The 72,089-nt window shown below is 35.3% G+C and overlaps 4 protein-coding genes across 5 annotated transcripts; 1 reads left to right on the top strand and 3 right to left on the bottom strand.

Moving 5' to 3' along the window:
* The first annotated feature begins 30,477 nt into the window (after positions 1–30,477).
* LOC127087739 (uncharacterized mitochondrial protein AtMg00810-like) lies at positions 30,478–31,362 on the top strand. The gene has a single exon (XM_051028674.1). It carries the CDS (start codon positions 30,478–30,480, stop codon positions 31,360–31,362), a length of 885 nt encoding a protein of 294 aa, XP_050884631.1.
* Positions 31,363–48,481: 17,119 nt separating this feature from the next.
* Positions 48,482–51,171, bottom strand: LOC127132764 (uncharacterized). Of its 2 annotated transcripts, XM_051061702.1 has the most exons (5): positions 50,885–51,171; positions 50,739–50,767; positions 49,760–49,943; positions 49,242–49,478; positions 48,482–48,857 (listed from the first exon to the last, which is right to left on the bottom strand). In XM_051061702.1, exons 3-5 carry the CDS (start codon positions 49,940–49,942, stop codon positions 48,729–48,731), a joined length of 549 nt encoding a protein of 182 aa, XP_050917659.1. In that variant the 5' UTR covers position 49,943; positions 50,739–50,767; positions 50,885–51,171; the 3' UTR covers positions 48,482–48,728. The 2 variants fall into 2 exon arrangements, with proteins under 2 accessions (XP_050917659.1, XP_050917654.1); XM_051061697.1 differs by lacking the exon at positions 50,739–50,767 and having other exon boundaries at positions 50,885–51,165.
* A 2,728-nt stretch (positions 51,172–53,899) lies between these two features.
* Positions 53,900–54,795, bottom strand: LOC127132653 (acyl-CoA-binding domain-containing protein 1). Its single transcript, XM_051061648.1, has 3 exons — positions 54,621–54,795; positions 54,258–54,320; positions 53,900–54,108 (listed from the first exon to the last, which is right to left on the bottom strand). The coding sequence occupies exons 1-3, from the start codon at positions 54,778–54,780 to the stop codon at positions 54,029–54,031; spliced, it is 303 nt and encodes a 100-aa protein (XP_050917605.1). The 5' UTR covers positions 54,781–54,795; the 3' UTR covers positions 53,900–54,028.
* A 570-nt stretch (positions 54,796–55,365) lies between these two features.
* Positions 55,366–57,022, bottom strand: LOC127132558 (26S proteasome non-ATPase regulatory subunit 6 homolog). Its single transcript, XM_051061546.1, has 3 exons — positions 56,833–57,022; positions 56,637–56,751; positions 55,366–55,691 (listed from the first exon to the last, which is right to left on the bottom strand). The coding sequence occupies exons 1-3, from the start codon at positions 56,972–56,974 to the stop codon at positions 55,421–55,423; spliced, it is 528 nt and encodes a 175-aa protein (XP_050917503.1). The 5' UTR covers positions 56,975–57,022; the 3' UTR covers positions 55,366–55,420.
* Between the last annotated feature and the right edge of the window lie 15,067 nt (positions 57,023–72,089).

Raw genomic sequence — 72,089 nt, 5'->3', positions numbered from 1 at the left:
CGCTTAGTGGGAGACAACCCACAAATTAATTTGTTATTTTATTATTCTATTATTATCATTTCCCTATTTCTTTCTTAATTATTCTTTTAATTTCTGTTTAGTATTCATTCTTGATTTATTTAAAAAGAAAAAAAAAAATTTTTATAATAATATTTTTTTCCTTCTTTCGGCATTTGGCCAAATCCTGACTTAAACTCATGTTTTCTTTTCTCTAGCTAACACTAACCAGATGGGACATTTTGATCGTATGGGTATCAAGTTCAGAGGAATGGCTCAGAAGCAAAAGTTTGAAGAATTAGCCGCTAGAGAGATGCTACCTAGTTTATATGCTGATGAATGGGCTATGACTGCCCTTGGACTGAGACAGAGTGTCCTGTATCTGCTGAATCAGATAGGATGGGAGACATCCCCTATCCTGAGACATTTCACCACCTACCGGAGACTCACACTAGAATTCCTTAGTTCATTAATCTATCTACCCAGCCATGGAAAAGGAATTAGCAGAGGTTTTATCCAGTTCAGAATGTTCAATATGGAGTTCCAATTTAATATTAGAGACTTTACCAACCTTTTGGGTTTTCCTACCTCCTTTGATACATTCACTGTAAGCCAGGAAGAACTTTTTGAATATAGAGAGCTTGAACACTTTTGGGGTAAGCTGACTGGAAATGATGAGCCCGAAGAACATGAGTTTCTCTCTGGAAGCATACACAACCCAGCCTTCCGCTATTTCCATAAGATCCTGACACACACTTTATTTGGGAAGAAGCCAAATAGTACTTCAGTTTCACGTGATGAACTCTTCATCATATTTTGTGCTTCCCAGAACCGTCCAGTAAACGGTGCTACTTTTATGTTAGCTAATTTGGACCACCTTATCCAGGATGAGCGAGCACCCATTAGAATAGGCGGTTTGATAACCATGATAGGTAATGCTATTGGATTGCGTCAGCCTATGCTTGACCTTAACCCTTTTTGTGGCATTACTACTATGAGTATACCTTTCCTCTTCAACACTATGTTCATAGCGAACTTAGGGTCTGATGAGTTTGAGCTTATTATTGATAACCAGGTTCTCTGTCTATTCACCATGCCCGATCCTAGGACTAGTGTTCATAACCAAAGGAACTGGCTCTATAACCTGAATGAAACCCCAACTCCTACTGGATCCACTGAATCCATCCAGGACTATGAGATTTGTGATGACTATGAGCACTATGTTGACCATATCTCTCATGCTGAATCTGACCCTCAGACACCTTCCGGCTACTATGATATTGATCCTCCTCCTCAGCCTGTCCTGACCGAAGAATCAGCCATGCCTGATCTCCGACATCATATGCCAGGAACAGATATTAAAACCGTCATTGAAGCCTTGATGTCAGAACATCACGCCCTCAGGGAAGATTTCCACAACTTGAGGCATGAAGTCCTAGAATACATGAGCAGCACGGCAAGTCAGTTACGTATGTTGCGGCATCGTGTTAACTCTTTTGCTCCTCCGGCCAGAGATCCGAAGATAGATGGAATTTAGTTATTTCTTTCTAAGTTATTTAGTTTTAGGCTAGATTTTTCATTAATGTTATTTGAATTCATGATTCGCATTTATTTTCCTTTCATTTCATTGTTTTCCCTTCCTGTATTACATTATGTTAATTTTATTAAAGCTTTTATTTAATTTATGCAATGGCTATGTTCTCTACTGTTCTACTGTTACTCAGAATGAATTATTATTATGTGAAATAGAATAGCAGGCAACACAAATTAATTAGCTAAATTAAATAGAACAATCTAAAAACCAAATAAAACAAAATAATCAAAATCAAAAAGAACTGTGTGACGAGCGTCACACACTCCATGATGAACGGCACGCATAACTCCTGTTACGAACGTCACACCCTTGTGACGAGCGTAACGCCCCTCAGACATGTGAACGTTAGGGAGCCGTTGGAGACGAACGTTACACCCCTTACCTTTTCACATTCCCCATTCACTTTTCATTTAACCACACTTAATTACTCTTCAACCACTTTTTCTTTCTATCTTCCAATCCTTCTCCTATAAATACCTACCAAAACCTCCTTCATTCACCACAAACAATTCTCTCATATCAAATATACAATTCTTTTCCACTCCAAATCACTCCTTCAAAATTCATCACAATGGCGGGAAATCAAAATTTCGGAAATATCATCTTCCGATCCGGAGATGACAACTATCAGCAAGAGCAATTCGAGCGTTTCCAACAGCGAGGCGTCGTTTCCACCAGGTACCCCGATTTACCTTGTTTACAACAATTAGGCCTACTCCAAGGTATCGAATGGATGCTCCGCCTAGCCGACTTAACCTTCCTTTGCACTCATAATCAACCCACCTACCCATCCCTAACCTTAGAATTCTTAAGTTCATACGACTACACCACTCCCGCCGGTGAAGACGAATTTCTAACCGGTACGGCAACCTTCCGTATGTTTAACACCGAGTACTCTCTAACCCAAAACCAATTGAGTACCATGTTACAATTTCCCATAGAAGGTCAGGTACACCCCAGAATCCCTCCAAACTCAAACTGGAACACAGTTGACGTTTTTGGCCTTTTTAAGAAAATTACCGGTATAGATGCCTACAACTGGGAAGAGCTCCTTCTTTCCCATATACATAACCCAACTATCCGGTACTTTATCCGCATCTTGCAAAACACAGTTTTTGGACGACCAAACAACAACAAGGTCAACTCAAAGGAGCTATTTTTCCTCCAATGCGTCTTCGAACCAGATACTAAGGTAAACGCCGCCTCCTTTCTATTTCATCATATCCGCACCTTATGTGCTAGAGGCCGGCAACCTTTTATGATTGGTGGATTAATAACCACCATAGCACTTGGCCTAAACCTAGGGGATAAACTCCAAACTTTAGAATCTCTACCTCCCCTATCTATGGATATCAGCTACTGTCGATCCAGCCGCCTGATTAAGAACAGAGTAGGCGGAGGATATTATCTTATGGTGAACAACCAGGCAGTCCCAAACGTTGTTCTACCAAATATCGCCCTAACTGATGTCACAAACCCCGACCGCCACCTCTATGATCTAAACGCTCCCGAAGCCACCGAGCCTTCACAAACAAACCCGCCCACAGACGAGTTTGAAGCAATGGAGCAAGGTGATCATCCTCCTACACAACAGTCAGTCCCGCTCAACCCTTCCGGTAATGCAACTGGCCCATCCTCCCAACGTCGTCGACGAAGAAGGCCTGCAACCAACGACGACATTATGGATGCTATCGATGGTATGCAGGCACAGAATGTCGAAATGATGCAGATGATGCATCAAATGCAACAGCAACAGGATGCTCGGAATGCCATAACCGACCAGCGGTTTACTGAGTTGTTCAGCAGGTTCGACAACTTAGACTTACGCCAGAGATCACCAGGTCCAAGAACCAGAGGCGGAAGACAACCTTAGTTGTAGTTTCTTTTTCCTTTCCATCTTGTATTTCATTTCCTTAAAACATTGAGGACAATGTTTAGTTTAAGTATGGGGGGGAAACAATATTCTTCCTATTTCCATTTTTCAAGTATGTTACCTTCCCTTTCATTGTTATTTCCCTTTCTTATTATCTAAAAAAAAAAAAAAAAAAACAAAAAAAAAAAAAAAAATTTCATTTTAAGTTAAGTCCGAGTGTGAAAATTTCTATTATCCATTCCCTCAATTTTCTTGAGCCATAACAAAAATTTTTTTAACACACCCAATAAGTATAAAGGTTGCTTACTTTATAAAACTTGAGTGAAATCAAAACAAAATCATTACCATAACAACGCTCTGAGAACCTCAATATGTTAGATCAGGATAAGTACCTATTATACCAATTCCTCGAACTTTTAGTTTTATAACAACCCCGAGTAGTTTATACGAGAAGTCAGCACCGTCTTAATAGCAAACTACGTGGAGAGCCGATGAATATAAGTGAATGATCCCCAAAGTAACATAAAATATATGAATATATCAGGAAATGCACTGATTAAATTAGGTGATCCTTACCAGATCATTTAATCTAAAAGTTGCAGATCATGCAAAAACACAATATGAAAAATCCATTATGAGTTGGTTCAGTAGGTATCTGGTACTGAACTTGGTAGGGCGGACTACGGTTCGATCCCCCGCAATTTGCAATGGACTGAATAATGAAGTTATCCGACTTATGTACCAGAACTTCTAGCTAAAAGCGGATCATAATCACTAACCGGTTACTCCACTATGTGCGCGAAAAGATAAAGGGCTTAATGTGATTTCGCTAGAATGAAAACGGGTAAAATAAGACTAAAGGAACCAGGATAGCTATCATAGGGTACTTGAACTGATTTGCATAAGGTAGGGTTATCTAAGTTATAACGGTAGTTGTTGATGTCAAGATTAAACTCAAGTCCTCCTAAACGAAAATCCATTTGCAACCTAGTACGAATTGATGTGTGCTTTGAAATTTCATCTGGCTAAAACTTTTAACAAGTTCTATACTGAATTTTGCTTGAGGACAAGCAAAGATTTAAGTATGGGGGAGTTTGATAACACGAAATTATATCACATTTTAAGACTTAATTCAATTAGATTATATTATCATTCACTTTAGTTTATCTCATTTTATCAGATATTATGCAGTATTTCCTTGCTATTTATGTCAGGTATCCATTTTGAAGCAAAAGTGAAAAAGGGAAGAAAAAGAGGTGCAAAAAGGAGAGAAAAGGGACCAAATGCCAAAGCCCAGCCCAAAGCGCACAAGTCACCAACGCTGTGCCTGTGACGGACGTCACAGGGTGCGTGACGAGCGTCACGCAAAACAGCCTTGTGACGGACGTCACACATAGTGTGACGGGCGTCACACAATTCCACTACCTTTTTGGCGCAAGTAACGCCCTCAGAAAGACTGGAAGAAGAACGTTGAGAAGTTGGTCTCCTATATCCACGCCGTGCATGTAGCCACGTTGAAGAATGGGAGAAACGGAAAGCAGTTGCCAACACTATTATAAATAGCCATCTCAAAAACCTAAAGGTCTCTCGGTTTTTCCACGCTCATATTGCCGAAGCTCTGCCAAATTTTCTTTTCACGCTTTTGCTTATTTTTCTTTTCCAGCATTGTTTATTTTATTTATTTCTTTTGCAAGCTTTACATTCTTTTTCCCTTGCAAATTTACCTTTCCCATTTTAGCTTTTAGATATTTTTCGCATAATAGTTTCTACACCGGAAACTATTGTGCAACTTTATACCGGATTTAACCTTACGTTATATTCCAGTTTTATTTCCTTGATTTAATTTACTGTTTAATTGAAGAATCCAAGAACAAATCCTACCGGCTTGTGGTGGAGTGTTCAAGACTATTGTATTACGCATTCAGGTTCTTTAATCATTATTTAATATTTTGTTTTATTATTTATCAATATTATCTGCCTGGAATGAGTCTGTTTATGCATGATATAAATTCTTATTTATTTAGCATGTCTGGCTAATTTGCCCAGGTATCGGTATGTAAAGTAAGCAGAATAAGGGATCAAGACTGAGTCGGTCTATCTAAACTTAAAATCAAAATCAATCTTTTTACGGTCTCAACTTACAGGTTTAATAACAAGATTTTTTACAAAAGTAAAAGACATAAAGAAGTTAAAACCAATAGAGCGAGAGTTTGAGATTTTAACTGGACAGTGTAAGTTAGGCATTAATTCTAGATCAGGGCGAGAGCAAGTTTTAGAGTTAATTAAATTCTGACCTTTTCCAAAAAGTATTTTTAAAGATTGAATGTGAGGACGAGAGTTAAGCATTTGGATTTGATTATATAACCTAAGTCAACAGAGCGAGAGTTTGAGATAAGGGTGTTTAAAACGGTCAGTATTTTCTTAAAAGGAGTTTCTGCAACTTTATTGTTTTCAAAATATGATTTTTGACTTAATTATAAGTGACAGCTACATTAATATAAGATCATGGTTTATTCAACAGAGCGAGAGTTTGAGATAAAACCTTTAACCAATAAAGTTAACCGAAACGATTCATTTTAAAACCAAGAAACCGACAAAGACTTGATTCCCTAGTTTTGACGAACTACATACCGATATCCGTTTTATTAATATTTAATCTAGATCTTAGTTTAGCTCTTAGTTTTTCCCCAAACAATCAAACATTTTCACCTTAGATTTACGTAGTAACCTTAGATAACGGTATATCGATTCATAAGTCCCTGTGGGATCGATATCTTTTAAAACTACGCGATAGAACTGTGCACTTGCAGTTTGTATCCCATTCTCGACTCACACAGTCGAGCGATCACTTGCACAACTAGATCTCATGACCAGTCTTGACTGATGACTTGCACTAGGCAATGGACAATGCAATGTTATGCAGTGGACAATGCAATGCTAATGACTTAAAAATGAAAAATGAATGTACAAAATGGGAGGTGCAAATTTGAGGTGCTACACATGTGTCTTGCTATAAAAGATGTTTGCAATAAATAGAGTGTGGGGATTAGAAAAGAATTCATTAATTATATTTTTGTGTTTGACAAGACCTTCAGACTTGTGCCTACGTACCAACATAAAATGAGGGATCAAAATCTCGTAGTTCATGGTAACAATTTCAAAGTGAATGCGCTGTTTTTAACAAAATTTCAAGTTTAACAAAGGCACGAAAGACCTAAAAGAATTTACACGAGTGTTAAAATTTTTTGTCTTTTGAAATTTTAAGTCAAGTATGGTTAAGTTCATTTACAAGTTTTATTAAGAAAAAGAAGTTTGAAAATGCAATGGCATAAGGCCAAAGTTTCTAATTTGTAATAAAGGTCAAAGTTTAGAAATCACAAGCAAATAAGATTTTGAAAGGAGGGAGATATTTGGAATTAAAGAAGTGGGGAGGAGATGAAGAGGCTAATCCTAAGCAAAAATTTAAAAGTTGAGAGTTGAAAAGATTTGACCAATGGGATGCAATCCAATAGACAAGAATGTCATATAGAAACCCAAATTTACCTTGGACCTTAGAATCAAGCAATATCAATACGCAAAATAGCAAGGTGAAGAGCAAGGCATCAAATAAAGATAGCCACATCCAAGCTTAGCAACTCCTTGATCTTCTTCATAATCTCCTATGCACCAGATGGCATACTCCTTGGATGGCTCAAAGATAGGCATGAGACACAGGTTTAAAGTAACAACTTCATCAAGACCATGTAGTAGATGAACTCAAAAGGGATCTCAATACTTGCATCAGATGAAATTTTTCTTCACAAGCACTTGGTTTTAGAAAAGTTGGCATTGACCAAGTCCCTTTGCATAGGGAATGCTGCCTAATTCTAAGTTCAATGTCTCAGATCAAATCCAACAGTTCATACAAACATTTTTTTAGGGTTTTTATTATTATTATGTACATTAAGGTCAAAAGACCACAAACATAAACAAAATACACAAACAAGTATATCCAATCACAATATAATCACAAGATATGGCTCAAGTGAGCAAAGTGAAAATGGCATTAGAGTAAAGAAGTTAAATGGTATGAATAATGGCAAATGAATAAAGACTTTAATTTAAAGTGCATAAAAGTAAAGAGCTGGAAATTAAAGGTTAGTTAGATGTTAGTTGATTAGAAGTTAGTATTGTTTTTGCTTTTCAATGTTTAAGTCATTCTTTGGAGAACACTCAACCCATTATTCACAAGCATAGATCCTTGAACCAAGACATCTTCTAAAGGAAGGAAAAAAGGTAAAGTTTCCACACAATACCATGAAAGGGGGGAGACTTACAATCTCACTTACTAGAATGCTATGCTTTTGGGTCCAAATTTAGCGCTATGTTAAGCAATCGTAATTGGACTTATGTAGAAGTCACAACTATTTGAGGCCGGGCAATAGAAATTTTAGTGTTAATGCATGTTAGAGATATGGTATTATGAACCATACTCCTAAAACATACCACACTTAAAAGAAAATGGCAAAATGGGTGGACCTAATCTCATCCATACTTATGTTGATTTTGCAATCAACTAGCCTTAGAATATTGAGACATCATAAGTCAATGAAATGAATGGGAATAAAATAGGGTTGAGATGAAGAGGGTGGGGAAATGAAATCAACACAAATGGGTCAAAAAGGACTTTTATCAAATTAAAATCATTCATTTATTTTGGGAGATGAAATGTACATTTCATAAATCCCCTAAATCCAATGATTTTAACTTAACAAAGTCAAATCAACCTTGACCAAGGCCCAACAACAATAGTCAAATTCAACAAGTCAACACAAATAGCTCAACATAATTTATTTGCAATTAAACAATTAAAAATCAATTAAAAGTATATTAAATTAATTTATGGTTGGTCAAAATCCTAAAACCTCATCAAAACACCAAATAAATGGCCATGATATTTATCATAGGTCAAACAAGGTCAAAGAACCTTGGAGAAAAAATTTCATCATTTTTGGAAACTTAAAAGTATTTTTAAACAATTAAAAATATGCACAAAACAATTAAATCATGAAAAATATCAATATTGATCCAAAAAATAATTTTAATTCAGAAAATGAAAGAGGAATTTATTTGAATTTTTGTGTGAAAGTCGCATATTTATTGGATCAATATTAAAATTAATATGAATTAATGAAAATAAAGCAATTAAATTAAAAATCAGAAAATGCAAAAATACGTGGACCACTTGATGTCCCTCATTAATTGAGGTGGCAAATCAAGTGGATCTCAACACGCGTTCCATAATGGACCTAAGTCAATACGCTGTAGGGATGGTAATCAAAACCAACGCGTGAAATTAAAACAAAATAAGAGGATCCTATAATCTGAGACATGCCAACGCATCGCCGGAGCAAGAGCTCTGGTCTTCTTCTCTGGTGGACCTCACCGAACTGGTCCACCCTCAACCATCACCAAAATGAAAAAGGAGGACATGGATTTAAAGTAAAAATGCTTAGGAGCTCGAATCTTACCTCAATTTTACCTAACTCCAAGTATATTAAAAGATACAGGGAGTTGGATTTTGAGGAGCATGACATGAATTGCTTCGATTTGACCTCAAAGCAACTCAATCTTCTTGCCTACATTGGTAGAAATTCAGACAACCAAAAATCAAGAAGAATTATGGAGAATTGAGTGAGAATCAAAGAGATGAAAAATTGAGAAAATCACCTTCACTGCAGGTTCAGATGGCCACGATCTTGCTCTTAATTGTGCTTGGCTTTGATCTGGATGCTTGGTGGAGTGGAAGTGAATCAAAAAAAGAAGTAGGACTCTTGGAGTTTTGAATCTCAAAATAGTGGAGATTTAAACTCGAATTCCAACGGAAATCCTTAAGGTTATCATCTGAATGAAGGTGTTTAGGGCTAGGGATTCAAAGCTGGCGCATAAGGGTCCTCAATTCTGAGTGAAAGAGCTTATATTTATAGCCAAGGCATTGTTATTTGCACACTTGTTTCAAACTTTCAAAAATAGAAATTTCACTTTACATGGATGCATGGGCGTGTGATAGGCCCATGTAATGATTCATTCAGGTCCAAAATCATGTGTAAGCATTGCTGAAGTCATGTTAACAAGCCATGCATTTGTGTATGGAAGATGGAAGTTCAATCATGCCAAATGGTCATCCAAATTTAAGCCATGCACAAGTCACTGATACTTTGTCCAAATGGGATGAAATTGGAATTTTTGGAAAGGTTAGATAAAGAGGAACAACTTTCGTGTTGGACACTTTTTCATTCGAAGCTTGGATCACGATGAATTTTAAGGTGGACGTTTGGAAAATCAAACATATCAAAAAAAATTCTAAGTGTCAAGCCATATATTCACTTCTTCCACCTTGAGTAACTTTTTCTATGGACTTCAAATGAGAAAGGTTCCTTCATCAAAGTTGTAAATCTCTCAAAGTCCTTCAAATTGGTAACAAATTTGACCTTATTTGGATTTATCATGAAGGAGTTATGCATTTTAGAAGTTGAGGAAAATCACTTGTTCAATGGTATTGGCCCAAAATAACCTATAATGTATCCTCATATCACATGCATTTAAAAGTTGAGTTTTCTCTTCCTCCAAACATAAAAGTTGAAGCATACATATTTAATTTGATTGTGCAACTTGAATAGCTTTTATCTCATAAAAATTGAGCAAGTTATGGTCTTGGGAAGTTGACCTCCAAATTAGGGTTTAGGCAAAATGACCTATAATCTTTCACCATAAAAAATGACTTTCCAAGCCAAACTAACGTTTGACCTTAACATGAAAGTTGTTTGGAATGTCATTTAGAGTAATGTTTCTCTTGGAATCATTTTCATATGATAAAAAGCGTAGGAGATAGGGTCTAGGGAACCCCAGTTTTGACCAGTTGAATTCCTTTGGTCAACCACCATGAACCAATTTGCTAGCTTGATATTCTATTGACTTTTGGGACTTATGGAGGATCATATATGCATAAGATGATGAAATGGAAGTACCCCTTGAAATATTTGATAAAATGTTGAAGAAACTTGTTGAAGAAGTCACATAAGATACCTAGATGAATTAGGGTTTCCAAGGCAAACCAACTTCAAACTTTTGATCAAAATAACATGTGAAGATCATGGGGATCATATATGATACTTAGAGCCATAGTAAACCATTTCTTGAATGATCTCCTTGCAATGAGGGTCTCAAACCCTAGATATGAGCTCGATAGAGCATAGGTGAGCATGTGCACTACCTACAAGAGAGTTAAACTATACAATGACATATTTTTGGTATTTTGGTTAGTAAACAAAGAAAAATGAAGTATGATACAATAAAATATGCTTGGTGATCTCTCCCAATGCAAACCCAATGGATGAGGGGTAAGGAGGATGACAAGGTGTGATCCCAATGCTAATGCATATGATGAGAATAGCATGAGGGATCTTAGGGTCGAAATTGGGGTCTTAAAGTTGAGGAACAAAAGGCAATGTTTAAAAGGCCTAGTCTAGGAATGATGTATCATTTGAAACCATTTTTCATAAGGGCAAAGTTCGACGAAGTAGAAGTGAATAAAGTGTTCGTGGATGGAGGAGCAGCTATCAACTTAATGCCTCACACTTTGTTTAAGAAAATGGGAAAATGTGATGCTGATATCCAACAACACAACATGGTTTTATCCAATTGTGAAGGAAAAACCAGTAACATTCTTGGGGTTATCCAAGTCGAACTAGCCATTGGTACAACCACACGATCGTCGCTTTTCATTTTGATAAACTCTAAAGTGAATTTCAACTTGCTCTTCGGACGAGAATGGATCCATGGGATAGGGGTAGTGCCATAGACCTTACACCAAAGGTTAATTATCTGGAGGAAAGATAGCATTGTTGAGAATATCGAAGCTGATCAGAGTTATTACAAGATCGACGAAGCCAAAGGTGCGAAGAAATCTTTCGACCAATATTTGGCGAATATCGCGCCTTGTGATGATGAATCAGGATCCTACACTTCTGTTAACACATGTCATGTCCTGAATCTAGATCCTGATTATGGATTTATCTGGGATGCTGAAGAGGAAATGATTCCTAAAATGGTGATTCCACCTACGGGGTGGCCTGTAGTCGATGAAGATGGCTACTGAGAAACTATTTGGCTGAGAACAGAAGAAAATTGATACTAGAAGCTGAGAAACTACAAAATTTGGCTATCAAGGCCAAAGTTGAAGAATGTGAAGATGGCCAACAAGGCCTAACAACAACTTCAGAAAGCCGGAGGCTAGATTATATTTATGACAATGAGCCTTTAGGGTTTGAGAAAGACCCATTAAATGAGTTGCAGAGAATGCAACCGCAAGACCCACTCGAGGAGATAGATATAAGAGATGGGGTCGTAAAAAGACCAACTTATATAAGCACTAAAGTTGGGTCAAATATTAAGGCTAAACTGATCGAATTATTGAAATAGTACAGAGATTGTTTTGCGTGGGACTATGGCAAAATTCCTGGCCTAAATCGAAGCATAGTAGAACATCTATTGCCTATTCAGCCAGGAAAGCAGCCAATAAAGCAACATCCTCGATGATTTTCTCTAAAAATTACAATGAAGATTAATCAGGAGATCGAAAAATTTCTCAAAAACTGGTTCATCAAAACTACAAGGCACATAGAATGGTTAACCAACATAGTAACTGTTATCAAGAAAAGTGGAACACTTAGAGTCTGTATAGATTTTAGAGACTTAAATAATGCAAATCCAAAAGATAAGTATTTGATGCTAGTGGAAGAAATGCTAGTCGATTCAGCCGTAGGTTTCAAATACTTGAGTATGCTTGATGGTTATTCTAGCTATAATTAGATTCTCATAACAAAAGATGATGTTCCCAAGACGACGTTTCAATGTCTTGGAGCTTTGGGAACATACAAATGGGTTACGATGCCGTTTGGTTTAAAAAACGCCGGAGCAGCCTATTAAAGAGCCATGAATGTCATATTCCATGATTTTATTGAAAAATTCATGTTGGTATACATTTATGATATTGTGATAAAATCATCATCTTAAAATGGTCATTTAGACCATCGTCAACGCTCATTTGAGAGGATGAGAAAATATGGATTAAAAATGATTCCATTAAAATGTGCTTTTGGTGTACATGTAGGAGACTTCTTAGGTTTCATGGTGAACAAAAAAGACATCAAGATTAGCCAAAACAAAACAAAAGCAATTTTGGATCTCAAGCCTCATTCGACAAAGAAGCAACTCCAGTCTTTGTTGGGGAAGATAAAATTCTTGAGAAGATTTATATCAAATCTAAGTGGCAAGACAAAGGTTTTTTCTCTGCTGCTCAATATCAAGAAGGAAAGTGATTTTCGCTGGGAACGGTAGCAACATGAGGCTTTCAACGCCATCAAAAACTATAAGAAGTATATTAGCTAGTATGAACACCATCACAAAGTGGCAAGAGGAAGGTTTCAACGCCATCACAAAGCATCCCATTTTATTGCCACCTGGTATGAATAAGAATATGAGGTTATATGTTGCTGCGTCAGATACGACCATAGGAAGTATGTTAGCACAAAAGGATGACAATGGTGTTGAAATACCTATCTATTACCTCATTCGAATTTTAATAGATGCTGAAACTAAGTACATTACGATTGAAAAACTGTGCCTAGGCTTGTACTTCTCTTGTATGAAGTTAAAGCAATATATTAAACTAGTTGATGTTTATGTTTTGTCTCATTTTGATGTTATTAAACATATGTTGTCTAAACCCATTCTACATAGTCGAATTGGGAAATGGGCACTAGCATTAGCTGAACTTTCTTTGACATATATGCCTTTGATGGCTATGAAAGGCCAAATAGTGGCATATTTTATTATAAATCACGCAATAGTCGAACCATCACTAAACATGGTTGACACGAACCCTTAGAAGTTATACTTCGACGGGTCAAGTCACAAAAATGGAACACGCGCTGAGATCTTAATATTATCCCCACAAGGCATTTTGATAAAGTTCAATAATAAAGTCGACAGAAAGTGTTCCAATAATGAAGCAGAATACGAATTCCTAATCACTGGCCTCAAAATCTTGAGGGATTTAGGAGCCAAGAAGGCCGAGATAAAGGGTGACTCAGAACTAGTGATCAAACAAATCACACGGGAATCTAAATGCATTAAAGAAAATATGTTGATGTATTTCACAATGGCGAAACACCTATTATAGTGCTTCAAGGTTATCAGTATCTCACATGTACCTAGAATAGAGAATCAAGAAGCTAACTTAGCACAAATTGCATCTGGGTTTAAAGTTTCAAAAGATAGGCTCAAAAGAAAAGATGGTGTCGAACGTCCCACCATCATCCAAAATGGAAATCCCAAAAACTAGGAGAGGGGGCAGATGCCTTCAGTAAATTTTTTGAAAATTTTGAAAAACATAAAGTTTTTGTCATTGATAATTTTTTGTAGTTATATTGGAGAAAACTAATCATATAGTACCTAGAAAATCCATTCGGAAACACTGATAGGAAAATCAAGTATAAAGCATTAAGCTATATATGTCTGGGAAATGAGTTAATGAAAAAGACTCCAGAGGAGTGTTGCTCAAGTGTTTGAGGGATACAGAAGCATACTTGGCAGTATCTAAGGTACACAGTGGAATATATGGGGCCCACCAAGCTGGCCATAAAATGAAATGACTATTATTTTGAGAAGGTGTTTACTGGCCTAGTGTGTTAAAAGGATGTATTGACTTTGCCAAAGGGTGTCAAGAATTCCAGATACATGCAAGCATTCAACATGTGCCAGTCAGTGAGTTGCATGCAATCATCAAGCTTTGGCCCTTTCGAGGTTGGGCATTAGATGTCATCGGTGAGATTCGACCAGCCTCGTCGAAACAACAAAAATTTATCCTACTAGGTATAAACTATTTCACAAAATGGATATAAGGTACCCCTTTGATAAAAGTGGATCAATAGGTTGTGATTGAGTTCATTCAAAAACACATTGTATATAGGTTTAGAATCCCTGAAACCATTACTACAGATCAAGGTCCAGTTTTTGCTGGTCAAAAGATGCAGGAGTTTGTTGTTGAAACAAGTTTCAAGTTAGTTACTTCCACGCCTTACTATGCCCAAGAAAATGGCCAAGTCGAGGTAGCGATTAATGTGATAATTGGTTTGATCAAAAAACACGTTGCCAAAAAACCTAATAATTGGCATAAAACATTAGACCAAATTCTATGGGCTTGTCGAACATCCCCGAAGGAGGCAACCAATTTAACGCCTTTACGTTTGACATTTGGGCATGATGTCGTGTTTCCCGCATAAATATGTTTACAATCAGTTAGGGCGCAACGATAAACGACATTCCATCAGAAAAATATTGGAGACGGATGTTCGATGAAATGACCAGTTTAGACGAAGAAAGGTTGGCTGCATTAAACATGTTAATACGACAAAAAGCGCGTGTGGCCAAAGCGTATAATAAAAGGGTTAAGATAAAAACCTTTGCAATAAATGATTACGTTTGGAAGGTGATTTTACCTATGGATTGAAGAGATCGAACGTTAGGAAAATAGTCACCAAATTGAGAAGGACTATTTCAAGTAATCCAAACGTTTACTAATAATGCCTATGAAATTCAAGAGTTGGGTATTGATCAACGAATCTTAAGGGTAAATGAGAAATATTTGAAAAAAATATAAACCTATGATCCAAGAGATTCAAATCAAAAGTTAATGAAACTGATCATTAATTATCAAAGCCAAAACGGAAAGAACCAAGATGGCATACAAAATCTCCAATCGGAGTTACATTGTCTCGACAAAGAAATACGTCAGGAAGGAAACCTAAACTTAAAATCTTCAAAAAGGGTATTCTCATGACTAATCCTGCTGTCGAGAAGGTCCCTCTTCTCCTGCAGTTGGCCAATCCTTTCTTTAATTTCAAGGTCCTTCTCACCATGTGCAATCCCCTCGAGAATCTCTTGGTCGACAACGCCTTGAGTCAGAAGAGGTTCAATCGAGTCCAAGGAAGCCTTTTTTTCCGCGACTTCAGCAATATTCTTGGTAAGTTCAGCTATTTGAGCTTGAGAGTATGAGATTTTCTAGTCGAGGGCTTGCTGCTTGTTGAGACGTTCTTTCTTCTTGGCCTCAAAATCCTCGAGCTTCTTCTCACAAACTTCACTAAAGTCGCACTCTCGTATCATCTCACTAATCTTCGTCTTAATTTGAAAGTTAGAGTGCCGACGAAGAGCCAGGTTTTTGACAAGTTTCTTGAAGAAAGCTTCAAATTAAATCAGGTACTTAGCCACATGAGCATGAAGCTTATGTCGAGAAAACTCGTCAAGCAGCTTGAGGATGTCACTTCTCAAGGCCTCTTCCTCTTCGATGACGGCCAAAACCTCACGCTCAAACAAATAGTTTTTCAGTTGTTGGAGTTTGAGAGTGACAGAAGCATCCATTTCTAGAGTGGGCATGGCAGGCGAGGCAGAGGTATGAACCTCAGTCGATGCTTAGCAAAGCTTCTACAGCTTTCTCAAAGTCTCTGCCGAATTCTGCTGCTTCATGGATAGAATCTCCTCTGGAGTAAGAGTCCTATTGGATGTTCCTTCACCAATCAGATTATTGGCAGCAGTCGAAACGGCTACGCCACTAGTATCGGTTGTATTCCCTTCACCAGCGGCAGTCGAGGGACCATGAATTTGATGTGCGTTGGGATTTTGGTTGTCTTCAGTCGACGTGCCATGAAACTTAGCAGTTTTTTGGGGACTCAAGAGGGTGGCTGTTTCAGCTGGATGAGTTTCGACCCTTATGTTATTTTTAGCCTCAGCAGGAGTTGAATCATCCTTGTTTCCCTACAAAAATAAGTAGGATCAATGTCGAAGAATAATTCACAAGGTTACGAAACAAGAATGTTCAAATACCTTGGGAGCTATGTGTTGTGGGGAAGTTGGAGTAGTTTATTCTTGACCAATGGGCGCAAAGATTTCAGTAAGATCGTCAGGGAAAGAGATCTTTTTAGTCGAAGAAACAATTCTTGAAGAAGGTTTCTTGGCCGGAATTTTCTTTTTCTTTCTTGCCGGAGTGGTCGGAGTAGATGGTGGCGCCTTCGCGGTAGGAAAAATATGAGAATGGGTGCTGCCGTTAGAATCCTCACTTTCGACAGAAAACACTTCTTCAAAAACCTAACTCATAAGAAACGTAAGATGGTTACTGAATTAAAACATCCTGAAACACTAAGACGTGAAATACCCGTGGTTTCAGAGTTTCAAATGCTTTTTGTTTTTTAGGAGGTTTGTTGGGCTGACGCAACAACTGGAGCCCGCTTTCGATCCTATAAAATAAATACAGAGTATGTTAGTGGTTTTTTTTTCTTCTCAAAGAAAGGAAAAGCAAAGGAGTAGTAATTACCTTTTTTGGTTGGGACTCATCGACATCAATAGTTTGGATTTTCTCGATGAGAGCGTCAGTATTCGACTGTGAAGCCGATGTTTCGCCAGCAAGGGGTGAAAAAGCGTCGATCAAGTTTTGGAGAAAGAGTGCACTGGAGAAAAACTAACATTGGTATTCAGACCACCACTTGTCGAAGTCTTTGGTGGTTAGGAAGGATTGTTGAAATTTTAAAAGGGGTAATTCGAGGCATTGAGTCGATTTGTGAAATTTGAGGCATGCTTTGTGAACTTCAAATTTTAGTTTTCGACCAGCCCACACAATATTAGTTGGATGAGACACCAAAGACTTTGGAAGCATATGGCTCAGGCCAAATTATCGAGCCACAAAGTTAGACTGATAGCTCATAAACCTATACCCCTTTGACCCAACATCTATCCTGAAGGACAACATCGTGGGAGTGAAAAGTTGTTGGTGTAAGCCCTAGAGGCCAATACTTTTGGTACTTGGATCGAATTATTTATTAATAATAAAAGGCTTTTCTTTATTATGTTTGTTTAATAAAGTCCATAGAATAGCTAGTCCGTTTAATGTATCAAGTGTGACTTAATCATGAGATCCCATTAAACATAAGGACACTATTCTTAAAACATCTGTAGTCGAGCTTTATTGTGAAGTGGGATAACATTAAAGCATTAAGACTATTATGTATATAGACTGATGATCACATCTCATGGATCATGGATAAGGAGTTATCAAGTCTTAAACATAGGTATGAATATTATGAGTAATATTTATACTGGATTGACCCGCTATGAGAATACTATATAGAATGTTATGCAAAGTGTCATAAGTTATTCTCATGGTGATAATGATGTATACCAACCTTCGAACTGAAACCACTATGGACCCTAGATGTAGAGTCGAGTGCCTTATTGCTGATCAAACATTATCCATAGCTAGATGACCATAAAGACAGTTGATGGGTACTCCATGAAGTATACTGAGGGACATGAGTGACCTAGTTGGAATTTTCCCATCCTGCATAACAGGATAAATGCCCACGGGCCCAACATTGAACTGGTCAAGGATGACACAGTCGATGCCTTGTGTTTAATATAGACATAAGGGCAAAATGGTAATTGTACACATAAGTATAATCACAAAAGGATTTGTCAGATCACATGACATTTTCGTGTCTTGGGTAGCAGTGGTGTGTTGCTAGATAGCGCTCACTGTTTATCATGTTAAATACGTGATTTAATATAATTGCCAATGCCGCGAAAACCTACAGGGTCACACAGAAAAAGGACGGATTGATGAGAGATATAGTATATAAGGAACACCGTAAGGTACAATGCACATAAGTGAATTGTAGAACATCGTAAGGTACGATGCACTTAAGTAGAATACGAAATATGATAAGGTACCACGTGCTTAAGTGATTTTGGTATATCATAAGATATGGGCCACATACACTTAAGTGGGCTTTTTAGCTTACAACCCACACAAGTGGTTTTATAAATAGAACCCTTGTGCAGAAGCATTTGTTTAGATGAAAATTTAGTTTCTCTCTCTCTCTCTCTCTCACTCACTCAAAGCCTTCATTCATAGTAGCTAGCACTGAGACTGAAGAAATCCGTTTGTATGAACTGAGTAGAGGCGTTGTCACCATTCAACGTTCATGATCACTCCTTCGATCTGCATCAAGGGTTTCAATAGCCACAAGAGGTAACGATTCTATCAAGATCATGCCCATTTGTAAGGATCACTAAAGGATACAATTTTAATTTCCATTGCATTTTGGATCACTATTCTCCTTCAAAATGCCCTCCACACAGCGCTCGACAGCACTGGATCTTATGGAGAATCACTATGAAAAGGGTTTTTAAACCATGTTGAACCAAAGTTTCGATCCACAAAAAGGGCCATGCCTGGAACGAAAGAGGTGGCTCTGATGAACATATTAATGTACTTCATGAAAAGATATTTGTTGGGGGTCTCCTGACAGGTTATCAAGTCAAGTCTTATGCCTTCTATAGATCGATCTTGGTTCAAACGCATCATACGCTCCGACACAAGATAACCCAATTGATATTCGAAAGTGGCGTTTAACCAGTTTTACAGCAACCACATGGGGCCAGACAAGTTTAAGGCCTTAGAAGTGGAGTGGGGAAGTTTTAGCTTTAGTGTCGCGAGCCCTAGAGAATGGTAAAGAGATGCTAGCAGAAGTTTACCCAAAGAAACCTATCGACCTTTATGGATTTGGATTTCCACGGTTATATAGATCTTAGCTATCTGTAAAGAGCCAAGACAAAACACATAGTACGAGAGCCAGAGAGCTAGAAAAGAAATGTGTTCCTCGTCAGACACTTCAGTAGAGTCTTGATCATAGTGATCTTCAATGTAATTTGGAAAACTTATACGATTCAAGGTAAAAGTATTTTCCTTCGGAAGAGTTGGGTCGAAGGTTTCTCCCAGAGGTGAGAAACTAGTGATGGCCGCCATGTTGAAAAGGATAGGCGTTAACATGCCACAAGGGAGTTGGAAGGTGTTAGTCGAACCTTCCCAGAAGTACATTGAAGCAAGCAACATACAAGGGTTGATTCGATGAGCGTTCCTAGAGATTTGGATGGCGTCGAAGATGCCAGCCGTTTCCCATTGTTCCTGACGTTTGTTTTGGACTTTGTTGAGCCAGGCCACATACTCTTTGTTACCAGGAGTGATCATCGACCTAAAAACCCTGGTCTTTGGGTCTATGAACTTCAGTTTGGTGGAACCATTCTTCTCAAAGGCCGATGGAATAGCTGGAGTAAAGCAAGGAAAGTATGATTGAACATTCCTTGGTTGCATTTTTGTATCCGGATATGGACCATGGAAAGCGATGCGTTTATCAAAAACAACAAAGGGAATAAGCATTTGACGTTGCCATATCTTTACTACAACCTCATTATTAGATGTTGGATGAGGAATGGTTTTCAGACTTTCTTCTTCAGTAAGATTGAAAGAAATAGGGTTGTTACAAGTGTTGAAGGTGATTGTATCCATAATATTAACAGAACAGGCCATTGCAACGAAAGAAAGAAAGGAAATGAGGAAAGTAATATCATTCTGAAAGTTGTAGGAAAAATGCGCAAGTGAATAAGAAGAGAGAAAAATGGGAGATGTGGAAGAGTGATACTTATAAGCAAACAAAATGACAACCAAGAGTCAGTCGATTGACGATAATTATCCGATTAAGTGGTAGTGGGAAAGTTAGTAGAGGTAGTTGAAAACCCACGACCTAGGAAGTACCTGTGAATGATGGCATTTCCCCTTGGAAATTATGGCACATAAAGGTGTCATCATTGTGCATGACATCATCAACGATTAGACACCCAGTTAAAATTGGGGAAGACAAAATGCTAAGTTTCACGGTGGATACGTTTCTCAGTCGAAACTGGCCTTTTAGCGGGGTGATTTGTTTGCCAACAAATTTCTACTACGGCGAAGGGGAAACCTGTAGCTAGGAGTATGGAATCATAAGGTGAAGCGTCGAGAAAAGTGAACATGGCCGAAGCGGTTCGATAGTCAAGAAGGACACAAGCCAGGTTGAAAGGAGGTCGACAGGGGGAAAGCTTATCGAAGTCGAAGCCAAACAAGCAAAAACGATATAATCAATTGAGAAAACGTGGGGGAAGTTGAAAAAGACGTGGGGTTGTAGGTTCAGACGCGTGGCACATTGTAGATGGCTAACGACCATGTAGCAATTATTTTTTATTACTATTTAAGTAAATTTGATTTCTAGTTCAAAAGGAGGCATTTGTAACATTGCAAAGGGAAAACACTCAAAGTATCAAATGGCTAGAGAAAAGAGTTCATTCCTATTCCTACAAAATATATACTTGCTTCCACATTTACCTTCAAGCAATTTAAATTACTAGGTCTTTTTATCTGCTTTGCCATTTACGGTTTCATCTTGCCTTTGTTCATCTATTTTAACTGCACCTTTTACAAGCATTTTTACCTATCGTTTTCTTAATCCAAACATTTCAGCAAAACACCCCACATACTTAACAATTAGTCTAGGATTTTGTAGCCGATCCTGCAAGTAAACCTCAATAGGAAGGCTAGAGATTATTCACGCGAAAACCACGTGCGAACAATGATGTGCATGCTATTTGTCGTGATCTTAAATAGGGAATATGTGAAAACTACTAAGTAATTGTTTTATATAATTTAGTAATTTATAAATACTCATTTTAATCTTTTTAATTCCTTTTACAAAATATTTAATGTTGTTGTTGATTATCCTAATTGGTTTAAATTGTTGTTCAAATTATAGGTGTTTAACGACCAGTGACAAATCTTAACATAGAACTTTTGGACATACTAAAAGACTTTCCATTTTGGTAATTTCTTTTGTTGGTTAATCATTTGATTTAGTTTTGTTGTAAAATTGTAAGGTTTGTCCAATTTTGGCTTTGCATTTGTTGTAAAGTATTGTTCTTCTGTGATATGATTCTGTAATGCAGGTATAATATTTATGTTTCAAAAATATGCAAAATATGGTTCAGTATTCTATGATATGGTTCTGTAATTCAGGTAAAAATGATTTTTTTTTCACCCCTCGGATTTTAAATAAAATCGATGTAATAATATAGGGCTATTACCTCTGTTTTTAAACAAAACCGAGATTTTATGTTGGGCGCGCCATCCAGCTTTACAAATAATAAAAATGCAGATGCTGGGATTCGACACTTGATCAAATAACTTTACTCCTCGATTTTTAATTAATCGAGATGTTAAGTGACATCTTTTTATGTCTCCCTTCGTTACGTTTCTTCGGTAGCCGATGTTACATCTCTTTCGCGTGCAACGTTAGAAGTGTTATTTGTAGTGATGCAAACCTAAGCTTTTTATGGGTTTAGCTTCGAATCCAAATAAACAATCCCTAATTGGATAAAATTTTCAACCAAGGTGTAAACAAAAGTCTCTTGGTGAACTAACAAATCTAACTTTCCAGAATTACAATTTCCTCACTTGCAAAAAGACATTCTTGAAAAGTACTTCAGCTAAATTATTAGTAAGAGAAAGTAAACAAAAGAAACATTGAGAGAGAGAGAGAGAGAGAGAGAGAGAGAGAGATGAATGTGAAATGAAACACAATTCATGATGATTTGAAATGAGAGCAGGGGCCTATATTTATAGGCTAGATGTTGTCTCAAAAAGGAAATCATTTTAAGGCTAATTTATGACTTGCCATTCGATTGACACCATATACCAATCGATTGATTTCCTCCATTTTAATCGATTAACAAGTTAAAAATGGAAAGAAATGATATTTAGCTGTTGCACATCATTAAGATGTTATCCTAGTTGATTGGGACATATTTTTGAATTGAACCAATCGTTTGGTTCAATGTACATATCAATTGGCAAATACAAAACTTTACCCAGAGCTTTTCACACATCTTCCAACTCATCTAGAATGAATTCAATACATTTTTGAATATTTCTTCTTGATAAAAATCAATCTAAAAAATATTTTCGTATATGTGTGATCTAGCCACGTGCTTTTACGAGAACACCTTATGCTTTACAAAGTATTCACTCAAACTAATTGAAGTCAGGATTTCTTGTACTTAAAGGCTTTGTCAGATACTTTATTTTTGTAGACACTTGCTTGAGTTTACATGAGATGAGGCTTGAGTTATATTTCATTTGGTTGTCATCATCAGATAGTTAAGTTAATCAAACCCTAATACCCTAATTTACATATATAACCGCTTAATCGTTTATGTTTGACTTGTCATTAAGAACTAATTGTCATCATTAGACATTAGTTCTCAACATCAAAATTTTACGTCCTTATTAAGGGCATATCACCTATAAGTATCTTGCAAAATAAGGTTTCACATTCTCCTGCGTGGGAGATTATGCTCTCATAGCAACCATGGTTGGGGATAGTTAGGGCTAGGAATGGAGATTTTGGTGAGTGTCAAAGTGGTGGAATAATAGAAGGCGTGATCCTAGTTAGTTTTACCGGGGTCCACGGTTGGCACCACTGTACTTGTTAAAAAGTAAAAATGTGTGGTACCCTATGCTAGTAAGGGTGGCCAGAGGCTTTTAGAAATTGTGGTGGTTTAGGGCAAGTTCACAGTTATGAGAAACCCTGTTTAATGGTGTTTTCTATGAAGTAAGGTCAAGCTTACATGGAGTGATAAGCTCTATATTTATGGGGTATTTTCTGTATATTAAGAATTCCCCTTAAATCCTAAGGTTGAGGTATTTATAAGGGCCCATGATCTTGGATTTTAGAAATTCTATGATGCAGTAACCACTCCACCTTAACCAGGGAAACTGCTAACTGCCTACTTCTTAGGGAATCATTACCAGGACATCTTGCACATGTGGTTATAGGCCATGTATACGTAACCCTCATGTTTCACATTAGTGAAAACTACCTACTGAGTGGGGGTTAATTCCAGGAGGAATATTCTAGGGTGGGCGCTTGATGAGGCTTGGCCCCGTATCACTCCGTTGCGAGCCTTTACAAATATCTCACTACAGGGTCCAAGATTCCATAAATATATGATTTATTTGATTCTATATAAAAATTATGCACATACCTAAATGGTTAAATAAAATTCAAAGAATGAACTGATCAAGTCTTGACATTGAAAGTACTTAAAGGGTAGAAATTTAAAATTGACATTGCTTAACATAGAAAATGTACTTACATGCACAAAAACTCTAGTAGCATTATGTACAGACACTCATTTCCAAACATTTTTTTTATATCTTTAGGCTCAATATAGAAAACAAAAATTTATAAATCATGCTCTAATTGAAGATGAATGAGTTCTTTAACATCCACGATGAAAGATACCAATTTTCTTAATAAATCGCCAGAAGGAACTACCATCTCATTTTGGGTATGGGCAGTTGAACAACTCCCTTTTATGCTCGCTCCACCTATTAAAACTTTTTCAGGCAATTCATCATCTACATCACAATGCATATGTCATATTATAAGACCACAAAACATATACAACAAAAAATGAAATTTATATATACCGCATAAAACTCCTCCAACTATTTCTTAAGAAATTCATGCTCCTGTGCTAACCTTTCTTCCAACTTCTTATTATAGATCATATCCATCTCTTTCTTTTGCAATTCTCGCTCTTGTGCTAATGCTTCTTCAAATTTCTCCTCGTAGTTCTCGTCAATCTCTTCCTTTTGGGATTCCCGATCTTGTGCTAGTATTTCTTCTAACTTCCTATCAACGAGCTCATCCATTTCTTTATTGCTCAAATCTTTACTCTTTCTCGATGTTCCAAAGTATAATCTTAGGCAGATGCCTTGTCCAACACCACAGACACATCCACCATTCTCCGTTATTCTGATTGCTTATACTAATATATAATATCGTACATGTGGAACAAAAGAACCTTGACTGGGCATATCCATAAAAAAATCCTACACACAACATGAATAAGATATCATTACCCAAGAGATTTAAATTACATATAAAAAATTCTACATTTAATATTCTAATTGACAAAATAATTTACTCACAATCTTCTCAGCAATTACTTGTGAGACATATGAAGTGAACTCTCCATCCAATCTTTGTCATGCCCTCTTTCGCTTCTCATGTCGTGATGGTGGAGATGATTTGTAACCACGACTTATTGAGTCATCTCTCATTTGTTGTTTTTCAAACCTTTCTTAAGTTTTCTGCAACCCCCACGAGACAATCTATGGAGATATTTATTTATTTCCTTGTTTTTCTTTCTTGATTGACTTTCAACCATTTTATAAACATAGTGAAACTATTAATTTAAATGTTTGTATCTAAAAAGAATAAACATAAAACACATTAAGATCATTCTTCATAAAATAAGATTACTATTAACCAAGAAATCAACAAAATTATGATACTAGGCAAACTTCTCCTAAACACCTTTCTCAATTAAATAATATTTCATAGTTGGATGCTCAAGATCAAACTTAGGCTTCCTAACTTAATCATTTGTGAGTTGTGATTTAAAGCCCCTACTACACTCACGAACATCAAAGACTCACTTATTCATTATCTTATCCTCATCACTTTTTTCAAACTCAAAAGCTAACTACACTTACATCAATAAATAGTTATTAGTAATTAAAAAAGTACAATCAAATCATGTAAATTAAAATTAATTAATACCTTAATTTTCGTCCATATACTTTGTTTCAAATCTTTTTAGACCTAACTCCAATCATCTAGCAAAATACTCACTTTGCTACGTCCAAGAAATGTCGTATAAATCCTAAAAACGGAAGCATACTTATCATAACAAGTCCAAGTTTTTTGAAAAAACTTGATCGACAACCTAACATCTGAGTTACAAACTTTTTATTAATTTAGTTATCATTGTAGACCTCTAATTTTTCTTTTTCTTTTATCCTCTTTAGTAGATCACTCATTTTTATGTGTGGCACTAGATGAATACTCTATCTAATACTTAAAACTTCATTATCTCTAAACCCAACATAAACCTTCATTATCTCAATAATAACAAAACTTCAATATCTCAATAACACAAACCTTCAATATCTCAATAACAACAACAACTCTTAACCATCATTATCTCAATAACAACAAATTGTAAGAACAATATTTGGTTATGTATATGGCATTTAGTTTTGATTATAACAATGCATTGTTTTTTAGAGAATAATTTTCTAGAATAATGTTTTTTATCTAGTGTCTAGCTTTTGCTAATAGGTTCTGACTCTTAAGCATTGACGTGTGATATCATCAGATTCTGGAATCAACACACTCTAACTCTGAAGAGATATAAGTGATTTACAAGATATTGTCATGTTCTAGAAAGCTCTTAGACAACAGTTCTGATGAACGTTTGTGCTAAAGCTTCTGACTATGACTCTGATTGAAAAGCCTCTGAAGGACTATCTGCCTTTAAGATTCTGCGTTCAAGTTCTGAAGATTCTGAAGAATTTGAAGACTAGGTTCTGAGGAACTATGCCAAGACTCTAAAGATCGAGGTTCTGAAGATTCTGTCAACCTGTCTCTTGATCCTTCTAAGCATGCTTCAACATCATTTCATCATAAGCCTCTTAAGATTAAAAGATAAGATCAAAAGATTTTGCATCAGAAAAATAGTACATAATACAAAATTACGCTTTCCTTCACTACCCTGATTTTGTGGGATAAAGACAATACTATTGTACCATTTTTCCTCCTATATGCAAACCGTTACACAAAGAGGCATCTGGAATTTTAACTGCCTACATAAAAGAGTCTTGGAGGAATGAAAGAAGTTGCTAATGCTTACACTATTGAACATACACACTCTTTGCTAAAGTAAATATTTTCTGTATATATTCTTTATAAACACACAATAGTTGTTGCTTGTTAGTTTGTGAAATATTCTTTGTATTAATTTTGTGTTAATCTGCTTTCTTAGACAAACTTGTAAATCTTAAAGTTGTTTGAGTGGTTTCCTTGAGTGACTAGGTTTTAGTCAGATAGATTCAGAAAGACAAACTTCAAATCTCATATTACCTCAATTATTCATTGCTAATGCGATACTTAATGTGACAACTTCGAAGAAATTCTATTGACATGATAGAAAAATTAATTAGCAGATAGCTATAAACTAGAATAATTCTACTAGAATGATTCATGTCAATTTGTTGCAGAAAAATAATGAATACCGCAGAAAATATTTACTGCAGAAACAGACAAAGTATGAAACTAAATCTCGAACTACTTTTCCAGAACCAGCTGCATTTCTTCTTCTTCTTACGTAAACGTAACGGAAGTCTCTCGTGTCCATTTGCTTATCCCCAGATGAACTCATACTGAAACATTCTCAAGTCATGAACAAAATAAATGGATTAGATTATGTTGACGCATGGAAATAAAAGTTACATAAATGAATAAAAAAATATAGAACTAGTTACATGGTTATCATTCATTCTAAATCTTGCAATCCATCAAAATATAGAATCTAGTATATAAGATCATTGATTCTGCAGTAATATAAGTACTCTAAGTTGATCAATTTAAAAGACCTCATACTTTCAAAGGAATATATTGAACAATTATTAGCAATTAAAATAAAAAATTAATAGAGGATTTCAAACTTCGAGGCTGATATAGGTTTCCCCTAAAAACTGCCCTAACCCCAATTTGCAGCATACTCAAACATTCAATGTCAGTCTTTTTCTCTTAACTTCCCAATCAGAAGCTAGATCTTAATAATCCATCAAAGCCGACACTAAAAAAACAGCATCAATGTTAACGGAAAGATCGTGAAACTACAATATAAGATATTATCAAATACAATTTACAAGATATCAAGATCTAAAAATCCCCTTTAAACAAACAAAAAACACCTCCGATCCCTACTTCAAAAACATCTTCAATCTGATATGAAAGATCATCACACTACATTATAGCATTCAATTCATCTACTTAGAAACCATGATTTACAATATTCCCTACTTCAACAAGCAAAAAATTGTCTACGTTAGGATGTTGAATAAACTTTAATGTTATATTTAATGAGTTTTATTAATAAGTTAATGGAAAGATTAAGAGTCTGATGTAGTTGGAAGGTCAAGAGATAGTGGTCAATTAATAGTATTTACTAATTATTATGTTTTCTAGAATAGCTGAAGTTTCTGAGTCTGTATAAAGACCAAGGATGTACTCTAATGAAATACAGAAGTTACAAAAGAACTCGCTTTCTTCTGTCAAATTGGCATCAGAGCTAATGGCAAAAATGTTGAATCAAATACCGTTGCCACAGCTAACGAAGTTAAATTGCAAAAACTGGAGTATCCAAATGAAAGCTCTTCTCGGATCTCTAGACGCGTGGGAGGTGACTAAAGATGGGTTTGAAGAACCAATAGATATTGTGGGATATACGACAGCTCAAAAGAAGGCGTTGAAAGAGACGCGATCGAAGGATAAAACGACACTATACATGCTGTTTAGGGTTGTTGATGAATCAGGCTTCGAAAAGATTGCTGGTTCGACTACGTCGAAAGAAGCATGGGACACGCTAGAGAAAGTGTTCAAAGGAGCAGATCGAGTAAAGCAAGTTCGACTCCAAACTCTTCGTGGCGAATTGGAGAGGATGCAGATGAAGGAGTCAGAAAATGTATCTGACTACATCACACGTGTACAAAAGGTGGTGAACCAACTCACCAGAAATGGCGAAACAGTAACTAATGCACGAGTTGTTGAAAAGATTTTGAGATCTTTAACAGATAAATTTGAGAATATTGTGTGTGCAATAGAAGAGTCAAAGGATCTTTCGACGCTCTCAGTCGAAGAGCTCGCTGGTTCCCTCGAAGCACACGAACAACGTAAGATGAAAAAGAAGGAAGAAGGAGTAGAGGACGCAAATCAAACCAAGGAGCAAATCAAAGACGAAAAGGTACTTTTTTCTCAAAATTTTCGAGGAAGAGGACGTGGTCGTGGAGGACGTGACAATGGTCGAAGTGGTAGAGGCAGCAACTTTGAGAGAGGACAGCCGAGCCAACAAAATTGGCGTGGCAGAGGACGTGGTCAAAGAGGTGGTAGGTCGAACCATTCCAACTTTGAATGCTACAAGTGTGGCAAGTATGGTCATTATGCGAAGGATTGCAACTCATTCAAATGCTATAACTGTGATAAAGTGGGACATCTTGCAAAAGATTGTCGAATCGAAAAGAAGGTAGAAGAAACAAGCAATCTAACTTTGGAAGCTGAAGCAAATGAAGGTTTTCTCTTGATGGCTCAAAATGAGATAAACTCAAATGACAATGTTTGGTATCTTGACTCAGGAGCAAGTAACCATATGTGTGGTCACAAACACTTGTTTAAAGAAATGAGAAAGATTGAAGATGGAAATGTGTCTTTCGGAGATGCATCGAAAGTGAAGGTCGAAGGCAAGGGAACGATCCGTTACTTGCAGAAGAATGAGTTGATTGGATCAATTCAAGATGTTTATTATGTACCAAATCTTAAGACCAACATCTTGAGTTTGGGACAACTTACAGAAAAAGGCTATTCGATACTTATGAAAGAATGGATACTGCATTTGAAGGACAAGCTGGGACATCTGATTGCTCGTGTCGAAATGGAGAGAAATCGAATGTACAAACTGAATCTGATAAACGTTCGAGAAAAATATTTACAAGTAAATGTCGAAGACAAAGCGTCACTATGGCATCTACGCTTTGGTCATCTACATCATGTTGGTTTAAAAAGGTTGGCGAAAAAGAACATGGTACATGGACTACCAGATAAGGATTTTATGAAGGAAAGTTCTGTGAAGAATGTGTGCTTAGCAAACAAACAAGAACTTCATTTCAAAAGAAGGCAGAATATCAAGCTAAGCATATCCTTGAATTGATTCACACCGACATATGTGGGCCAATCACGCCAGAATCTTTCAGTAGCAAAAGATACTTTATTTCCTTTATCGACGATTACTCACGGAAGACATGGGTTTATTTCTTGAAAGAAAAGTCTGAAGCATTCGAGGTGTTCAAAAGGTTCAAAATAATGGTGGAGAAGGAAACCGACAGACACATTAAAGCAGTTTGATCTGATAGAGGTGGTGAGTATACTTCGACAGCCTTTATGAAGTATTGTGAAGAGCAGGGTATAAGGAGATTTCTAACTGCAGCATACTCACCTCAACAAAATGGGATGGCTGAAAGGAAGAATCGAACAGTCCTTGACATGGTTCGTTCAATGCTTAAAAGCAAGAAATGCCAAAGGAATTTTGGGCAGAAGCTGTACAATGTGCCATTTATGTTCAGAATCGATGTCCACATTCGAAGTTAGAAGATCAAACACCACAAGAAGCGTGGAGCGGACAGAAGCCAACAATTTCTCATCTCAAAGTATTTGGTAGTGTGGCTTATGCACACGTACCAGATCAACGAAGAACATAACTTGAAGACAAAAGTCAGAAATACATACTCATTGGGTATGATGAGAAAATAAAAGGGTACAAGCTATTTGATCCCATAAGAAAGAAGGTGATAGTGAGTAGAGACGTTCGAATAAACGAAGCAAGTAAGTGGGACTGGAACAGTTCGACAGAAGCTATCGTCGAAGTTGAAGAATCATCTGTCGTTGTACCACCAAACATTTCAACAAAACTTGAAGACTCTGACAATGAAGATGAACCTCCACAACCCAGAATGCGAAGTTTGCAAGATCTGTATGATTCGACAAGTGAAGTGCACCTTGTATGTCTCTTGGCAGATGCTGAAAACATCAGTTTTGAAGAAGCAGTACGAGGCAAGAAGTGGAAAAGTGCCATGGACGAAGAGATGAGGGCGATTAACCACAACAACACTTAGGAGCTAGTTGAATTGCCAAAAGGTAGTCAACCCATTGGTGTAAAGTGGTGTAAAGCGAGACTTGTTGCGAAGGGATACAAACAGAAAGTAGGAGTTGATTATGACGAAGTATTTGCACCTGTTGCAAGAATGGAGACAATTCGATTACTCATATCTCAAGCTGCTCAATTCAAATGGCCAGTATTTCAAATGGATGTCAAAACAGCTTTTCTGAATGGTGTACTCGAAGAAGAAGTCTATGTTGAACAACCACTTGGGTACATGAAAGCTGGAGAAGAGAAGAAGGTACTGAAATTGAAGACAGCGCTATATGGGCTGAAGCAAGCACTGCGGGCATGGAACACACGTATAGACACATATTTCAAGGAGAACGGGTTCGAGCAATGTCTGTACGAACATGCCCTCTATGTGAAGAAAAATGGAAGGAATGTATTACTTGTTGCTCTCTATGTCGATGATCTTATTTTTCTGGGCAGTACTGATCAGATGATAGAAGAATTCAAAAGCACAATGACACGTGAATTCGAGATGACAGACTTAGGCCTGATGAGATTCTTTCTTGGTCTGGAGGTTCGACAAGAAGAAACAAGAATCTTCATCTCACAAGAAAAATATGCAAAAGAAATCTTGAAAAGATATAAGATGGAAAGCTGTAATCCGGCTTCGACGCCAATGGAACCAAGAACAAAGTTGTCGAAATTTGATGGAGGAGAACGTGTCGAAGCAGGCAAATATCGAATTTTGGTAGAAAGTCTTCGCTATCTCACATGTACAAGACCAAATATCTCATTAAGTGTAGGCATTGTAAGTCGATTCATGGAGCAGCCAGTTTACACACATTGGAAAGCATTGAAGCGAATTCTGAGGTACATCCAAGGAACAGTGTCACTTGGGATGTTCTACTCGAATTCAGACAAATACAAGTTGGTTGGTTACTTTGACAGTGATTGGTGCGGAGACATAGACGATCGAAAAAGCACTTCTAGATATGTGTTCTTCATGGGAAATACTGCATTCACTTGGCTTTCTAAAAAGCATCCAATAGTAACACTTTCAACATGTGAAGCAGAATATGTAGCAGCATCCTGGTGCGTTTGTCATGCAATATGGCTCAGAAGATTGATGAGTAAAATGGAGCTAAAATAGAAAGGTGCAACAATAATACAAGTTGACAACAGGTCAGCAATTGAGTTAACAAAGAATCCAGTAAACCATAAAAGGCGCAAACACATTGATGTTCGCTTCCACTTCATTCGAGAACACGTGAAGGAAGGAAATGTCGAATTGAAGCATGTAGCAAGTAAGGACCAAGCAACAAACATTTTCACAAAACCACTATCAAAAGAAATCTTCGACAGAGGCAAGAAATTGATAGGCATGATGAATAGAAGAAACATTTAAGTTTACAAAGGAATTTTGTTGAATAAATTTTAATGTTATAGTTAATGGGTTTTATTAATAAGTTAATGGAGAGATTAAGAGTCTGTTGTAGTTAGAAGGTCAAGAGATAGTGGCCAATTAATAGTATTTATTAATTATTATGTTTCCTAGAATAGCTGAAGTTTCTGAGTCTGTATAAAGACCAAGGATGTACTCTAATGAAATACAGAAGTTACAAAAAAACTCGCTTTCTTCGATCATAGGATAGGTACCTTATTGGTCACGCTAGATGTATTTCTTTATGAGTTTTAGTTTTCTCATGGTTTTAATGGAAGCATAATAATTGCAACAATTATCATTAAATATAAGGTTAGATACTAATTTCAAATCCAGCCCTGGAATGCATGTGTAAATATCTTGAAAAAGTAATGATTTTAATCTTTGATATCTACCTACTTGGCGTGATTTTGTTAGACTATATATGACTTCATTTATTAAAAACAATGGCTTTTGAATATTATAAACAAAGATTTATAGAGGCGTTGGAAACTGAATTATAGGCATTGTTGGAATATTAATATTTGTTTTGAATTAATATTTGTTTTTAGTCAGTCAATAAAACTCCTATTCAAAAGGAGTATCTAGGTTAAGACCTATTATTTAGCATAGTGTGCTGAAAAATAGGAAGTTCAGTTTATGTAAGGCTATTTATGCAGCCCGCTTTTCTATTTTTAATATCAAGCAAAGTTTACAATTTCAATTACTTGTATTCTTACCTTGTTCAACATTTGGTATCAGAGCCTCGTCAAGAGGCCTGATCAGAGAAAGAGAAGTTGAGGAAAATCCGTGAGAATGACAGAAAATACCAGTAGCAGCAGATTTGTGCAACCAGCAATTCCCAAATTTGATGGTTTCTATGAGCATTGGGCGAAGCTGATGGAGAACTTCCTCCGATCGAAAGAAATATGGAACTTGGTCGAGGATGGAGTGGTTGATGGTCCACAAAACCGGGAGCCAACTGATGAGGAGACAAAAACAATTGTAGAGCAGCAGTTGAAGGACAGAAAGGTGAAGAATTATCTTTATCAAGCCATTGATAGAGAAATCATGGAGACAATACTAAATGATGACACCTCAAAGCAGATATGGGACTCAATGAAGCAAAAGTTCAAAGGGTCAACTAGAGTGAAGAGAGCTCCGCTTCAAACTTTGAGGACTGAGTTCGAAATACTGAAAATGAAAGAGGGAGAATCTGTCAATGCATACTTTGGACGAGCTCTCTCCATAGCAAAACGGATGAAAGCCTGCGGAGAGATTGTGAAAGAAGCCCACATTACTGCAAAAATTCTGAGGTCTCTTGTGTCAAAATTCAACTATGTTGTGTGCTCCATTGAGGAGTCTAACAATATGGAAACTCTAACCATTGATGAACTCCAAAGCAGTCTTCTTATCCATGAGCAAAGAATGAAGGGATCAAATGAGGAGGAGCAGGCACTGAAGATGACACACGAGGAGCGTTATGAAAGAGGCAGAGGCAGAGGCATGATGAGAGGCCGAGGAAGAGGTAGAGACCGACAGTTTACGAATAGGGCTGCGGTGGAATGCTACAGGTGTCATAATTTGGGACACTATCAGTATGAATGCCCAACCTGGGAGAAAAAAATGAACTATACCGAGTTTAATGAAGAGGAAGAGATGTTGCTGATGGCACAAGTAGATTCTCATCAAAACAAGAAAGAAGGAGTATGGTTTCTTGATTCCGGATGCTCAAATCATATGTCCAGAAACAAGGAATGGTTCATGCAGCTAGATGAAAGCTTCAGGAACTCAGTCAAGCTTGGAAATAACTCAAAGCTAGAAGTAATGGGAAAGGGAAACATCATACTAGAGATCGGCGAAAGTAATCACATTGTAAGTGACGTATTTTTTATTCCTGAACTACGCAATAACTTACTGAGTATTGGGCAGCTCCAAGATCGAGACATCACAATTGTAATTAAGCATGGAGTTTGCAAGCTGTATCATCCGAGCAGGGGATGCATAATGGAAAGCTTGATGACCACCAACAGAATGTTTCTTGTGACAACAAACATTCTTATATCGGTGCCTACATGTTTCAATGCAAACGTTGATGATCTCGGTGAAATATGGCATAAAAGGTTTGGTCACTTGAGCTATAAGAATCTTGCGCGGCTGCATAACAAGAACTTGGTTCGAGGAATTCCAAAATTAAATGCTTCATCAAAAATTTGTACAAGCTACATGGTGGGAAAACAACATCGAGAAACTATCCCTAAGAAAAGCATCTGGAGGGCCAAACAACAACTGCAGCTTATTCACTCAGATATATGTGGTCCAATTTCTCCTGAATCACATGGAAACAAAAGGTACATACTGACATTCATTGATGATTTCAGTCGTAAACTTTGGGTTTACTTTTTAAATGAGAAAAGTGAAGCCTTTACTACTTTCAAAGAATTTAAAACTATGGCAGAGAAGGAGACTAGTTTGGCACTGTGTTGTTTAAGAACAGATAGAGGAGGAGAATTCAACTCAAATGAATTTTCAAACTTCTGTAAAGCTCAAGGAATCAAGCGACAATTGACAACAGCTTATACGCCGCAACAAAACGGAGTCGCAGAGCGCAAGAATCGTACAATTATGAATATGGTACGCTGCATATTAGAAGAGAAGAAGTTGCCCAGAACGTTTTGGCCGGAAGCCGCAAAATGGGCCTGTCATGTGCTCAACAGAAGTCCCACATCTGCTGTAAAAAACAAAACGCCAGAAGAGTGTTGGAGTGGTTTCAAGCCTAGTGTCGAACACTTTAAAGTGTTCGGATGCGTAGGAAATGTTCACGTACCAGATGCTAGAAGAATCAAACTTGATGCTAGAAGCCAAAAGCAGGTTTTCATTGGATATAGCGAGAAGTCAAAAGGGTATAAAATGATAAACCCTTTAACAATGAAGGTAACAATCAGTCGGGATGTAATCTTTGAAGAAAATGGCTGCTGGAATTGGGGGAGGACAGATGCCGAATCGAAAAGTGAAGTACTTGATTGGGGTGAAGCTGATGAGGAAACACTTGAGGAATTAGATGAGCATGAAAATGAAAATACCACAAGTGAAGCAGAAGAAGACAACTTAGAAGCGACTGATTCTTCTTCAAATGAATCGGTAACTCCACCAAATTTAGAGAAAAGAGTAAGAAGAGTTCCAACCTATCTTCAGGACTATACAAGCGGAGGAGAATTGTCCGAAGATGAGGTACAAAATTTTCTTATGTTTATGTCTACTGATGATCCAATTTATTATGAAGAAGCAGTGAAGAAGAAAAATTGGAGAGATGCCATGGACAAGGAAATAGCAGCAATAAGAAAGAACCAAACCTGGGAGTTAGTTCAAGCTCCTTCAGAAGCAAAAATAATAGGTGTAAAGTGGGTCTACAAAACAAAACTTGATGAAAACGGTGAAGTTAGCAAGTGCAAAGCTCGCTTGGTGGCCAAGGGTTACGCACAGGAGAAAGGTGTAGACTACGACGAAGTTTTTGCCCCAGTTGCAAGATGGGATACCATCCGAATGGTGATAGCTCTAGCAGCAAGAAATGGTTGGAAACTCTATCAATTGGATGTCAAAAGTGCATTTTTGCACGGAGAGCTGCACGAGAATGTATATGTTTCACAACCGCAGGGATACGAAGTAAAAGGAGAGGAGAGCAAAGTCTACAAGCTGAAAAGGGCACTTTACGGGTTGAAGCAGGCTCCAAGAGCATGGTTCAGCAGGATCGAAAGTTACTTTGTCAATGAAGGTTTCGAAGGGAGCTGCTATGAACACACTCTTTTCATAAAAAAGGAGGAAGATAAAATATTGATTGTAAGTCTTTATGTTGATGATCTTATTTTTACTAGTAATGATCTGATCATGATGCAAAGTTTCAAAACTTCTATGAAAAGAGAATTTGAGATGACTGATTTAGGCGAAATGAAGTATTTTCTGGGAGTTGAAGTGCGTCAAAATGCGAGAGGAATACACATAAGCCAAAAGAAGTATGCGGGAGAAGTTCTCGAGAGATTCAGCATGGGAAGCTGTAATGGAGTAAAGAATCCAATAGTCCCTGGAAGTATTAAGTTGTCAAAAAGGGAGGAAGGGAAGCAAGTTGATGGAACTCTTTTCAAGCAGATGGTGGGGTGTTTGATGTATATGACAACAACTAGGCCCGACTTAATGTATTTTGTGTGTCTTATTAGTCGATTCATGTCCAATCCAAAGGAAGTACACATGCTTGCAGCTAAAAGAATTTTAAGGTACATCAAGTCAACAATTGATCTCGGCATCTTCTATGGAAAAGGATGCAAAGACGAGTTAGTAGCTTACACAGACAGCGATTATGCCGGTGATATAGATGACAGGAAGAGTACATCAGGCTATGTATTCATGTTAAGCGGTGGAGCTGTTGCATGGGCATCCAAGAAGCAGCTAGTAGTTACTCTTTCTACGACTGAGGCCGAATACGTAGCTGCTGCGTCCTGTGCTTGCCAATGTATTTGGATGCAACACATCCTAAAACAAGTTAAAGACACTCAATCTGACTGTGTTACAATGTTTTGCGATAATTCTTCTACCATTAAGCTTGCCAAGAATCCCGTCTTTCATGGAAGAAGTAAACACATCGATATGAGGTTTCATTTTCTGAGAAATCTAACTAAGAATGGAGCTGTGGATATAAAGTTTTGTGGAACAAATGATCAACTTGCGGATATCATGACCAAGCCATTGAAGTTGGACCAATTTGAGAAATTTCGAAAGCACCTGGGAGTACAGGCAGCAGAAGATTAAACTAAAATGTTGTATGTATGTTTAGCTTAGGGGAGGAATTGTTGGAATATTAATATTTGTTTTGAATTAATATTTGTTTTTAGTCAGTCAATAAAACTCCTATTCAAAAGGAGTATCTAGGTTAAGACCTATTCTTTAGTATAGTGTGCTGAAAAATAGGAAGTTCAGTTTATGTAAGGCTATTTATGCAGCCCGCTTTTCTGTTTTTAATATCAAGCAAAGTTTAAGATTTCAATTACTTGTATTTTTACCTTGTTCAACAGGCATTTCAACAACTTTTATCATCTAGGCGATGGTAATAATTGAAACTAGCATTTTATTATCTCTTGTGCCCGTACATCACATTTTTTCTATGGACCCTAGCAGGAACATGAAATGTAGTTTTAATGTAAGGAATGTTTGAATTAGGCATTTTACCAAAAATGTATTTTTGATAGCTAATCTCATATTACCTCAATTATCCATCGCCAGTGCAATACTTAATGCGACAACTTCGAAGATACGACGAGTTCATAGCTATTTCTGGCGTAAATTTGTTACTGGAGCACCTTCTCTAGGTAACCAAAGAACTTTGAATAATGAATGGAGACTGCCTCAGGCCAGATCAAATATATCGTGATGAAGCTCATAATGTGACTAAAGCTACGTAGTCGCAGCAAAGTGGAATGAACTTCCCATGCATAATTATCTGGGATTAAGATATGACCATCGTGGATAATATTACGCACCAGCACGAAGTAGAGTGGTGAACATTCCGCCTCTACTACACCTCCTCATCACTTAGAGCCGAAACACAATTGCTTTCAGCGGAAATCTTTTTGTAAGAGTCCTCTTCCATATAGCTGTTGAGCATTACGTTAATAAATAAAGATGTTCGGGCACAAATATGGTCGAAGAAGAAGAATGTTGAGCAAACTAAAATTGTGAGCCGCCCGATGATCACAATAGTTTCCATGGATGCTGGAGGCCCTACGAGATAACTCAGAGGCAACATCCTCTAAACATCAATTCCTAAGCCGGCAAAACTAAGCTACTAGATCTCCATAGCTATGGGACAACAAAGATTAGTACGGACGGGGAACAGACACCCTGGACCTAGGTAGCGCCACTACAAGAAAATCGCATATTAGCTGCAAAATGTTAGCAACGGCCCTGACATCGACGCTAATAGCGTCGATTAGATATCTCTAAAAGCGGACGCTTGTAGGTTAAATCATTTTTAGTTGATGTATGTTTTGATTTTTTGTGCTACGGACTAAATCTAATTTGCAATTGATATGGCGTGCTGAAATTCGGTTGATTTTGGGTGAGGGGGTGAGTTTTTTCTCTAAATACAAAATTTGCATGGTTCATGAGTTGGAGATCAACTAAAAAATTGTAAGAAATTCGACTTTGATTTAATTTAATTGAACTGTTGTTTATTAATTGGAACTAAGTCTAGAAAGTATTTGGCTCTTATGAGGATATACTTAATAGTAGGGTTTAGATTTTGGAGGAAATCAGGGAAAATTGCACTGTGGGTTTTGGTAAGTTATTAATGGATGATTTTTAAAACATTGAACTTTTTGAGATAGAATAAGGTGAATAGTAATTTGTGTTGTTTCTACATGCAGGGTTAATGACATGCAAACACTATGAAATGCTATGGAAAAATCATTTTGGAAAAGTAACTAGTAATGTTTATCCATTTCTAGTACATCATCCTGAACTTTTTTTTTCTTTTGAAAGTTTCAGAATTAGACAATTTTCATTTGCTAAATCTTCGAGAGAAATATGATTCAGGTTCATGTTGCCATAGCAGTGCTATTAAAAAATTAATTAAAATTTTATTTTTTTAGTTTGAGTTAAACTTGATACTATCATTTGATGCTAGTTGTTGGAAACTTTATTCCATGATGCCACGACCTATACTAATTATGTATTTTTCTAAATTGTGATGTCCAGGGACTTGTGCGATTGTGTTATATATTTATTGTTGATGCCTATCATTGCTCCTTGTGTGATTGTGTGACCTGATATTAAAATCTAAGATGGGAGAAACGTTTAAAATTGTCGCAGTAAAAATTGTTGATGTCTTGATTGCTTTGTGTTTCAGAAACTTTCACTATACAACACACAAGTTGTATAGTTTATACTTATATTACAATGTGTATTAGAGCAGTAAGAACGTGGTGAATCGAACAAATGCTACGGCATCATCGAATCAAAAGTTGCTTTTATAGCTGAACAATAGAATAAACATGACTGCCATTTTTATTAAGTCGATGTTGACCGGTATATTATGGACCTTGTGATTATTGTTAATTCTAACAGGTTTTCAACATTTACTTATTCAGGTCAGCTTGTTTTGATGATTATTCATGTAACTCTTTGGATTCTTTTCTACCACTTATTGAAGATTACACATGGCACGTGTTCTCTCATTTTATTTGTTGTACTTTTCACATATTGTAGGCAAAACAGTGCTGCCAAAGTCAGCAAATGAAGTGAAATTGATTAGTTCTAGCAAAGTCAGTGTAAAGCACCATTTTGTGATACTGCGGGGAAGTTATAATCATGCATGTTGTACAATCATTACTAGCAAAATTTAATGCTGGTAAGTTCCATAGTTTCTATTCGGAATACATAGGTTGGTGATATATTGCATGGGGAGTTATAAACTTACAATCATGCATAGCTTTTATCAGGGTCGGTCCAATTCATTTTTGCTATTGTGGGAGACACTTTTGGTGAGGAGCAAAAGAGAATAAGGAAATAAGGATTGTATTATTGAATTAAATTAAAATTTAATTACAAAATGTCTATTTATATACACCTAAGTGATTTAATTCCTAAGTAAAATAACAAACTAAGTAACAAACTCTAAACCTTAATTAACTTTGGGCTTAGGCCACACAACTCAACTCTGATTATATCTAATATCTCAACATACCCCCCTATAATCCAAGTTGTCGATCTGAATTATTCCTAATTTATTTCTCAACGTTAGGAACCTGTCGATCTTCAATTCCTTGGTGAAAATGTCGGACAATTATGCTTCACTTGAGCAATGCCTTACTTCAAGTTCACATTGATTTACCTTCTCCCTTAAGAAGTGAAATCTAGCTTCTATGTGCTTACTTCTTCCATGCAAAACTCGATTCTTCGCAAGATTTATGGTTGACTTGTTGTCGATTTGCAGTACCAGAGGTTTCTTCACTTCGACCTCGATCTCTTCCAGCACATATCTGGTCCAAATTGCTGACATGCAACATAAGATACTGCTATATATTCAGCCTCACACGATGATAATGTCACCACAGGTTGCTTTCTCGAGCACCATCAGATTGAGACACCAAATATTTGAAAGAAATATCCAATAGTACTTCTTCGATCTTCCTTATCTCCACACCAATCAACATATGAATAATAAGTAACCATAACTTCTTTTGTTTAAGAGTCTCGTAGAAATAAAATTCCATAGTTTGTCGATTCTTTTAAGTATCTCAGGATTCTTCTTGCAGCTATCATGTGTGACACCCTTGGTTCACTCATATCTGCTCACTAATTCGATTGAGAAGCATATATAAGGTCAACTGTTGATAGATCCGACAATTTATTTGAACAAAGTTGCATCGACTTTGTCTTCCTCTCTATGCTTCTCCAACTTCAAATTTAGTTCGATAGGAGAAGATGCAGTAGTCGAATCATCCATCCTTAATCTCTTGGCTATCTCCTTGATATACTTTCTTTGATGTAACACCATACCTTGCTTCAACATTTGAAATCCCATGCCTAGGAAGTATGACAATTTTCTCAGATCTGACATTTCAAATTCCTTCTTCACCAGCTCTTTGAACTTTGACAAATTCTTCAAGTTATTTCCAATTTACTAGAAAGTCATCGACATATAAGCAGATGATTGGTATATCTTGTGCCACAACCTGAACATAGACACCATACTTATATTTTCATTTGACGAATCCCAATTCTACCAAGTATGAGTCGATCTTCTTGTTCAATGCTCTAGGTGCCTGTTTGAAACCATATAGCGCTTTGTGCAACTTGTATAAGTTCCTTGCTTCCTCCTGAATCACAAATCCATTAGGTTGTGTGACATACACCTCTTCATATAAAGGTCCATCCAAAAATTCCAATTTCACATCTAAGTGAAATATCGACCAACCTTTCTTACATGCCAAGGCTATTACTAGTCGAACAGTTTCCAATCTTTCAAAAGGTGCAAAGACTTCAGAGTAGTCGAGTCCTGCTCGCTGAAGAAATCCTCGAGGTACCAATCTCTCCTTATGTCTTGTTATCGATCTATCAACATTGTGCTTCAACTTGAACACCCACTTAACTTTGATAACTTTTGTATGTGATGACAATTCGTCCAACTCCCGTGTGTTATTTCTTTCGATTGCTTATAACTCTTCGACCATAGCAGACTTCCACTTCATATTCTTTAAAGCCTTGCTATAATTGATTGGTTCAACACCTGCAAGTAAAGCAAAATTAACTAGTTATTTATTTGTTGTAACTTCATCATCACCAACCACTTCATAGTCTTGATGTCTTGCTGGACGAGCTCTAGTTCTTTGAGATCTCTGACTTGTGCTTGCCATAACCTCTCCGACTTCGACTGTGTTGGGTACATCAGCTACAACTTCGACTTCAACTGGAATATCAATAATATTTTTAACTTCAACATTATTACTTACTTCATCGAAATCATAGCTCATTAACGGCTTGTAAATTGCATTACTAGAATTCCAATCCCAAGCAGAATTTTCATCAATCACAATATCTTGACTAATCTTAATCTTCTGATTAATTGTATTGAACAACTTGTGTGCTTCAGTCTTATGATATCCTACCAGAATCATAGGTTCACTCTTGTCATAAGGAACATGCTTGTAACACATAGAGCCAAACACCTTCAGATGACCCACTGATGGTCGTTTGCCACTCCACACTTCTTCAGGAACCTTGTTCTTTAGCTTCTTGGTAGGGCACTTGTTTAGTATATAAACAACAGTCGAAACAACTTCACCCCATAAGGACTTTGGAAAATTCTTCTACTTCAACATGCATCTCTTCATGTCCAATATGGTTATATTTCTTCTTTATGCTATTCCATTATGTTGAGGAGTATAAGGAGAATTTATCTCATGATCAACACCATGTTCTGCATAAAATGATTCAACTATCTTGGATGTGTATTCGTCACCTTCATCTGTTTGCAACACCTTGATCTTCTTTTCACTTTGGTTTTCGACAAGCATCTTGAATCTCTTAAAGATTTCAAATACTTTATCCTTTTTCTTGATCACATATATTCACAACTTTCGACTAAACTCATCAAAAACGAAACAAAATACTTGTTTCCACCAATGATATGCTCCTCAAAAGGACCACATACGTCTGAATGTACAACTTCGAGTATGCATGAGGATCTCATTGGCATAGTCGAAATGAAAGACTTCTTGAACTATTTTCCGACTAGACAAACTTCACAGAGTTTGTCAGGCATCTCAAGATTTGGTATACCAATTACCATATCTTGAGTTATCAGTTGATTGAGCGATCTAAAATTCAGATGACCAAACCTCAGATGCCACAACCAACTATTTTTATGGTCGACAACTATTTTCAGACATTGTACCTCAGTCGAACTGATCATGGTCTTAAATGTTATATTATTCGAAAGAGGAGTTTTCAAGACCAAGTTATTATGGATGTCTAAAAGTTCTAAGGCTCAATCTTTCATAACCACTAAGAACCCATTTTTGACCAGTTGTCCAACACTTAGCATATTGCACTTCATTCTAGGGACATAAAATACATCTTTGATCAAGTCCATTACTCCTTTGAATAACTATGTTGCTAGTACATTCAGCTTGCAACGAGCTATTATCAGTAAGTTTAACCTTGCTCTTCTTCGACTCATCGAAATCTACTAACCATACTTTTCGACCAGTCATGTGATTCGAGCGGCCAGAGTTGAGGAACCAGATCATGGATTCGACATGGTCATCTACAACTGCAGCCATAACCACCATATCATCATAATCATATGAATCTTGACGTGCAAGATTCACTCCTTTGTCCTTGCCTTTTGTCGATCCCTTATCTTTCATTTACCAACAATGCTTGGCTAAATGGCCCCATTTTTCACAATTATTGCATTGCAGACCTTTTTCTCTTCTTTGTCTTTCTGATAGGAATTTCCTTCTCCTCTTTTCGAGGATTCAAAAGCTCTATCATCGACCTTATTCTTGTGAGGATTCGACCAAGACTTCTTGCCCTGAGTCTTGTCAAATTTGCCTTTGAACTTGTTGAAACCACCATTCTTATGCAATGACTGAGCATGTAGTGCTTGTATCGATTTTTGAACTCATTTCCTTTCGATAATCCTAATCTCATACGCCTCCAACGAACCAACCAAATCTTCCAATTTTAGGGTTTCAAGATTGTTGGACTCTTTAGTAGCTACGATAACGTGATCAAAATGAGATGTCAATGTACACATTACTTTATCAACTATCATCTTATCAGTTGGGGTTTCACCATAACTTTTCATGAGATTGAGGAGTTTTTGCACCTTCGAGACATATCCTGCAATATTTTTGTCTTCTCCCATCGATAAATCATATTATCGTCGCAAAGTTTGCAACTTGACAACCTTGACTTTCTCGCCTCCTTCATAGTACTTGACAAGAATACCCCATGCCTCCTTCATCGATTCAACATGAGAAATTCTTTCAAAATTAGCCACATCAACCATTGATTGGATGTAAAACGTCGTCTTGCAATCCTTCTTCTTGGCATCCTTGCGAGCGGTTCTCTGTGCGTCAGTTGCATCTTCACCAACCGTAGGAACACCATTAATAACCATTTCTAGGGTTTCATGAAAGTCAAATAGAGTTTGCATTTTCTTTCTCCATTGAAGTCAATTCTTGTCGTCAAGAGTTGGAAGGGAGTTTGGTAAATTTCTGTTACCATTCATCTTTGCAGCGATTGATTAACAACAACCCACGATCCCGGAAACACGATGTCTGACGTGTGATTCTTGAAAACACGATCAAGAATCTAATCAGAGCTCTAGATATCAATTTGTTAGTGCGTGAGACACTTTTAGTGAGGAGAGAAAGAGAAATAATAAGAAAATAAGGATTGTACTATTGAATTGAATTAAAACTGAATTACAAATTGTCTATTTATATACACCTAAGTGACTTGACTACTTAGTAAAATAACAAACTAAGTAACAAATCATAAATCCTAATTAGCTTTGGGCTTAGGCCACGCAATTCAAATTGGATTATATCTAATATCTCAACAATTTTAAGGCCTAAGACGTGTAAAGAATTTTAAGTTTTATGATTTATTTTAATTTTTTGTGTATGTAAATTTTAGTTTGTATTTTAATTTTCATCATTCATTTTAGTTTATATATAATTTTTATCATTTATTTTAATATTTTTAAAAACATTTTTAGAATTCATTTTAAACAAATTTAAAAAACCTATAAAGTATGACTGTTTTCAAAACTATATATTTAAAAATATCAAATTGTTAAGAACTTTAGAGGAATTACTTAGAAAATGGCAAAATGTGCAAAATTTAGTCTCACCAGAATTGAATCAAGGTACAATGAGATGCTAGACTATGTTATCCACCGTTTATATATTAAATTTTAATCAACATGTATTGAAACATTTTTCAATTATATAATTTTATAGGCCTAATTATTTAGCATTTGAGGTCTATTTTAAAGGCCCAAAATATTGAGGCCTAAGGCGATGACCTAATTCGCCTTGGGTTTGGACCGACCCTGATTTCTATTAGGAATGCGTCTTTTTTTTTGACACTAACATAGTCTCGACTTTTGTTTTTAATTTATTGCTATGTTTACTATTTGGTATGAAAATCTTCATTGACTTTAGTAAATGATAGAACTCCAAGATTTATTCGATTATGTTCTAATAATGTTTTACTTTTTGGGGTTCTAACAGTGTTGTGCTTTTTGGGTTCTAATACAAGTAGAAGTAATACCGTTGGAAAATCAGCAAGCATTATTTAGAGGAAAGTTTGTTTGGATTTGCGAGGGATTATTGTACAGCTCAGATATTTCTTTTCTCACTAAACATATAGAATTGTTGCACATTATAGAAAAACATACAAAGAATTGTACAACTCAGCTATTTCTTTTCAAACTGGTATGTGAGGGATTATTATTCATTGTGAGTTGCAATTTAGTACACCTTGTATCCGTTGTCCATATGTGTTATTTTCTTTTCTGAATTTTGATTCTTCATTTGCCATCTATTTCAATTGAAGACTTGTGATCCTTCCATATTACCTATATTCTCTACTTTACTTAGAGGTAAAGTTTCTGTCAGTATTCAAGTTTTCAAATTGAATGTTTAGACAATTTAGTTGTCCTTGAGTTTATATGAACATTCATTAGTATGATTGAAGATGTTGACACAAATAAAATTGTGTTCATCTATTTCCCATCCTATAAAAACTTATGTATGCTAACAATTCAGGTCCAACATTCACTACAAGAAAACGTTGTTATATCCAACTTACTACATGATCACTTTGTTTATTGTGATGGCATGAGTGTTTTGACTCAAAACTGCTATGGATATCAAGATTTTTGACTAGTTTTATAACTATTGTTAATTATCTTTTTTTTTATAATATTTATCAATCTTTCATGCAAGGAAAACTTATCGATTAGATATAGCACCACAAGGTAAGCATCATGGTGTTAATAAATTGGTTATGATGCGTTCTAAAAAGAAAAATTAAAATAAGGTTTTAGTTTAAACAAATTATGGTATGTCTTAAAAATATATTTGAAAAAACCTAACGTCGCAAAAAATTGTCGCTAATATAAATATGCAATAATGTTAGCGATGGTCAAAGGAGACATTAATGCTGACGTTTAATGCTATAGCTCGGTTAGGACCAACACTAAAGTATGACAGACAAGCCATTTTTTTGCTATCCCATCATAAGTAAACATGTGGCAAAGAGTAGTGTCAAACCTGGTTGACGCTACATGATGACGTATAATTTGTTAGCGTTGTTATAGACTGACGCTGCAAATGACGTGTAAAACTTATTTGTTAAGGGGCAAACCAATTACATATAAGCATCTGTTACATGTAAGCGTCATCCCTTCGAACAATGCGTTAGAACAAGATTTAGAACGAGATTTGATTTTGCATCTATACCTTTGAGTTTTGATGATAACAATGTAATATTTGTGTGAGAACAATTTTGGTACTCTAATGGTTTGTTATTGTGTAGCTTTAACAGTTAGTTCTGATTCTGAGTTTATGACGTGAAACATCACCAGTTTCTGAACATTGTGTTCCAATTCCGCTTTTGCACTAATCATGAGAAGTTATGAAAGATGTTCAAGTTGCTGCTACAATGATCTTTACGCTTCTGTGTTGATTCACTCCTGAGAAGTTTCTGAGGAGACGTTATGTTGCTGTTGTAACGTTATCTCGGTTTAGGCTTCTCGACATGATTCTAATCATCAAGCTTCTGAAGAATGGAAAGCTTCTAAAGTTGTATTACTTAGCTGAAGATTCTGAAGATCCTAAGTCAGACATTGGCGTTATCAAGGTTCTGACTGAAGAGTCTGAAGATTATGAAGATACTGAAGATCTCAAGTCAGACTGCTGACACTGTCAAGGTTCTGACTGAAGATTATGAAGCTTTTGAATCCAGTTGTATGTTTCTTTATTTCATACTTCATCAACTTTCATCAAAAGCCAATGAATTTGAAGATAAGATCAAAATGAATACATGATCAAATAATATATGATACAAAATCAAATATTCCTTCCACTACCTGATATCGTGGGAAAAAGACGTACTATACATCCCACCTGTCACTGTAATTATGGGCGAAGGACAATACTATGTGGGAAAAGGGCATACTATACATCACACTTGTCACTGTAATTTTCAACCTTACCACAATAGTAACCTTCAGAAGTTTGATAGTTGAGAAACCAAATCTTGTTGGTATATGTAGAGTTTCTTAATACTTTAAGGGAGAACAAACAAAGAAGAAGAATCATAGTGAAGTTTGTGATAATCATATGTGAATTCTTTTATAATTGCATTGTTAAAAGGGTGAAGCTTGTAGAGTTAAGGACCATTTCAGCAATAACCTATCTTAGTTAAAGTTTTACATCAATGCTAAAAAAGTAGTTGTGCTCGAAATATACTTAGAAACATCTCACACTTGTTTTTTTATCCTTATTAAAAAATATAAACTAACCAAAGAATCAGAGACCACCAACCTTGAAGAAAATGAATCGTTTGAACTAGATGCTTGTCTAGAAATGAAACCCCCTTACAAATGAAGAAGACATAAAAAAATGTCTTTTACGTGACCCAATACCATTAAAATAATCACCTAAAAATGAAAATGAAACCAAAAGGGTTGTAAAGGATCTCTTGAAATCAGGGTTCATTGCGGAGACGAAGTACACCACTTGGTTATCAAATGTTGTGTTAATAAAAAAATCAAATAACAAGTGGCACATGTGGGTCAAATACTCAAAACCTTAATCGAGCTTGCCCTAAAGACAAAAGTATAACATGACTTTATTAGAATTGGCCCCTTCTGTAACACCCCAAACCCCGAGACTTTTAATTAAATAATTACTTGAAAATTTAAGTTGCCAGCAACGACAATCCTCCAATAACAAATACATTCAGAAAACACGCAGCGGAAAAGAAAAAATTTGTACAACACATGTCATCGCATGCTCACATTCACTTAGGGTATCATTGCAGCAAAATCAAATAAATCATGATAATAAAACATGTTAACTTCAAAATAACTCCATAATAGTTATTAAATCTCAAAAAACATGTAATTCAACATCCAACATAATAAAAGAAAACATTGTTCTCCCCCCAATGTTACAGAATCAGAGCATGACGACTAAAAAATAAAACGATAACTAAAGAGAATAACTCCAAGAACTATTTCTCACTCACAACACAAACTCCACTCATGAGTATCTACAAGATGTCCATGGTGGACAACATCAAAACAAATGGGGTGAGAATTCATATCAATAATATAAATGGCATAAACTGCAAGATAGAATTACAAACATCTACACATTCAATCACAAACACACCACATCACTTTACAACCATATTCTCACATCCAAAACAACACCATACACAACCATAATTACGCATATACTCATTTATAAAAATCATATCAACAAATACACATGCTAATCATACCAACATCCGCACATCAAGTATTCTCATCCATATAACACATCACCAAATGATCATTCACAAATGCAACACTAATGCAACTGTACTCAACTACTGACTCAACATGCATCACACACACGCACGCACGCACACACACACGCACGCATACACACACGCACACGCACATGCGCACGTGCACCCACACACACGACAATTAAAATCATTTTTCTATTCGCCATTAGAACCACACCAAACAATAACATTTTTAAATTTATATTTTAAGAACCTAAAACCGACTACTCGCTCCCGATCCACACACACGCACACACAAGCACACACACGCATGTGACAATCAAAATTATTTTTCTATTCGCCATTAGAACCACACCAAACAATTTCGCTTGTGTTTATTCTAAGTATTTTTTTTCAAAACTCAAAATGTTTGTATTCAAAAACTCTATATTTTCTATGTAACAAAAAATCTTTAACATTTTTAAATTTGTATTTTAAGCACCTTTCAATTAAAATCACACGGAGACGGCTCAAAAAGCATAACAGTAATCATAATGACTTCAATTACAACACCAATTACAACACCCGCAACCACATCCTCGACCACAACTGCATACGCCGAAAGAGCTTTTGAGTGTGCATGTAAGAAGTTCAACTACTACCCTCAAAAATACATAAACTTTAAGAAGTTCAACTACTACCCTCAAAAATACATAAACTTAAAGAGAGGATGAAAAATATGGAAGGACAATATGAAAGAAAATAAGAGATGAAGAATATATGTCAGAGAAAATAAGAGATATATATAAGACATACAACGGGTAGGATAGTATTTCAAAGAGAGCACGCATCAACACAGTAAATAAGCCTTCTGATGTATCTAACTAATAACTAACTAGGCCTTGAAATATATAAGGGCTTGTATGCAAGACCAATAGGCATCAAGCTAAACATCTTCTAGTATTATAAATAGTTTAATCTACTACTTTTACACTCTGCTCCACACCTAAAAAAGGATGATGCCTCCTTCACCCTTCAGACTTTTTAATGCCCTTTTTTAATTTCAACTGCTTCTTCAGATATATGAGGGGCTTTGAAAGCTCATCATTGTCAATCCTTAAGCAGGTAGGACAGCGCCACTCTTTGCCAGAAGCAGACTTCAAGTCAAACAAAAAAATATCAGCATGCATACCTTAAACTTAATTAAAGAAATATACTAGTTGCAGTGGAAAATGTAAGCATATTTAAGATGAACTTATTTAAATGGTAAACATGACAACGCACTTCACATCAGATTTATCGATTCTCCATCATTGTATAGCTCACATTCAAACTTTTTCGGAAGAATTTTTGTTTTAAAGCGTCATATTAGTTAAATCATTTTGGTTCTACATGAGTTATTTCATAAACACTACTTCACGAGGCAGAAATACATGACTTCCCACAACATGGCAAATTACTTTCAATATATTTAAACCAACTTTCCAATTTTAAACCAACACTTTTATTTAAAAAATTATTAATATTATTGTCACACATACCGCTTCTGCAGATGGTGGTGGTGGGCTGAATGCTGTAATGTCAGTTGATGGTGTGGACAATTGGTGGGAATGATCGTTGTCCACATTACGGCGAAACATATGGGATTGCTTAGAAACTTGAATTGATGGTGGGCTGGGTGGTTGCAGGTTGCTCCGCGGAATGCGGTTGAGGGTGCTTCGCTTTCTGCGGGTGATGGTTACTGCTTTTTGGAAGAGATTGGGTGCAGGAGAGAGAGGCTGTGATATTTTGAAATCAGATCACAGTAATGAAGAATGAAATAAAATTGTGACAGAATTTACAATAACTAAAAACTCCAAAGGGGTTCAAAATTTAAATTATTCTATGTATGCTATAACCAGATTATGATCAGAAATTCTATAGACATGATAGAAAAATTAATTTGAAGATAGCTATAAACTAGAATAATTAAACCAGCATGTTGATTTGTTGCAGAAAAATAATGAATGCTGCAGAAAAATTTACTGCAGAAACAGGCAAAGTATAAAACTAAACTTACGCTATCATCTCCAATTTCAAATGAGCCATCCGTTTTCGGCATAGAAGGTTCTGAAGGCGGGGGAGCGTTTAGATCCAAATCTCGAACTACTTTTCCAGAACCAGCTGCATTTCTTCTTCTTCTTCTTACGTAAACATAGCGGAAGTCTCTTGTGTCAATTTGCTTTTCCTCAGATGAACTCATCCTGAAATATTCTCAAGTCATGAACAAAATAAAGGGATTAGATTATGTTGACGCATGGAAATAAAAGTTACATAACTGAATAAACAACTATAGAACTAGTTACATAGTAATCATCCACTCTAAATCTTGCAATCCATCAAAACAAAGAATCTAGGAGATAGATCATTTTACTTATTGGCAATAGAGAATTGTGGTATTTTGGAATATAATGATATCATTTTGAAAGCTATGACAAACAGTAAACTTGCAACTAAGCTGATGACGATTAACTACAAAATGAAAAGTAATTCATGAACAACACAAGTAGATTATAAAAAGAGATCAATGCATAAGCAATTGAGATCATATGTTTTTATCAAGTCTAGCTTAGAGGCTGATTTAGGTTTCCCCCAAAAACTGCCCTAACCCTAATTTACAGCACAGGTTGTTAAATTGTCAATACTCAAACATTCAATGTCAGGATTTTTTACTCTTTATTGCACAATCAGAAGCAAGATCTTAACAATCCATCAAAACTCACTCCAAAAACAGCATCAATGTAAATGGATTATAAGCAAACATCAAACACAATTTACAAGATATCAAGATTTAAAAATTCCCCTTAAACAAACAGAAACCACCTCCGATCCTATCCCTACTTCAAAAACATCTTCCATTTGACAGACAGGAAAGATAAACACGCAAAAAAAATCTCCTATTTATTTACTTATGAATAACCAGTAAACACCAAAACCACCTCCAAACCCTACTCTCCAACTAGCTAGCAAGAAAAGATAGAGAAAAAAAACTTCGTTACCGATGATCAAGCAGCACATATCAACATTTCTGGATTCCTAGAGAATCAATCAGCATTGCAACTCCAATTCGTAGTAATTCACAATTGCAAACAATTAAAAGAAGCATGATTGATAAGCATAAACAATTGTAGTAGATTGAGCATACCTGAACGCTAGCTGATGAGTGAAATGCTGCAGATAGGTGAAATGAACGAGGTCGAGAAAGCGACCCAAGGCTGTATCTGAGATGAGAAGTGCTAATAGAATAAAAGAGAGTAACGGATGGTTGATGAGTATATATATATATTGACGATGACTACGTCATTCAAGTTTGACATTTTTTGTTGTTTTTCTATAAAATAATAAAAAAGTTCAAAAATGGAAGGAGTAAAACAAGGAAAAATTGCATCAAGGTTTCTCTCAGTAGCGTTTTTTCTTGTCTCCGTTTGGAAAAGCGGATTGAGAATAGAATTGAGTCTCTATGTTGGGTACCTTATTGCTCAAGCTGGATATCTACGTTATTAGTTTTGGTTTTTCCCACGGTTTTGATGGAAAGCGGAAAGCATAATAATTGCGGTTACCTTTAAATTTAAGTAAACTTTTCTGGTTCATTTACTCTTTGATTTAAGAGATTATTATTTACGGAATTTTGCGGACATATTAGTTTATCTATTTTAAAATGATAGTGTTTAAATTTTTTAATAATTTTATTATCGGATATTGCATTTATATTAAATTAATCTTATTAATATATTAAAAGTAATATAAGAATAATAATTAAATGATATAATATTAAAAAAATGACAACCATTTTTATATTAAAAAATGAGAAATTACATTCAAATTTAATTAATATACTTTCAAATTAATATTACTTGGTATGAATTCAACACTCACACAAAACATAAGATTAGTATTAAGGTTTTTTATCAGTAAAGTTTTATAGTTCATTTAGTCTTTGATTTAAAAGATTATTATATTAGTCTATCTGTTTTAAAATAGTCGTTTAAGATTTTTAATATAAATTAAAAAATTTAATAATTTTATTATTGGATATTGCATTTTTACTAAATTAATTTTATAAATGTATTAAAAGTAATGTAAGAGTAATAATTAAATGATATAATTAAAAAAAATAAAAATAATTTCTATATTCAAAAATGAGAATTACATTAATTTTGAAACAAATTTAATTTACTAAAACCAGGATTGAAAGGAAGAATAAAAATAAAAATATTTGTATATTTAATTTAATTTTGATATTTATTTTTTAAATTAGAATTTGTTCATATCCAATGTCAAATTTAATATACTTACATACATCGAATCCAAAAGATATTTAGTGCATTGGAAAAATTGTCTATTTTATTTATTAAAGCCTGTACATTAGATTTGAAAACATATTTAAAACGTTCAGAAAGTAGTCTATATTAGATTGATTTTTTTTTTTAAATATCATATATTTTTAAAAATTGAATAAAAATATATAGTATATATTATATTACAATGTTTATTTAATGCTAAATAAATATACAAAGTCAAAAGAATAGATCATTCAATTGACATTAATTTATTTTACTATTTCTTTTACATGAAATTCTAAATTTATTTTTATTAAAAATTGACTTATATAAATAACAATTAAATTTTTTTATGAGGAAAATTTTAAGTCATTTATTAACAATTATTTTTGCTTTTTAGGAACTTTATCCCTTTTTTTTTCAATCCATCATAAGGATTGATTTCAATTTTTCTTTAAGGTTCATTTTTTCCGATCGTAATATTTTCATTATCAATGTTTAATATTTTGAATGTTTATGTTTGAAATATATAGTGTGTCATTAGCGTCTTAAATGATTGTTTTTGACCGTTTCACGCATATCATTAACGGTTGTTGTAGAATAATGTGTTGAGTGTTGATTATCAATAAATAAACAACTAAGATTTGTTTATGGACAATAAAGAAAATCGATAAATTCATTTATTTTTATATTTTGATTTAGTCAAAAAAATCGAAGTAAAAGATTTTTTATTTTTTACATAAAAAATAAAATAAAATATGGACTTTTCCCGTCGATGTTTTATTGCACCGAGATAATAGATTACTTCTATTGCAAAAAGATAGTGAATGGAAAATATTAAAACTAACATGCATTATTTCCTTTTTCAATTGTTTATCATTCACCAAATTTCTTAGTGAAACAACAAAATTGCAGTATGATCAGAAATACATTTTTCAATATTGTCAACTGAAGAAAATAAACAACAACAACAACAATATTATATGAGATAGATTGCAAGAACTGAAAAATTATTTGTTTGAGATTGGTGTTAGAACAAAAATACAAAACAAAAGAGTTTTCAAGTCTTGCAATCCATCCAAAAGAATGATGTTTACGAGTATATATATATATATATATATATATATATATATATATATATATATATATATATATATATATATATATATATATATATATATGAGTTAGATTTATTTAGAGTAAAACTTGGTGAACGGATCCTTTTATATCAAATCCTGGGTATCATACCCCTCAGTTATTAGGGAACCCGGTGAAATAGATTATTTAATTATTTAATAAAAATTAAAATAAAAAGAAAGGCGTCATTTTTAAAGAAATAAAAAACAAAAGTTACAGTCTCTAGGATTCAAAGCTTAACCCTGAGGTTTCAAAGCAGCAAGAACATGCCCAAATGAGGCCGAAAACACTCATCACTATGCCAAACAAGGGATTAGACAGCGCTTTTTTTGACATTAGACAGCGCTTAAAAGCGCTGGCTATACTGGCGCTGGTATAGGTCTTAGACAGCGCTTAATTTACTAAAAAAGCGCTGGCATAGGGGGGGTTTAGACAGCGCTTTTACTGAAAAAGCGCTGTCTAAACCCCCCCTATGCCAGCGCTTTTATTAAAAAAGCGCTGGCATAGGTGGTTAATTCAACAAAATATAGTGTAAAAAAGCGCTGGCATAGGGTGGGCTATACCAGCGCTTTTACAAACCAACTTTTTTTATATTAAATTCAAGATCAAGCAATTAAGATCCAAAGTAGAAATAGTTTTAAGTAAACCACATAGAACATTTCAAGTTTCTAGCCACTGCATCTGTCAACAGACATTTTCAGTAGTTGTGATGAAGTTACCTGACCTCATTGTAACACATGTAATTCAATACAGAACAATTAAGACTATATATTAAAAGTTTTAGATCAAACATCAAACACTGCAACTGTTTTATTTTCAAAATACATAGAAACTTTTAGCATAGAACTAGAAAGCTAGACATGACAATGTTGTTAAGCAGAAAGACCAGCTTCTTCGAGCAGCTGTTTCACCTTAGTGATGTAATCACTCATTGCTTCATCCTTGGATTTTCCTGCAAAATAAATAAATATAATTTTGACTGTTGCATTGAAACTATAGATTGACGATGTCTTAGTGTCGTGTTTGTGTCGGTATTTCATAGCACAAAAGCACCATAACAAAATATTCACACTAAAAACCGAAACTTATAACTTTTTCTACCTTCAACAGCCTTCCATGCATCCCATTTAGCTCTGTCTTTCTGGCTGAAAATCCCAGGACGAGCTGTAAATCATACACAAAATCATGAACAATCATAATCCATAAGCCTTATTGCCTAGGGCATTTCTGTATTAGCCTACTTGAGTTTATCTACCGACATAAACATTAGCGAAACTGTTTAGAAGATCTTATAGAAATAGCTTATGACATGTCCATAAGTTGTTTTCAACTTATAACGGTTTGTTCGGCCTTAAGCTTGTGCCGGCCCTAACCCTCCACTCGTTATTGCAGGAAGGTGACAGTGAGGATTCAAAAGTGGAAATATCGATTTGAAAATGACTTCTTAAATAAAAGAAAACTCACCGGTGGTAACAGGTCCAAGAGTGGCTTGCTTGTACAATCCATAAAGGATAAGCAAGTTTTCATTTGATGGACTCTCTTTTAGAGTCTTGACTTTCGCAGCATGCTCCTCAAAATCCTCCTGCATCACATTAACCAAGTGTGTAATGCTTGAAGTAATCATTTACTTATACTTATAAGCATAATATCAAGCACATGCAGAATTTTGATACTATTTCTATGAAAATGAAAAACATTACATGTTATGTTCATGTTCAGTACAGAGATCAGATTTAACATTCCTGCATAAAATTCAGCAAACAGTTTGAATCACATCATTTGAATAACAGGGTTTTTTCATACTGATAGCATTGAACAATTCCCAGTAACCGATTGCTGATAAAGAACTCCCCCAATTATAGTAAAAAGCAAACAAACCAGACCAGCAGGACTAGCATGCTTATCCCAAATCGTCACATTAATAGCCACCGTGAGAAACTTATTCACAACCCCAGTAACCGTAAAAGCAGTAGCCGAAACCGCTTTTCTCGCAGCAAATCCAAAGAAACTGATAAGCAAACCAAACACACAAGACAAAGAAACCGCAAGAAACGCATTCATCTCAAACAAACTCCCGGTACTCTAATATCCTTTAAGAATAATAGTAATTAGTAAATTCATAACCATGTAATAATGTTGCAAACAGTTAGAAAGCCATCGCTTAAATCAAAAACATAGCAGAGGATATAACTACAGATATATGAGATTCAAATAATTACCTTTTAGCTTTGTCAATACTTTTGGAAATTAGATCAAAATCCATGTCAAAGAAACCAAGCTGCAGCGTATAAAACACCAAGTCCATCTTCTGCCCCACTGCAACAGTCTTGGTTTCTGTTATCTTGAGATGTTCCAGGGCTTTCTCCTAATACATGGGATAGAGTGATGACTTGATTCCAGCAGCATAAAGGAGATGAGCAATCAATTATAAATGCAATGCATACCTTATCCCCAATCCGGATGAAAAACAAGGATTTTGCCAAGTGAGCCTCGCGGACTTCACTCTCACCTAAGTTTTCCTCAGCATCAGCAATCCTAAAATGAGACATTCACATGGACTATCATAAGTGCAAGGATAATTAAATTTGTCACTTTTCAAATAACAGCTTGTATCTCGAGGAATTGCAATTAGAAAGAAAAAAAAAACAATTACTATGACCCAGCCTTGGTATTTATCCTTCTCCCAGTATTTTAGGTTTTCAAATGGTACTTGCTGAGTTGAAATTTCCATATTTTCACTAAAAAAAATAATTATCTTTTCTATGTTGAAAATGAAGAGCAGTAAGTCCTACAAAGTATGCGGGTTCTAGCAATAGATATGTCGTACTCCCATAAACAGGTCAAATTCATCAATCGATAATTCTATTTCTAGGTTCTCTAGCAACATGCAGATATCACAGTCACAGCCAAATAGCAAAGCTACAAAGAGGGGTTCACTTTACGCCATCTTCAGTATGGTAGCACCATTGCATCTTTTCCTAAAATATGGAGGGCATGGATTACAGTTCTACTGTGTCTGCTCTCCCAGGGTGAAAATAAAATAATTTGATCAATCATATCTCATTCTTAACTCAGTACGCACTCAGCCCAAAGAAAACAACCATGTCAAAATCAATTTTACACTTCTAGAATTGCTTTTGACTCATCCAAGATGAAAACCAAACATACACTAGCTAAAAGAATCAACTTAGTTCAGAACCTCAGTGATAACAGTGGTGATGATTAAGATCAATAACCAGCAAAACATATGAACAGAAAAACACTTGCCAAATCCATTAGTACAATTCAGATAAGTAAATCTCATATAATATAGTTAATTGAAAAAATAAACATCAAGGAGCCATCAGTGTGCTATACTTAGATGGTAACCCTATTATTGTAAAATTTTCTGCAATTCAAAATCCGAAATTTTCAATTGGGGTTTACAGCACCCAACCCCAAAAATCTCAAGGTAATGAAAAAAGCAAAAGAGAGACTCACTTTTCGTCAAGCTTCTTAAGCTCATCGTCAATTTTAGCACGCATAGAGTCCAAAAGGGTACGATCCATATCCAAAACAGAATCGGCGACTAGGGTTTCGTATAAAGGGACCATATCTGTACAAAACAAAAACACAAAAGGGAATTAGGGTTTATATAGAATAGAAAATAGTTGAAAGAAGAGGGAAAGATTGAAACCATGATCCTTGACGAATGTGAAGACATCCTCCTTGAATCCAACTTTGTCAATGTCTTGAACATCGGGTTGTTTGAGGAGGAAAAGCTTGTCGGCGAGGACGAGTTGTGGCTGCTGAGACTCTTCTCCTTCCGATGATGCCATTGCCGCTTATGCTTCACCGCACGATGCAAATCTAACTCTCTTTACAGGATGCCATTGCCGCTTATTTTAATTTTTTTTTTTAATTTAAAGACTTTAGACAGCGCTTTACCAAAAGCGCTGTCTAAAGTCTATATTTATAAGCGCTTTCTAAAAGCGCTGTCTAAGGGGGGGTCTTAGACAGCGCTTTTAGAAAGCGCTGTCTAAGACCCCCCATTAGACAGCGCTTTTATTATTTTCTTGGAACATTTTCCGTGTTTCTTTTTAATTTTAACCTTAGACAGCGCTTTCTTTTAAAAGCGCTGTCTAAGATGCGCTGTTAAAAGTCATTTTTGGCGTAGTGCATGTTGCTATTGGCTCAGATGCCATAAATGGTTCTCAAACCAGACTAAGAAAGTACAAGAATTCCGTACAAACCTACAAATATACCATTTTAAAGCTAGAAGAATGCTTATATCTTCCATGTCATTCGTCGTCACCAATTTTCCTAAGAACGTTATATCATTCTAAGATTTTCAAATCGACCAAATCACAACATGCCTAATTATAAGCCACCCCTAAGCCTATAGGGATCATGAATAGGAAAAAATATAAGAAAAAGGGTAAAAAAAACTCCCTAGGTAGGATTACAGACCAACCCAACCAACTAAAAGTCTTATGCTAGACAGAAACCACTACATCACAAGTAACAAATAGGTAATACAGTGACTAGGGAAGCCTCGAACAAAAAGGGAAAGAGACACACTCCGAACTAATGATGATCCCCCCTCTTTAATAAATTCTACCTAGTAGGAATCTTATCCAGGAAATGTTGCCAAGAGAAAACAACTAATTTAGAGAGGGTGATAAGGGGTAAATGCATCGTGTTTCTTGTTTATTTTATTTCTGTTTTCATGAGTGTTTGCATCATTTTAGTTCTATTTTATGCGTTTTCATCTTCTTTTCATGTTTTTAGGTAATAAGAAGGTATTGAACTGAATCGGGGTGAAAAAGGCCAAAGATCGTACAAAATAGGCTTTTCTCATAAAAAAAATTGTGACCAACATTGCATGACCGTGTCCCATGACACGACCCGTGTTGGCCCCTTGAATCCCCTCCCATAAAAGCAAGCCAAGGCTGACATGACATGGTTGAGTTCCCTGACACGGGTCATGTCAGCTTGCCAGGCAATTACGAATTCTTGATTTTGAGTCATTTTTGTGAATGATTGGCATCCATAACCTCCCAATCATTAATGATTAGTGATTATAAGTAGTTAAGCACGGAATTATTGGCTATTATGAGTCACTTATGGTCTAATGTAGTATAAATAAAGGCTTAGGATTAAAGGAAAGTCATCACTTTATCACCTATCATCCTAGACTTTTGCTAATTTTCTTTGTTGTTTTCCTTTCACTTTGAAGCTTTAGTTCAGTTTGTTCTTGTAATTGCTCTACTCTTTGGTATTTCAATCTTGTTTTCTTTTCATTTCATGTTATTATTTACTTTATTGCTTGATTTCCATATTTCTTTATTAAATTACTTGTAATGTCTTTATATTATTTGATTGTTATTCATCCCACCATGACTAAGTAGACCCATTTGGGACATGGATTCATGAAAGTCTATCTCATGACAAACCCCAATTGAATCATCCATTTGTAATTACAAGAATTTTAAGTTTCATTTATTTTAGAATTCGATCTCTTGACCATGTGTATGTTGGTTGCGAAAGGAAAGGAAATATATAAGTTAATCATGTACCGAAAGATAATGATTCGACTTCCGAAAGTGAATTACTAAACGGCTGAGTTCGACGCGCCACTGAAAAGAAGACTTGGTCTCAATTGAGAAACAATCAAGATGTGGCGCCGCGTGACAAGGCGTAACTCTCTTGATTAAACTGCTTAGCTATTCCCAAAATACATTTAGATTGCGCACGCACACCACAAAAGTGGGTGTCACGCACAATTGTCTAAATTTCTATAAAAATAACTTAGATATTTCGCAGTTAAAACATGGATGATAATAAGGGTGATTCTAGATGGATGATCATAATCCCTAGTCCTACTTTTAATTATTTGTTAATTTCAATTTAAATTTGCCTCAAATAAACTATTTTTTGATCGCTTTAGATAAACAAAGTTAGAGTAGAAATTTGGTAACCAAGAATCTCTCTGTGCGTTCGATATTTTTACTAGTTGACATAACCGTGCACTTGTGATTCACACACGTCAAGTTTTTTGCGCCGTTTCCGGAACACCATTTAGACTAAATCACCATTGTTATTATGTTTTATTTATTCTATCATTCGACCAGAAACTTGGTTGAACTGGTTAACTAGATCGAGCGTTTCCTTCATGAAAGATGCCAACTCTTAGTTTTCCGAAATATGGCTCATGATGTATATACCAAACCTCTCAACGACTATGCAGTTCCCACTAATGAGGAACTGCATAGTAGCATTGTGGACCCTCCCATAGCGGCTAATAATTTTGAACATAAGCCTTCTCTGATAGGCACGATCCAGCAGGATCAGTTCTCAGGGTTACCTACTGAAAACCCAAATTTGCATGTATTATTTTTTGTTGATAATTATGGTACTTTGAAGGCCAATGGTGTTGACCAAAATGCCATCAACCTTAAGTTATTCCCATTCTCGATGCGAGATCGAGCCCGAACTTAGCTCCAATCTCTACCTACGAACTCTATAACTTCTTGGGCAGAACTTAAAGTTACTTTCCTTGCATGGTATTTTCCGCCAAGTACAACTGCCCATGTAAGAGGGGAAATCAATAATTATAGACAAGAAGACTGAGAGTCTCTATTTGATGCATGTGAACACTTCAAAGACTTATTGAGACATTGTTGGTTTCATGGGTTGGATAAATGGTTAGTGATACACACATTTTGTAATGGTCTCCTATATTTTATGATGATGACTCTAGATGAAGCCTTCAGTGATGTGCTAATGAAAAACCTACAAGACGTGGCTTATAATTTAATGAGAGTATGACAAAGAACCACCACTAATGGGGAAATACTAGAGAGAGAAGTGCTAAAGCTCCTCAAAAGGGTGGATTGTATAAGGTTAGCCAATTTGATCATATGAATGCAAAAGTAGATGTGTTATGTCAAAAACTTGAAAATATGGTTGTAGCCTCATCAACACCTGCATCGGTGGCTGTTTTAAATCCCACCACTCTTACAAGATCCTTATGTCAAGTCTGTAGGGTTAATGGATATTCCGTTGGGGATTGTAAAATGATTTTAGTGGGAGGAACCAACCAGAATACTGTTAATCACGTGAATAGTCAAAGATGAAACCCTTACTCAAATACCTATAACCCAGGGTGGCGAGACCACCCTCCAACTTCTCTTGCAAAAATAACCAAAACGCTTTGGGACCACATATAACACCTTGATTTTGATTATTTTATTTTTAATTGAGTTTAGAATGCCTTAAATTATTTTATTATTATTATTGCGGATGGTTGAGTTTTTAGTAGAAATTATTATAATTTTTATTTATTTAAAATATAGAAAATTAGAAATTATGCTTTGGGGAGGAAAATAGAAACTAACTAAAATTAAGGCGGTGAATAGAATTATTAAAAGTTGAGGGGATTAGTAGAATTAATAAAAATAAAAATTGGGTTTTTATTAATATAGAGAAAATGGAAATAGAATGAGGGAGTTATTTTATTAAAATAAGTTTTCAACAAATTAAGAGAAAAAGTATAAGAAGAAACTTCATAGCTGTAGATTCAAAGTGTTTCAGTAAATCGAGGTAAACAGATTGTTTATGATATGGGTGATTAAGCATGAAGGATAAAGATGAATCCTTATCCTCTTTCCTTTTTCCTTTCCTTTTCCTCCATTGATGAGGGTTTTGAATCTTAGTTTGTGCAAAACCTTTATAGATTATTGTGATGTGATGTTATTTTTGTGCTCTGTTGATTGCTGATTTTCGTATGGATCTGCATGTATAATGCTGATTTTTGATGTTCATGAATATATGCTTGGATTTGATGGACATGATGATGATTTTGTGGATAAATGATGATATAAATGTTTAATTTGTGTGTTTTTATGTGCTAAATGTTATATGGTTGATGTATGATGATTTGGTGTGCGTGTGGGGTTGTCTAGTACGGAATAGGGTGTTGTAGCCACCGGGCCAAATCCAAAATCGGGTACTATACAGAATTGGCTGAAGTCGAAAATTGGGTATTGTATTGGATTAGGTATTGTACAAAATCAGGTACTGTGAGGATGTGGTACCATATGAGATCGAGTACTATAAAAAATCATGTACTTTAGGAATCGGTCAAAATCAAAAATTGGGTACTATACAGAATCGGGTACTGTATCGGATTAGGACGAAAATCGCAAAAAAAATCATGTCGGGCTAGAAGGCGGCTGCAGGATCGACGACGGATGATTTCACGGTCATGTTCAACAAGTTTTTAGTCATTTCGATTTTTTGTCCTATGTTTCGTTTTCCCTGTTTTAAAGCTTTACAATTAAATTTGAAAATCTTTGAAGTTATTATAGAGTAGTTAAGGATTTTGAATATATTTATAAATAATTGGGATTTAAGTTATATATATATATATATATGTATATATATATATATATATATATATATATATATATATATATATATATATATATATATATATATATATATATATGTTTAGAGTTGAGTTTGATAAGTAATTGAGTTAAATTGTGGTTGTTCTTGAGATCTTAAAAGATATGCATGTAACCCTTAGACCTTGAATAAAAGTTGTTAAAGTTAAATATGAGTTTTGTTTTCGATGGTTGTTTGATGAGTATTGATGAGGAATTATATATTTCTAATTATCATGTTAAGTTTACGATGAATTCCTCATGAAGAGGAAACATGTTAAGTTTATGCTGATATGTTTTGTTCCAGTGGAACCATTGATGTAGCCTTGCATTGGCGATGATTTATGATGAATTTTAGGTTCGAGAAGAACTAGTGACGAGTATTGAAGTTGGATAATGACACGAATATTGTATATATTGGTGATAGGTAGAGAATTAGGACTTCGGTCCAGTGACGAGTAGAAATATATGTGCGAAGTCCAATTGTAAATAATCTTCAAGGCACAATAGCAGCAAAAAATAATCTTCAACACAATATATACAATATTCGTGTCATTATCCAACTTCAACCCTTTTTGAGTATTTCATTTCGCATGTTTTATAAATTAAGTGTTTACGATTTAGGATGTTACACCACCTAGGACCCCACAAGGCACAACGCCTAGAAAGTCAAACTTAGATATCATGATGGGAGTTTTGTGGCAACACAAACTCGACAAAATGTCGACATTAGGAATCAAAACCTCTACACCAATGAGGTACTAAGGCAACTGGCATATAAAGTAGAGTCTAAGATCACCCATAATAAAATGCTTGAGACTTAAATCTCGTAGATAGCCCAAACAACAAGCATCAACATATGTTTCTCAATGATCCTTTTCAGGGAAAACCGAGAAAAATCTGAGAGGTCATGTAAATGCTATTGTCACTAGAAGCAGAAAGTTGGTAGAAAGTCCTAAGAGAGGTATGGTTCCATTAGAGAGTTCTAAAAATTTTAGTTGAGAAAAAGGTAGTAGAAAAAGATAGCGTTAGTGAAAAGGAAGCATGGATTACACATGATGTTCCAACACCACCTAAAAAGGAGGTGTTCGAAGAGGTTGAGAAGGAAGTACCATATGTTGCTCCTCCTCCCTACAAACCCAAGATACCTTTCCCTTAGAGGATTGTCAAGGCCAAACTAGAGGCTCCGTTCATGAAATTTGTAGACATGATTAAAAAACTCTACGTTAACGGATCTTTCACTAAGTTATTGTCCCACATGCCGGCTTATGTAAAGTTCCTCAAGGAAATCCTCTCCAAAGAAAGGAGATTGGAGAAACATGACATAATAGCCATGGCAACCACCACCAGTGCGGTTATCCAAAGTATGCCGCCAAAATTAAAAGACCCTGGAAGTTTTTCCATTCTATGCCAATTGGGAACAATGTGTATTGATAAACCTCTTTGTGATTTGGGAGCTAGCGTCAGCTTAATGCTCTATCTAAATGTAGAAAATTGGGTTTAGGCAAAATAAAACTAACTAGTGTGACTCTGCAAATGGAAGATAGATCAGTCATGTTTCCAATTAGGATTTTAGAGGATGTTCTTGTTAATATGGGGCATCTCTATATCCCCATTGAATTTAGAATCATGAATATTAAGGAGGATCCTCATGTACCTATCATTATAGGTAGGCCCTTCTTATGCACTATCAGCGCTATACAAAAAACCATGGCCAGCCTAAGGCCAACAAGGATTGGCTATCTCACTTGACAGGTATGTGTAACCAAAAACTCCATACTCAAAGACCAACATTCCCCATACAAAAAAAACTAAGACTAACACATGTTGGACATGTTAGCTGACACAAGCCATGTCTGCCTCAGATTTTTCCAAAAATTTCTTTCTTCTTTTCCCATGGGTCCCAGCACTCCAAATTTTGACCAATCACACACCTAAACACTACCCCCACACGCCCCACTTATCTTTTTTTTTTACTTTTCACTACTCATTATCAAAAATCACTATCTCTCTTCATCTTCAACCTTTCAACTCTCTCACCTAAAATCCCTAAAACTCTATAACCACCAACCACAAAGCTCTAACCTTCACCGCCTTTTCCCAAACAAAACTCAATCCCATTTCACAAAAACTTCACCAATTTGTACATTTAACCATATATCCAAACCAAAAACCTTATTCAAGCACTTTGAAATTTCTCCAAAATCATGGCACCAAAGAAAACATAAAAAGTAATACAACCAGAGATCTCAAGGCCAAAGATGAGAAGAGGAAATGTTAATCCTCATGGTTTCATCTTCATAAAAAGGAACATACTAAGAGGTATGAGTGTCTTTCTCAGAGGAGAATAAAATTGACTCGATACGCTGATGATGAGACCCTTGATATCCTAGGTTTAAGACTGATGTGAATACACTACTGAATAATTTATGTAATTCCTTTTGTTTGGATGTATTAGGTAAAACAACACATGTTCAACATGTATTTTAGGAAACATGTGGAACAAGATGTTCCAGCATGTGTTCCAACATCTGAGTTATTTGCTAGGAAGAGTTGTTCAGCAAAAGTGCTTGACAAAACCAGTTAAGCAAGAGTTGTTCAACTAAAGTGCATGACAGAACCAATTAAGCAAGAGGTTCAACATGTGAGAATGTATCATCTGGAAATAAGGTTTAGGTTTTGACTGTATTCAAATGTCATTTATAAGAGTTGCGGTGTTGACTTCTTCAGAAGATGTAGAGGTTTGTTTTTGGGAAGAAGTTTATGTTGTTAATCCAAAATATATTTGAAAAGATTTGGATTCGTTTCAGCCAAAAAATATTTGATTTGATGTACCTTGAATGAAGATTTGGTCCAAGTTTTACTCTACAAATAAGACTTATATAAAGAGAGCTATTTTGGAAGTTCTGGTGGAACACGATGTTCTAACTTGTGTGCTGCAACATCTGCTCTCTATCAACAAACAAATATTATTGCAGTTGTGGTGACAAAAGGTGTGTTGCAACATCTGGTCTCTGTCAATGGAATGTGTTATTAAAATTATGGTGAAGAGACACATGTGGAACACGATGTTCCAACATGTCTGCAACATCTGGCTATGTCTCAACAAGCCAATGTTGTTGCCTTTTTGGAGCGAAATTCTTGTTGATATTCAATCGGATTTGATGCTATTTTTTAGCAACGCGTTTTCATGATTTGTTTGACAGTTGTGAAGATCAAATGCCCATTGGAAAAAGCCTAGAAGAAGCGTTGTTATTTAAGGAGACTCAGACCTAGAGTTTGAGGTGTGCATGTTTCAAAGACTATTCGTGTTAGGGTTTCTATTTTCGAGTCTTTATTTGAGTTATTGTTGTGCACCACTCTAGAACCTTATTCATATCTTAAGGCATAGTGGTTGGTTTACTTAGTTGATTTTTAAATTAAACAATGGAGTTGTTATTGAATTTGTTCACTAGGGGTTAATATTTGAGAGAAAGTGAGGGGAGTTCTCATATTTAAGAGGAGACCTAAATAAAAATTCACTAGGATTAGGAAGAGGCATTGAACATCATGGGGTTGGTCTTCCTATCAGACTAATTATACTAATTTGAATTGAATTTCCTTTCTTGGGTAGAGGGCCCTCCCCAAATGTAGGCATGGTTCCACCGAACTGAGTTACCTATCTCTTGTGTTCTTTATTAATTTTTTGTTGCATCATATTGTATAAGCTAAAATGTTTTCTCTTGGTATTTTAAATTTTTTTTATTCTGGGATACAATCTTCAAGACATCGTGTCTGACATATGTCCCTTGAATCTGTTATCTGACATAAACTAGTTATTCACGTTGTCCCATACATTTGGTCTAACATTTATCCTCCTGAGAATAGAATTTCAATTTTGGATTGCACTATCCGGTACATTATGATTTTCCTGCATATGCCAACCTTACTCTAGAGTTCCCGAGTACTCTAGAGCTTAACTTGTTTATGGCACTGGCTGAATCTTCGGTCAGAGGGACTCAACTAATCACAACAGGGACATTAAAATTCCAGATGCATAATTTGGATTATGAAATCCCGCTAGAGATCTTAGGTTACATTTTGTACCTACCTACTTATGAGGAGGGCGATGTCCCCCAATCTTTCGAACCTAAACAACTTTGGGGCCAGATTACGAGGGATGCCACTATGTTCTAAGAGTGCAAAAGCCTCTCGTATACAGAACCCCATCTTTCGATACATCCATAAATCCCTGGATCACACCTTGCTTTCCAGAGGAGATATCACAGGGTCTTCCACCCTTAGAGAGCTATATCTCCTCGACGGCATTCCTTAATGGCTATTATGTGAATGTAGCTGCAATTTTGGCAAAGCGGTTGAGCCGCGTTGATAATTCTCCCACTAGGGATATAATGATTGGGGGATTGGTTACCCCCATTACTGAGCATGTTGGTGTCACTTTTATTGATGACATTGAGCTCCCTTTAGTGGGTCATTCTCATTGTGATATGAAGTACCTGATGAATATGGGAATGGTTTATCGGGATAGTGAATCATACATTTTAATGGTGCACAAGAGGCATGAATTTAACCTCCCAGTAAATCATCATAATCTTCACTGTCTTCATCAGATATGATATTATTGTCTTCAGACTCTTCTGACTCTTCATGTTTTTCTTCCACAGGATTGGTTGATAACAAGGTAGTTACGTCAACTTGTTGACCCTCAACTATAGTATCACACAAACTTGTAATCTCCTCAATTTCAATTACCCCATTAACTAGTGAAATATCATTATCTTGGTATGCAACATCTTCCATTATATCATTAGTTTCGATATGACACATTGGGTTGGACTTGATTACGACACACCATCATCGTTTGCATGGTTGAAGTGAAGGATAAGGTACGTAATAAACTTACGTAGCATTATGTGTCATTATGAAAGGGTCATACTCGTTGTACTTTATATCCATTTGAACCTCAATAATGTTATATTTTTTTATCTATTTTTGTTCCTTTGGAAGATGGATCATACCAGTCATAATAAAACAAGACAACTTTATTTTCCGAGTCCATATAACTATATACCAACTCCTAAATATGTGTGATAACACCATACAAGTCTTCATCACCATCCTCTGTAACTCATTTTATGACTACACCACTGTTTATTATTTTCTTCCCTTCTATTCATGTTTGAGTTTGAAACTTATATCTCTTTACATAGAATATGTGTCATTCAATTGCACGTTGATGAGGGTCTTTGGGAAAACTTCTCAAATGGATTATTTCAGGACTTGGTGCAACAATGCATTATAATTATTTCTTGAATCGTGCAAGAAAATAGGCATGTGTGTAACCAATCGATGTTTGTTCACCCGTGCTTTAAAATAAGTGGGTATTAAATTACCTATTTAAAAAAACAATGTAGGTTAGAAGGCGACAACTATTATCCAAAAATAAATATATACTTAATTTAATATACTTACTCAATATATGGTTTAACTTCAACGTAGTTAATCAACACATGAACATTAGTAGATTTCATTTCTTTTTCAGACAACTAATGCACACTCGTCTTTCCAGAAGGATGGTTGGGACGACCGAAGACTAATAAGGTAAATTGACTTCTTTCACTAAAATGAACTTTTCTCCTTATGATTCTTGGAGTCAACATCATGTGATTGAAATAATGAGAGAAAAATGTGATGTTTCTATATGAAAGTAATGCGCACATATTGGTCCCTCAACTTTTCCTTATTTTTCACTTATCGCTTTGAATCACCCATGAATCGTTTAAATGGATACATCTATCTATATTGAACAGGTCCACCAAGGTAAGATTCATAGGCAAGATGCATATGGAGATGCTTCGTAGAATCAAAGAAACCTAGCGAAAATATTTTCTCCAACTTGTAGAGAATGATAGGAATATTTTGGTCCAATTATATGATGTTGTCTACTCTTAAAGTTGACACACAAATGTCTTTAAAAAATTGACTGATCTCAGTTAGTGGATTAAAAACATGTTGGGGAAGTGAACTAAATGCAATTGGAAGCAATTGTTCCATAAAAACATGACAACCGTGACTTTTCATTCCATACAAAATCCCATTTTTGGCATCACCACGTCTTGCTAAGTTAGAAGAATAATCACCGGTCATTCTCAACTCATCTAACCACTGACAAATTGCTTTAGCTACTTGGGGAGTAAGAGTGTAATTAGTCTTAGGTTTTAATAATTTTCCATTTGGTTGAGGTTTCAAATCCAAGTCTTTTCAATTACACAAAAGTTTCAAGTCCTTTCTAACCTTCTCATTATCTTTTGTCTTTCTTTGGACATCCATTACTGTGTTAAATACATTCTCAAAAAAAAACTTCTCATTGTGCATAACATCAAGATTATGTCTCAACAAATTACCCATCCAATATATAAGATCCCAAAAAATACTTTTTTTGTCCAATTATGTGTGTCCTCATACCCTTGAATGTTGCATGCTTTACCATAATCTGTGAATTTCGGTAGGTCACAAACATTGTTCCATACTTCAGTTGATGACAGTCGAGGGGCAGGAGGATCTGTTATATTTTCTTCTTTTTTAAAGCATATATATATATAAATATATATATATATATATATATATATATATATATATATATATATATATATATATATATATATACTTTTTAAAGTTACTTGTTGTTTTCCAAAAACTAGAATATATTTGATGTTATTAATTTATTTTAAATATATAATACTTATAAATATTATTCTAATTAAATATCTACATTATTGTTTTTCTAAAAATAAAATATATATTATATTATTCACTTATTCTAAATATATATTTGCTTATAAAAATTATTCTAACTAAACATATAGTTTTCTAAAAAAATTATATACTTTCTAAAACTATATCATTATTGTTCGATATATACTTTTTATTACAAATTAATATACTTTATAAATACATTTACACTTATAAATACAATTTTTAAACTAATTATTTTATAAAAAAAGAGAATATAGAAATTACACTTTTAAAACTAATTATTTTATAAAAAAAACAAAATATATACTTTCTAAATATATTTACACTTATAAACACACCTTTTAAACTAATTCTTTTATAAATTTATAAATACACTTATTAAAAATTATATAATTTTATGATTTAATTTATGTTTTATAATAAAAATAATACTAAACTATATTACTACCTATAAATATATATAATCTATTTTTTAATTATATTGTAAAATATTTAAACACTTTAAAGTATAAAAACAATATATATATATATATATATATATACTACTCCGATCTGATTTATAAGCAAAAAAGACAAATTTCACGCTTATTAAAAAATATAGTTAACTGCATTTAATTTTCTTGATTTTATGTTAGAGATAACACAATTACTAGTATACCCTCAATTAAATTGTCTTCCACTAACAATATTCACTAATTAATACAGGGATACTTTTGGAATAAAGACATTAAATACATATAAATTTGTTGACATTGGCTTATATTCAAGGCCAAAAAATGAGAAGACTTTTGCTTATAAATAAGGCCGGAGGGAGTATATATATATATATATATATATATATATATATATATATATATATATATATATATATATATATATATATATATATATATATATATATATATATATATATATATATATATATATATATATATATATATATTATATATATATATTTGTTTTAAAATTCAATTCTATTTTTTTATAAATATTATAATAGAAATATATATCATTTTCGACATCAACAAATACCAAAATTTCAGATTAATTGTATCACACCAACATTAATAAATAGCAATATCAAAAACATCCAAATCTTAAAAGAAATAGAAGAAAAGTGTACCATAAATAGGTGACCAAATCAAACTACTATACACCTTAGCTCTTTACTGCGAAATTTGATACATAAAAGATAGAAAATATAGAATAAAAAGTGTCCTTAGGTGAATGTAAATTAAAAATAAATAGAAAAATTTAAATTAAAAGTGAAAATTTACCTTAGAATTGATGTGTTGTTGATGGTTTAAGGGATGAAGAAATTGAGATTGAGGGATTAAGGTATAATGTTGTTGGAAGTTAATAAATGGAGAAAATGGGGAAGAAGCGTTTCTGGAAAATGAAATTGAAGTGGAGCATTCTGAAATATTTATGGGTGAATTTGCAACGGGGGATATCTCGACAGTCATAATTCGATAGGGGTTGCCCCTCGCAAATGACTGACACCAGCAAACGAATCTTTAAAGCAAGTGATACCCTAAACGACGAGTTGACCAGACGGTAGACGAATCTCAAAGCTGCGATTGGGCACCCCTTGCAAAATGAATGGTAATAATTAGTTACGGGTTTCCCCTCATAAAAATAAACTTTTGTATGCTCAATAAAGTAAATTAATGGTGTCATTCCCCTGTGCAATGGGTGACCCCTCGCAATGCTTAATTTAAAATTTTAAAAGTTTCATCCAGAGAGTCTGCAAGGCACAATCCCAAGCAATGAATTTTTTTAATTTTTTTTCTTCTATTTTCTGCATTGCAAGGGGTTTAACCCTAAACAACGTATTAATTTAGTGAAGGGATTTACCCCTGACATTTTTTAGCTGACAAAACAAGGATTTTCTTATAGCGTTTATCCATATGCATGTTGTAACACCCCGATAAAATAAGATAATTATTTAATTTAAGTTAATAATATATTTATTAATTTAATTAAATAATTGGAATTAATATTATTGGATTATTTTATTATTATTATTATTGGAATAAAAGTTGGAATTAGAAAAGGTCCCATTTGGTAAAAGGGTTATTTTCACGTGAAAAGGGAAAAGAGGCAGAAAAGTGGAAAAGGGAAAAGAAAGCCAGAGAACAAGGGTTGAAGGAAGGAAAAGCTTGAAGCTCAGAGATTTGCCGGATTGACTCAGGTAAGGGGGGTTTATCATCGTTTAATGGGTATTATGGGATAATATGTCATGGGTAGTGATAAACCATTGATTGATCTCTGAATTGGATGATTATGATGAAATTGTGAAATATTGGATGAACGAAATTGGGTTATGATTGAGAGGAATTCGTAGGAATTAGATGTAAAAATGTTAGATTTTTGTGAAATCGAATAGGGTATGATTCGTGTTAGATGATATGAACAATTATTGTGAAAAATTGGACTGTGGAAGGTTGAATTGGGTAGATCTCGTAGCAGAGAAAGCCATAGCAGATCTGGAAGTCTGGTTTCTGGTCATACGCGTATGGCACTAGGCAATACGCGTATGAGATGGCATGGTACGCGTATGGCACTAGGCAATACGCGTATGGATGAGGAAGATGATGTTTTGAACGTAGTTTGGTCTCTGTTGGTACGCGTATGGGGAAGTGGTACGCGTAGCATACGCGTATGAGATGGTGTTACGCGTATGGGATTTTGTCAGGAGATGGGTCATACGCGTATGGGGTTAGGCAATACGCGTATGGGCAGGATTGTGATTTTCCTGAGCTGTTGTTGTGCAGTTTTTAACTGTTCAGCTGAGTAACGTAATGCAGATGATGTATGATATATTAGGGATCATTTCCCCGTGGTTGTGAGTAGTATAGGTATTAGTAGAGTGTGCTAATACTGTGGTTGTTATTTGGCATGATCTGATATGCTTATGTGATAAAATACTGATGATGTGTGATGGTATGCATGATGCTGTGAATGTACCAGTTATGTGTGTATTTGTGAATAGACTGTTTTATGGCTTAGAGTGTGAGCATATATCTATTCTTGAATTGTTGTTGATGATGTAGCATTGCTAGGTGATTAGCATGCATGTTGTGGCCTTTATGGTGGTAGCTAATTCCCATGGTGAGGAATTAGTGATGAGTTATTGTGGATTGTTGTTGATGTTTGCATGCTAGGTGATTTAGCGTGCATAGCATAGCCCTTGGGGTGGTAGCTAATTCCCATGGTGAGGAATTAGTGATGTGAGTCACTAGGTCTCAAATGAGTGGGACTAGTGAGCTTGGTAGCCGTACCTGGATTTGGTCGGTGAGGTTGAACTATATGTTCACGAATAGTCGGTACCGCATGCATGGAGTCTCATTGCATAATATATGTATGTATGGCATATAATATGAATGGATGTATTCCAATATTATACGTGTGTTTTATGGTTGTTTTGAGTTTGAGTATGATGATGGTGATGATTATGAGTTGATATTGCCGTTGCTGAATATGTCTAATCTGATTAGGGTAATGATATGTGTTATATTACTTAGCATTACATGATATTTTATAATGCTTATTATATCGATTGAAGGACTCACCCTTACAACTATGTTTTCAGGTAACGAGCAGTGATTGAATAGAAGCTAGTCCTGGGAGTCTAGTGTAGTCCTTAGTGGATCATGCTCTGGTAGATGTAACATCGGGATGGGATGTTTTACTATGTTTTCTTTTGGTTGTTGAACAACTTTACATGTAATGTAGTACACGATTT

Source organism: Lathyrus oleraceus, chromosome 1 (genome assembly GCF_024323335.1).
Source record: "Lathyrus oleraceus cultivar Zhongwan6 chromosome 1, CAAS_Psat_ZW6_1.0, whole genome shotgun sequence".
NCBI lineage: Eukaryota > Viridiplantae > Streptophyta > Magnoliopsida > Fabales > Fabaceae > Lathyrus > Lathyrus oleraceus.
The sequence above is the reverse complement of the archived record's forward strand: the minus strand, read 5'-3'. Positions and strand labels throughout refer to the sequence as shown.

Bases quoted from the DNA above. Each gene is read 5' to 3' on its own strand.
- LOC127087739 (XM_051028674.1), top strand. From the start codon at position 30,478: ATGAAAGCTGGAGAAGAGAAGAAGGTACTGAAATTGAAGACAGCGCTA.
- LOC127132764 (XM_051061702.1), bottom strand. From the start codon at position 49,942: ATGAGTTCATCTGAGGAAAAGCAAATTGACACAAGAGACTTCCGCTAT. The intron at 49,479-49,759 runs GTAAGTTTAGTT...AAAATATCACAG, and splicing joins TTGAAATTGGAGATGATAGC to CCTCTCTCTCCTGCACCCAA. The intron at 48,858-49,241 runs GTATGTGTGACA...TTTGACTTGAAG, and splicing joins CACCACCATCTGCAGAAGCG to TCTGCTTCTGGCAAAGAGTG.
- LOC127132653 (XM_051061648.1), bottom strand. From the start codon at position 54,780: ATGATTACTTCAAGCATTACACACTTGGTTAATGTGATGCAGGAGGAT. The intron at 54,321-54,620 runs GTGAGTTTTCTT...TATGATTTACAG, and splicing joins TCTTGGACCTGTTACCACCG to CTCGTCCTGGGATTTTCAGC. The intron at 54,109-54,257 runs GTAGAAAAAGTT...TTTATTTTGCAG, and splicing joins TGCATGGAAGGCTGTTGAAG to GAAAATCCAAGGATGAAGCA.
- LOC127132558 (XM_051061546.1), bottom strand. From the start codon at position 56,974: ATGGCATCATCGGAAGGAGAAGAGTCTCAGCAGCCACAACTCGTCCTC. The intron at 56,752-56,832 runs GTTTCAATCTTT...TGTTTTGTACAG, and splicing joins CACATTCGTCAAGGATCATG to ATATGGTCCCTTTATACGAA. The intron at 55,692-56,636 runs GTGAGTCTCTCT...GTCTCATTTTAG, and splicing joins CTTAAGAAGCTTGACGAAAA to GATTGCTGATGCTGAGGAAA.